Raw genomic sequence first — 71,202 nt, forward strand, 5'->3', positions numbered from 1 at the left:
GTCTCTCCCCAGTGTGAACTCGCTGGTGTATCAGAAGGTCAGATGAATCAATGAATTCCTGCCCACATTTATTGCAGGTGAATGGCCTCTCCCCAGTGTGAACTCGATGGTGTCTCAGCAGGTGGGCTAACCGAGTGAATCCCTTCCCACAGATAGAGCAGATGAATGGCCTCTCCCCAGTGTGAGTGTGTTGGTGTTTCAGAAGATCCTTTTTGCTTTTAAATTTTTTCTCACAGTCAGGACAATTAAAAGGTCTCTGCTCAGTGTGAACAAATTGGTGTGTCAGAAGGTGGGATGAAGAAGTGAATCTCTTCCCACACACGGAGCAGGTGAATGGCCTCTCCCCAGTGTGAATGTGTTCATGGTTCAGTAAATCCTTTTTACTTTTAAAGCTCTTCTCACAGTCAGAACATTTAAAAGGTCTCTTATCAGTGTGAACAAGTTGGTGTGTCAGGAGGTGGGATGACTGAGTGAATCCCTTCCCACACACATTGCAGGTGAATGGCCTCTCCCCAGTGTGAGTGCGTTGGTGTGTCAGTAGATCCTTTCTGCTTTTAAAGCTCTTCTCACAGTCAGAACATTTAAACGGTCTCTCATCAGAGTGAGCACGATGGTGAGTCCGGAGGTTTGACAAAGCATTAAATCTCTTTCCACATTCAAGGCAGGTGAATGGCCTCTTGCTAGTATGAACATGCTGGTGTGTGTAGAGACTGGATGACTGAGTGAATCCCTTCCCACACACGGAGCAAGTGAACGGTCTCTCCCCAGTGTGACTGCGTCGATGAGTTTCCACCTCAGATGGGGAATTGAAACCCTTCCCACAGTCCCCACATTTCCATGGTTTCCCCATAGTGCGGGTGTCCTTGTGTCTCTCCAGGTTGGACGACCAGTTGAAGCCCAGCCCCACACCCACACACAACACGTGTACAGTCCCTTCCCGCTGTGAACAGTATGATGTTTTTTCAGGCTGTGTAACTGGTTAAAGCTCTTTCCACAGTCAGTTCACTGGAAAACTCTCACTCGGGGTGTGTGTGTCTGTCTTCGTGCTTTTCCAGTCACACTGATGTTTGAAACATTTTCCCACAGATAGAACAGCCAAACATTTCTCCTTGCACATTCAAAGGCCAATGATATTCGGATCCTAATGAATCAAGTGACTCTGTCAGATCTTGATGTGATGTTTGGTTTGAATTTCCCATCTGCAAATCCAACCCTCCGAATACCCTGTAAATGAAGTTTAAATTGAAATACTCAAAATATGCAACAGACAAACAGGCCATTCTGTCCAACTGTTCTGCTAGTTTTATGCTTCTCCCCCCATTTCATGCAAATCATCTCAGCCTTTCAGCTTATCTTTCTAATCCCTTTTCTTCCATGTACTCATCTAGTCTCCTGTTGAAACTATCACAATTTTTCTCCCTCAATGGTTTCCTGTGAGTTCCATATTCTCACCACTCTCTGAGTGAAGACATTTCAAGTGGAAACATTCTCTCCATATCTACCCCGTCCAACCCATTGATCATTGTAAAGACCTCTATCAGTTCCTCCCTCTCCCTTTTTCTAAAGAAAAAATGCCCCAACCCAAACTTTCCCAACACCTGTAATTTTTTTTTTGGTTTACAAAATTCATCAGTTGGCTCAGGATAGAAATTGAGAAGAGACACACATTTCTCTCGGTTTGAGTTTGCTGTGTGTAAATCCTCCTCTTCTAAACCCCTGTAAAAGGAGTTTCCAAAATCCATCCCTGTCAGTCCAGGATAGAAATGCACAACATTCTCCCCTCCTGCTCCGGGTTTGTCACCGGGACATTTCCTCTCGGCTCCACTCTGTGCAAACGGAAAACCGGTAGCTTCTCATTTGGGGTTTGCAGTTTTCACAGCACGTTTCCGGAGCCTCTCCGTCCACCCGCCGGATCCATCGCTCTTTCCGCCCCGCCATCCATTGTGGATCCGGGAGAGAAGCGTCTGTCCCTGGTCATCTGACACTGCGCATGCTCCCAACACTGGGCAGCACTGCGCCTGCGCACTGCTCCCCCTGTGGTAGTGGACAAGGGACATTCTCCACCGCGGGGGATGCTGGGTAAAAATGCTGCCATAGAGAACCCCAATTATGAACAGGTTTTTCTTTGCTTTCACACTGGGGTCGGATGGCCAATAAATAAGATTAAATTCGTGCTGGTTGTCCTCAATTAACCCACATTTATCGATGTGATTATTAATTTTATCCCGAATCCTTGCTTCTAGAATTTTCCCCACCACGGAAGTTAAACTGACTGGCCTGTAGTTATTGGGCTTATCTTTACTTTTTTTCAACAAAGTTATAACGTTTGCAATCCTCCAGTCCTCTGGAACCACCTCTGAGTCTAAGTGAAATTGGAAAATTATGGCCAGTGCCTCTGCAATTTCCACTCTCACTTCCCTCATTATCCTTGGATGCAACTCATCCAGTCCTGGCGCTTTATTAACTTTAAGTATAGACTGGTCTATCTAATAACTCCTTCTTATCAATTTTAAATACTTTTAGTGTTTTAATTACCTCCTCTTTCACCGTGGCCATATGGCATCTTCTTCCTTGGTAAAGACAGATACAAAATATTTTTACAAAAGCAAAATACTGCAGATGCTAGAAATTTGATACAAAAACTCAGCAGATCTGACAGCCTCTTACTCTCTCCAATATTATACTCTCATTCATTCTCTCTCCAGGAAGAATATGTCCATTGTCCTTTGTTGTTTCATTGGCCTTTATTACTTTTTATCATCCATAATTGGCCTTTAATGTAAGCGGATTGGAGTAGAAGAATGAAGTTGTCTTGCTACAATTATACAAGGATTTTCTGAGACAACAACTGCAACCCTGTATACAGTTTTGGTTTCCATATTTAAAGAAGGATATACTTGCATTGGAGGTAGTACAGTGAAGGTTCACTACGTTGGTCCCTAGGGTGAAATGGTTGTCTGATGATTAGTGGCTGAGTAAATTGGGTCTATAATCTCAGGAGTTTAAAAGGTGAGAGGTGATCTCATTGAAACATTTCAGATTCTAAGGAGCTTGATAGGGTAGACATGGAGAAGTTGTCTTTCCGGCTGAAGAAACAAAAAGATGGGGCACAGTCTCAAGACAAGGAGCCGATCATTTAGGACTGAGATGAGGAAAAATTTATTCACTCATGTTGTTGTGAATATTTGGAATTCTCTCCTCCAGAGGATTGTGCATGGTCTATTGTTGGATTCATTTAAGGCTGAGATAGACAAATCTTTGGTCTCTCAGTGAATCGACAGATATGGGGAACAGGTGGGAAAGTGGAATTGAAGCTGAAGATCAGCTATGATCATTTCCGATGATGGAGCAGGCTCGAGGGACCCTATGGTCTATTCTGCTGCTTTTTCCTATGCACTTACGTCCAGATAATGCTTTTAACTTGTAAAACTGATTTGATTTCTGATTCCCAGCTGTTTGTGTTTTAATCTTGCCCCATTGAGTGATTTCACTGTGACTGAATATGGTTTTACTGATCAATGGACATTGAGCTCTCAGTGACTGCACTGCAGAAACCATTCGTTGTTACTTAGTCTACTGCATTCGTTGCTCCCAATGCGGTCTCCTCTACATTGGAGAGACCAAACGCAAACTGGGTGACTGATTTGCAGAACACCTGCGGTCTGTCTGCAAGAAAGACCCAAACCTCCCTGTCGCTTGCCATTTTAACACTCCACCCTGCTCTCTTGCCCACATGTCTGTCTTTGGCTTGCTGCATTGTTCCAGTGAAGCCCAACGCAAACTGGAGGGACAGCACCTCATCTTCCGACTAGGCACTTTACAGCCTTCCGGGCTGAATATTAAATTCAACAACTTTAGATCTTAAAATCCCTCCCCCCTTCCCCACCCCCATTTCCGTTTCTTCCCCCTCCCTTTTGTTTTTTTCAATAATTTATATAGATTTTTCTTTTCCCACCTATTTCCATTATTTTTAATCTATAACTATAATACCCTGTCAGTCTTTCCACCCCACCAGAGCTGTACTTTGTGTCCTGCCATCCATTCTTAATTAGCACATTTTCTTAGATAATATCACCACCTTCAACACCTCTTTGATCCTTTTGTCTGTGACATCTTTTGATTATCTGCTCCTATCACTGCTTGCTTGTCCCTACAACACGCCCCCCTTCAAACTTCTCTCCCCCCCGCCCCCCCCCCCCCCTCCAGACCTTAAACCAGCTTATATTTCACCCCTCTCCTAACTTCACTCAGTTCTGCTGAATGGTCATGAGTACTCGAAACGTCAACTCTTTTCTTCTCCGCCGATGCTGCCAGACCTGCTGAGTTTTTCCAGGTAATTCTGTTCTTGTTTTGGATTTCCAGCATCCGCAGTAGTTTTTTGTTTTTATCTCTGTGTTTATGAACCCGCTCCCGACAGTGACCTCTCACCTGACAGCTCACAATGCCCGGCTGATTGACAGCAGCTCCAGACCAATAGCAGGAGGGGGCGTGTCTGCGGCAGCGGCTGGTTTCAGAGCCAATCGGAGTGATGGAGGGGCGCGGCTAGGCTGCGACCGAAGCATGCGCAGTACTGGAATCGGAGCCGGAAGAAGGCGGTCGGGTTAAGATCACAAAGGGTGAGAAATGAAGCCGACGGCTGGAGATTGGAACCGGGGGGGGGGGGGGGGGGAGCCTGGAAACCGCGCGCGAGCTCAGAGGGCGGGTGGAGATTATGAACCGGGGAGAGCCTGGAAACCGCGCGCGAGCTCGGGGCTCGGGGAGACGGTGGCCTAGTGGTAATGTCACTGGGCTAGAAACCCAGAGACCCTGTTCTGAGGATATGGATTCAATTCAGTGAATAAATCTGGAATATAAACCTCGTCTCGGAAATTGTGACCATAAAACTATCATGGGTTGTTTTAAAACCTCATCTGGTTCACCTGCGCTCCTTCAGGGAAGGAAATCTGCCAACCTACATGTGACCCCAGACCCACAGTGAAGTGGTTCACTCTGAAACCGTCCAGCAAGCCACTCAGTTCCAGGTCTATTGGGATGGGCAATGCCCACATCCCATCATAGAATAAAAAAAACATGGTGGCTGTGGGCCTGGAAACCCTGGTAAGAGGCCTGGTTTATGCAGGCAACTGTCTATCACCATCTTGGGAGGGGAAGGTGGGGGTGGGGGTGTAAATGGGTGGCCATATTGGTGAGGGAATTGTCATTTGTGGGAGAGAATTCCAAACTTTTGTTTTTGTGTCAACAATTGTTACCCCATTTCAATCTGAAAGACCTGGCTACAATTTTTAGACTATGCCCCTAGTCCACAACTCCCCAGTTAACAGAAATAATTTCTCTCTATCTTGGATAAATTCCTGGAAACACAATCCGAGTTTCAGTCATCTCTCCTAATAAATTAATTTCAGGTATCACTGTGACTGGAAAAGCATCTGGATACACAAAGCCCTGGTCAGACGACATCTGGAGAACGGTGTTCAGTTCTGGGCAGGAAGGATACATTTTCCCTGGAGGGAGTGCAGCACAGATTTACCTGAACGATACCTGGACTCCAAGTGTTAAATTGTGAGGCGAGATGACACAAAGTTGCGTTGTATTCACTGGAATTTAGAAGATTAAGGGGTGATTTGATCAAAGTTGTCAAAATATTAATTGGAACTGAGTGGATAGATAGAGAGAAACAATTTCCACCAGTTGGGGAATCTGGGACTGTTCAATGTCATTAATACCTTTGGTTAACAAAGATTGTTCAATGTCAGATTTAACATTAACATTGATCTTGCATCAACCAGGGATGAGAACTGAACATCCAGGGGTATTCAGTATTTAGGAAGGACAGACAAAAAGGAAAAGGCGGTGGAGTTGCATTGCTGGTTAAAGAGGATATCAACGCAATAGTGGGCATAATGTAAACATGAGAGCTAGACCTTTCAGAAGTGAAGTTAGCAAACACCTCTACACACAAAGGGAGGTAGAAGTGAGGAACTCTGTTCCACAAACAACAGTTGATGCAAGATCAATGTTAATGTTAAATATGACATTGAACAATCTTTGTTAACCAAAGGTATTAATGGATGTGGAGCAAAGGCAAGTGTATAGAGTTAGATCACAGATCAGCCATGATCTCATTTCATGGTGGAACAGACACGAGGGACTAAATAGCCATCCCCTAGAATCATAGAAACTTACAGCACAGAAAGAGGCCATTCAACCCTTTGTGCTTCTGCTGTCTCTTTGAAAGAGCAGTCATATTTAGACCCACTCACATGCATTCTGTTTGTAATCAGTAAATTCCTCATTCTCAAATCCCTGTCAACTTCCTTTTAAAATTCCCTGTAGAATCAGGTTCCAGAGGTCAAGAGTTCCCGATCCTGACAACTCCCTGTTGGTGCAGAAACTGCTGAACTCGACGTTGAGTTCCGGAAGGTTGTAAAGTGTCGAATCTAAAGATGAGCTGCTGTTCCTCAAGCTCCCATTGAGCTTCATTGGAACAGCTCAGGTGGCCAAGGACAGAGAGGTCAGAGTGGGAGTGGAGCAAAGAATTAAAATGACAAGTGACCAGAAGCTCAGGGTCAAGCTCACAGACTGAACAGAGGTTGTTCCACAAAGTGATCACCCAATTTGTGTTTGATCTTCCCAACGTAGAGCAGACCACATGGTGAGCACTGAATAAAGAAACTAAATGGAAAAAATTACAAGTAAATCACTGTTTGTTGTAGGCCGAAGAAAGATGCTTCATTTGAAGAGTAAGGGTTACAAAGTAAAAGAAGGCGATTTCCAGAATATTAAATCACCAGTCCAGTTACAGAGATTATTAACATCAGCAGAAACAAACCCACACTATCAGAATGAACATGGTTCAGTCCTGGATATGATGAACAGCAGAATCCAACCCCTGGGGTCTCTGCTGAACTCGCTGGTGTGTCAGCCGGTTGGATGATGGATTAAACCCCTTCTCACACATGGAGCAGGTGTCCGGCCTCTCCCCAGTGTGAACTCTATGCTGTGCGTCTTGAAGCTGATGGTTTTCCCCATGCACCAGCTGCTCATGTCTTTCCAGGTGGTGGGGGTCATGGGTTTGGAATTTTCAAATTCTGGTTGAATTGCAGATCTATGAAATCCATCTCCTTTTCCCCTCCTCCACCTCTCACTCTCTCTTCTCCCATAGAGGCCAGAATCTTGTGTAGGTCCAGACTGGGAGGCAGGTTCCCTTCCCTTAAGGACATTAGTGAACCAGTTGGGTTTTTATGACAATCTGGTAGCTTCCATGGTCACATTTTCCTCGTGCTGGTCCCACAAATTACCAGATTCATTCACCTCAATGTCACAGCCTGTCCTTGTGTTTTTGTCGGTTCTGTTTCACAGTTCCTTGTTTATGTTTTAAATTCATTTTGTAGAGTATTAGAAGGATTTTCAGTTTGGAAAGTCAAACCACTATCACATCAAAATCAGCCAGAGTCACTTGATTCATCAGGACCTGAATATTATCATCCTTTGAACATGGAAGCAAAAAGCACCGTTCACACCAGGGAGAAACCGTGGAAATGTGGGGACTGTGGGAAGGTATTCAGATCCCCGTCTGATCTGGAAACTCATCGACGCAGTCACACCGGGGAGAGGCCATTCATCTGCTCCGTGTGTGGGAAGGGATTCATTCAGTTAGTCTGCCTTCAGAGACACCAGCGACTTCACACTGGGGAGAGGCCGTTCACCTGCTCCGTGTGTGGAAAAGGATTCACTCTCTCATCCCACCTGCTGAAACACCAGCAAGTCCACGCTGAAAAGAGAGAGTTTAAATGCCCTGACTGTGAAAAGAGCTTTAAAAACCCACATGGACTGAGGGAGCACCAGCGCATTCACACCGGGTATGCACCGTTCAGCTGCTCACAGTGTGGGAAGAGGTTCAGGACATCGCCCCACCTTCTGACACATCAACGGGTTCACACTGACGAGAGACCTTTTAAATGTCCAGACTGTGGAAAGTGCTTCAAAGGTTCTGGGGATCTGCAATATCATCAACGTATTCACACTGATGAGAGACCGTTCAGGTGCTCTCACTGTGCGACTGGGTTCAGACGATCATCTGAACTTACTGTACATGAACGAGTTCACACTGGGGAAAGGCTGTTCACCTGCTCCAAATGTGGGAAGGGATTCACCCAGTCATCCAACCTGCTGACACACCAGCTAGTTCACACTGGGGAGAGGCCCTTCACCTGCTCTGAATGTGGAAAGGGATTCACACGACCATCCCACTTGCTCACACACCAGCGAGTTCACACCGGGGAGAGGCCATTCACCTGTCCCGTGTGTGGGAAGGGATTTAATCGATCATCCAACCTGCTGAGACACCAGCGAGTTCACACTGGGGAGAGACCCTTCACCTGTCCCGTGTGTGGGAAGGGATTTACTCATTCATCCAACCTGCTGACTCACCAGCGAGTTCACACTGGGGAGAGGCCCTTCACCTGCTCCGTGTGTGGGAAGAGATTTAATCGATCTTCTAACCTGCTGACACACCAGCGAATTCACACGTGACTGCACTGTTCAAATTCTGCTGCTGTTAATCAGATTCAGGAGTGAACCTTATTAATTATGATATTGGGTAAGTGTTGTTGCTAATCACAGTATCCGGGCTGGAGTTGACAGAATTGTAAAGTGCCTTTCACAATCTCAGGACGTCTCTGTGCGCAGTAAACCTCCTCAACAGCAATGTGATCATGACCAGAAATGACCTGTTTTTAGTCAGATTGGTTGAGGGTGAAATATTGCCCTCACCATGGAGTGCGCCCCTGCTCTTCTTAAAAATAGCAGCCATGGGATCTTTCACATCCGCCTGAGAGAGCAGAAGGGACCCTCAGTTTAACATCCTCACATCTCCTTATGTGGCTCAGGGTCATCACTCCTGTGAAGCCCCTTGGAATGTTTCTCACTGCGTGAAAGTAGCTTTATAAATATGAGATGAATGCGACATCACAGACATAGATGTGTTGGGTAAAACTGAACCAGGCGCTGCCTGCAGCTGAGAGCCGAACACACGGGAACCGTCAACAACAATTGGAATGCTGCAGTTTTTATAATACCATATAAAGAATATAAGGAACAGCAAAGAATGACTAAAATATTAATAAAGAAGGAGAAATTAGACTGCAAGAGAAAGCTATCTAGAAATATAAAAACAGGTGGAGTTTCGACAAGTATTTAAAAAGGAAAAGAATCAGTAAAGTGAGCATTGGTCCTCTGGAGAGTGAGTCTGGGGAATTAATGATGGAAAATAAGGAAATGGCGGACAAACACAACAGATTTTTGCGCCTGTCTTCACTGCAAAGAATACAAATAACCTGCCAGAAATGATTGTGAATCAGGAGGTGAAAGGGAGAGAGGAACTTAAAACAATTACAGGGAACTTATAACAGGCACCAGGGAAAATTATTAGAACTAAAAACTGACAAGTCCCCTGGTCCTGATGGACTTCATCCTAAGGTCTTAAAAGAAGTGGCTGCTGAAATAGTAGATGCATTGGTTTTAATTTTCCAAAATTCCCTAGATTCTGGAAAGATCTCATCAGATTGGAAAATAGTGAATGTGACTCTTCTATTCAAGGAGGGAGACAGAAAGCAGGAAACTACAGGCCAGTTAGTTTAACATATGTCATTGGGAAAATCCTAGAATCTATTATTCAGGAGGTTCTAATGAACACTTAAAAAGTCTCAATGTAATCAGGCAGCGTCAACATGGTTTTGTGAAACAGAAATCATGCCTGACTGATTTATTAGTGTTCTTTGGGGAAGTAACAAGCAACAAGCTAAGGGGAACCTGTGGATGTGCTGTACTTCGATTTCCAGAAGGCATTTGACAAAGTGTCACATCAAAGGTTACTGCACAAAATCAGAACTCATGGTGTAAAGGGCATTACAGATAGTTTATGGGGTATAACTCATTTGACCTGATGTCCCCATTTGTGTATTATCTAATAAATCATTTGGTTCACACTAGACTCAATCATCGGACAAGACTGAATACTTCAGATGGTAAATTTAAAAGATTTGTTAACAATTAAACGGTAGAAAGGTAACAAGTTAAAAAATTAGAAAACTAAGTTTCAATTAACAGTAAAAGGAAAAAGCTTAACAACTAAGCAGACTTCTCACACCTTCCTCGGGTGATCAAGCTGAAGGTGTGAAGTGATGCTAACCCTCTGCTCGCCCGTCGACAGTCGATCTTTCAGAATCCTGTCTCAAACACTCAGTGCGTGGATAACATGCCAGCAAAATGGCTTCTCCACACCTTCATTTGATCCCCTTAACTCTTATTTTCTTATCTCAAATTAGCCTAACTGTCAAACAATAATTAACTGTCTGCTTATTTATAATTTGTTTCTCACATATGTGAGCATCTTTCCACACAGTAATAAAATGGGGCTACTCCCGATGTTTCAGTATCTGATTTTTAATAATTCTTCAATAATGCCTTATTCTTTACCCATCTTTATGTTACTCCCCAAGGACATAAAGACTTCGACTTAGCACAACTTATCTTTCTAGATTGGTCTGTGAAAGATCATTTTACAATGCACTGTCTTATAATGTACGTTTAGTACATTTAAAATTATGGGTAAGCATTACAGACTTTCTGTCCCAGGTTATATGTCCAGCCTTTACCAATACATCTATTGATTAATTGCTTATCCTTCAACTGTCTCACAATTGAGTCTCTCTACTTTGTTCAATCATTCCTGGCCGGTTTCCATTCATGCAGTAACTGGTTTATATTACTATCACAGAATCACAGTGCAGAAGAGGCCCTTCGGCCCATCATGTCTGCACCAACACATGAGAAACACCTGACCTACCTACCTAATCCCATTTACCAGCCTTGCCTTGAATGTTTTAACGTGCCAAGTGCTCATCCAGGTACTTTTTAAAGGATGTGAGGCAACCCGCCTCCACCACCCTCCCAGGCAGCGCATTCCAGACCGTCACCACCCTCTGGGTAAAAAGGTTTTTCCTCACATCCTCCCTAAACCTCCTGCCCCTCACCTTGAACTTATGCCCCCTTGTGACTGACCCTTCAACTAAGGGGAACAGCTGCTACCTATCCACCCTGTCCGTGCCCCTCATAATCTTGTACACCTCGATCAGGTCGCCCCTCAGTCTTCTCTGCTCCAATGAAAACAACCCAAGTCTATCCAACCTCTCTTCATAACGTGAATATTTCATCCCAGGCAACATCCTGGTGAATCTCCTCTGCACCCCCTCCAGTGCAATCTCATCCTTCCTATTATGTGGCGACCAGAACTGCACACAGTACTCCAGCTGTGGCCTCACCAAGGTTCTATACAACTCCAACATGACCTCCTTACTTTTGTAATCTATGCCTCAATTGATAAAGGCAAATGTCCCAAATGCCTTTTTCACCACCCCACTAACTTGCCCCTCCACCTTCAGAGATCTATGGACACATGCCAAGGTCCCTTTATTCCTCAGAACTTCCTAGTGCCGTGCCATTCATTGAATACTTCCTTGTCAAATTACTCCTTCCAAAGTGTATCACCTCACACTTTTCAGGGTTAAATTCCATCTGCCACTTATCTGCCCATTTGACCATCCCGTTTATATCTTCCTGTAGCCCAAGACACTCAACCTCACTGGTAACCACCCGGCCAATCTTTGTGTCATCCGCAAACTTACTAAACCTACCCCCCGCATAGTCATCTATGTCGTTTATATAAATGACAAATAATAGGGGACCGAGCACAGATCCCTGTGGTACGCCACTGGACACTGGCTTCCAGTCGCTAAACATCCTGTCATCACCCTCTGCCTCCTACAACTAAGCCAATTTTGAATCAACCTTTTCAAATTACCATGTATCCCATGTGCATTTGCCTTCTTTATAAGTCTCCCATATGGGACCTTGTCAAAGGCTTTGCTGAAATCCATATAAACTACATCAACTACACTACCCTCATCTACACACCTGGTCACCTCCTCAAAAAATTCATTCAAATTTATTAGGCATGACCTCCCTCTGACAAAGCCATGCTGACTATCCCTGATCAAACCTTGCCTTTCCAAGTGGAGATAGATACTCTGCTTCAGAAATTTCTCCAAGAGTTTCCCTACCACTGACGTGAGACTCACTGGCCTGTAGTTCCCTGGCTTACATCTACAACACTTCTTAAATAGTGGAACCACATTAGCTCTTCTCCAGTCCTCTGGCACCTCCCCCTTGGCCAGACAGGAATTAAAAATTTGGGTCAGAGCCCCTTCGATCTCCTCCCTTGCCTCCCTCAGTAGTCTGGGACACAACTCATCTGGACCTGAAGATTTGTTCACTTTTAAGCCTGCCAACACCTCCAATACCTTGTCACTCCCTATATCAATTTGCTTAAGAACCTTGCAGTCTCTTTCACCGAGTTCGATAACCTTCCTCCTCACTCTCTTGGGTGAAGCCGGATGTGAAGTATTCATTCAACACTCGAGCGATGTCCTCTGGCTCCACCCATAGATTGCCCCCTTTGTCCCTACTCTTCCCCTGGTTATCCTCTTCCCATTGATATACTTATAGAATATCTTGGGATTTTCTCTACTTTTACCAGCCAGAGGTTTCTCATATCCCCTCTTTGCTCTCCTAATTGCTTTCTTAAGCTCCACCCTGCACTGTCTGTACTCCACTAATGCCTCAGCTGGTTTGCTTCCCTTGTACCTGCTAAAAGCCTCTCTTTTCCTTCTCATCATAACCTGAACATCTCTGGTCATCCATGTCTCCTGGATTAGTTCAAAATGGCTTCTTGACCTGTTAGCTTACTAACATCTGTTAGTTCCATCTATGGCCCAATCACAGTTGTTACAATAGACAGTCAAGTCACAATAGTTACATTGATGGCCAACAAAACTGACAAAATTACTCCGGTTACAGTATCTCTCAGGATGTGGAATCGGTTGCACTGCCGTTCTTCTTTGGGCTGCATTAGAGGGCTTAAGTTGGTGTTTGGTGAGTTGAGGGAGTTCAGTGAAGAGGGAAGGAGGTGATCCTTTCATTTTCTATATTTTCTCTGCCTGCAGTAGCTGACTCTTACTTTGCTACAGTGGAAGCCTATAAAGCAGCAGGAGTTCAGGGAGAAAGAGAGAGTCCAAAAAGGCAGAGAGAGGGAGAGCCAGGAGTTTACAGAGAAAATCTAAAAGTGACATGACAGGAGTCCCATAAGTTGATTAGTTGGTAAGTATCGGCCTTTCCCGACTCACCACAGAGAAGAGAGACAATTGGTAAGTGACAGGTTGGTTATTATATTGTACCATACTGTAGTAAACAGTTTATATAAAGTTTAAGATATGGGACTGCAGCTTGGCCATGTGGAATGTGCATCCTGCAAGATGTGGTAACTTGTGCAGGCACAAAGTGCCTTCGATGACTATATCTGTAGGAAGTGTCACCAGCTGGAGAAACTTGAGCTGCAGGTTGCGGAACTTGAGCAGCGGCTGGAGTCTGTGGCGCATCCACAAGGCTGAGGATTATGTGGATAGCACGTTAAGAAAGGTGGTCACACTGCAGCTAAGAAGTACACAGCAGAGAGGGAATGGGTGATCTCCATAGTATCTGAAAGAAACAGGCAGGAAGTGCAGAAATCCCCTGAGGTTATCTTGCTCTCTAACTGCTTTTCCATTTTGGATACTGCTGATCAAGATGGTTCCTCAGAGGACTGTAACAAGAGCCAAGATTGTGGCTCAGCTGCACAAGAGAGAGCAGAAAGTGTGGAAAAGGTATAGTGGTAGGGGATTCCATAGTTAGGGGAGCAGACAGTTGTTTCTACAGCTATAGGCCTGACTCCAGGATGGTATGTTGCCTCCCTGGTGCCAGGGTCAAGGATGTCACAGAGTGGCTGCAGGACATTCTTTTGGCAGAGGGTGAACAGCCAGAGGTCATGATCCACATTGGGACCAATGACATAGGTAGGAAAAGGAATAAGGCCCTGAAAGCAGATTTTAGGGAGTTAGGGAGGGAATTAAAGAGCAGGACCTCAAGAGTTAGTAATCCCAGGATTACTCCCAGTGCCACGTGCTCGTGAACATAACAATAGAAAGATTGAGCTGTTCAACATTTGGCTGGAGAAATGAAGTAGGAGGGAGGGCTTTGGACTTCTGAGGCATTAGGATCGGTTCTGTGGCAGGTGGGATCTGTACAAGAAGGACGGGTTATACCTTAACAGGACTGGGACTAATGTCTTTGTTGGGAGGTTTGCTAGTGCTGTTGGGGAGGGTTTAAACTAGATTGGGAGAGGGGTAGGAACCTGAAGGAAAAATCAGATTGGAGAGCAGAAAAACTGACAGTGGGAAATAGTGAAGTATTAACTGATAAGGGGGATACATCAGAGAGTAGCACCGAGGTAAGTAGAATACTTAGGGAGTTTGATAGAATCAGAGTAGGCAATAGTAAGTCATTGGATGGGGTCAGATTGGTCAAGACATTGCCCTGAGGAATGAGTCAGCAAATGGCTGTCACTTATTCTGTTCAATTGAAACAGACACAATCTTTGTACATGTTCTTTCTGTCTGCAAAGAACAGGGCCTTGTGTCTTAATAGATGTAGCTTCCAGTAGACGCAATGCACCACATTGCACGCCTGACTGGCAATCTTAAATTGGTTGTGAGTGTAATTCTAAGCACATTGAGGGTTACTTAGCAAATGTCCAATTGTAGAATCACATCTAATGTTGGCCACTGTGTTTTGAGTTTTGCAAGCACGGGCTGGTTGTCTACAGTCTGTACCCTGCCGGTTGTGAACAGCGGCTGGGACATGCAGTTTGATAAGATCTGCCCGTCTTTGGGATGTACAGCCTACATACCCAGCATCACACTGGCACTGAAATTTATATACCACATTACTCATTTGTGTGATAGGTAAAATGTCTTTTTGGCTTGATGGCAGCATTCTTTTAGTGGTGACTACCATTCATGTTGCTGCTGCATAGTAGCAGCATGAAACTGCTAGCTTCATCTGTTGCATACATTTTTCAGATACCTTGCCCTTCCTGAGGTAGACTGGGCACTTTTCAGGGCCGAAAGTGGCAGCAGAAAGTTCTCAGTACCATTTGAACTTAAATTCCAATTTTGTTCATTTGAGACTTTAACGATTCAGGCAATAGGAAACAAGTGATTCAGGAAACTTTAATAAGTTCTAAGTTCATACTTATCACAGCAGGGCAGTGACTTTACAGGCGTACTACGGTTCTTGCTTCCCGGTTCAGCTCTGGATGCAGGTCGACACTTGGTCTTCTTTCTCTCTCTGGAGCCTTCTGGTTTTCTGCTTTCAGCCGACAAGCAGTTTTCAGTTTCAAATTCAGCGTGGCTTGGTGAAAGCTGCTGCTTATTAACTCTTTACAAGTCACAATCCACAGTATGATCAATGATATTGCATTCTCATTGGCCTAAACAAGGCGAGGCTATTTTCTAATTGGCTCAAGGGGTGTGTGATCAATCTGTGATTGGTTCCTAAGGGTGATGGTCATCGACTGATGTCACCTACCAGTATCCCTTGACTGGTTCCTTAAAATTCCAGTTACTTATAGGACCATCCTCCTCATTAAAGTTTGTTTCTGTTATTTTAATAACTTCTTGCCAAGATAAAATGAGGTTTTATGATATCTTCCTTGGCTATTTGTTCAGTATGCTGTCATGCCTCATGAATGATACCTTGAGATGGTTGTCTCAAACTTTGCTGAATTGGTGCAGGTTCCTTATTAAATCAGAACCTTTATCAGTAACTTTGTTTACGAGGCCATTTGCTAGGTGTTTCTTTTTTGTGCTGTTGGTAATTGTTACTTTACTTTTAAAACAAAGGATAGAATAGAAAAGTTGCTTAAGACTATGTAGGCCTATTACAGAAGATTACAAAATAGGTAATACTTAAAAGTTATAAGAGTGCGTATAAAATATAAGTGCATATCAATAATTAGTGTTTAAAATGTAGGTCGTAAAGTCTCCTTCTACATTCAGTTATTACATAGTGATAAAAATCTAAAAGGATAATACAGTTACAAAACACAATGTTATAAAAATTAACAACAAAGATTAAAACAAAGAATACATTGAGCCAAATGTAATTGCTTTCTTCGAAAACACTATAAATTAAAACTAGCTTAAGGTAGAACACAGCTGTTGTTATTCTTTCCCTCCTCTCTACAATAAATCCTTCCTAACTTTCCTTTCCTGATAACACCAGGTTTCGATAAGGTATTACGATGTGGGGGGATGTAAGCTTGCCCATTCAACCTTGAAAGTGGCAAGTTCTCACAATGTGGCTCTGTGAAATGGAAATGCATACAACAGGGGCCTCTTCAGCAGTTGTTCTGTAATTAACTCATTAGTATGTTACCTCCATTGTGTCTAAAGTCCTGTGGTGCCTTTATTTGTCAAGTGAAGCTAAGCAGAGTCACATGATATTAAATGCTGAAGTCCTCTATTGGTTACAGTTTAAAAGGATAATATACCATAAAGTTAATTGATCAATATAATTTGATCGTGTGATCTAAACTAAGACTAATCAATAAACATCAATTTCCCTATATGGCCTTAGGCCCGTTCATGAGTTTGCATGATGTACAGCACAAAACAATTTGATCAGGGTGGCCATTATTCCTCAGGATGCCTTTGATGTGCCCTATTTACAAAGTTGTCGATAGGGCCAGTCTTATAGTGTGTGCAGCTGTAAGAATCCCAATGCGTATGTTGACCAATGAAGGCTCTATCCTGTACTCAAATTCACCTTTGAAATGGAGCAGTCAAATGAACTCCCTTTCCTTGACATACTAGTTGAGAAATCTGCCAGGGGATTATCTACCACGGTCTACCACAGGCCTACCTTCAATGTGCTAAGAATTATGCTGACAACCAATTTAAGATTGTCAGTTGGGCTTGCAATGTGGCACATTTGCATGTACAGGAAGCTACATATATTAATACACAGGGCCCTGTTCTTTGCAGGCAGAAAGAACAAGTACATACATTGTGTCAGTTTCAGCTAAACAAAATAAGTGACAGTCAATCGCTGACTCATTCCTCAGGGCAATGTCTTGACCAATCAGGGTCAAACTACCTGGTTTAAATTTCAAACAATGCTTGGAAGCTAACTGTCAGTCACCATCAGTGGTGCATTCCCCATGGCAATGCCAGTTGCCAACCAATCAGCACTCTCTTCACATACAGTATAAATTGTTGTTACACCCTTATATTAGTATTCTTGCAAGTGTCCTGATGAGTGCAAGATGAAAAGCTTAGACGTGTCTCCTTTTCCAGTCTTAATGTTTAAAAATAAAGATCCAGCCATTACAATATAATTGTCTTTTACATTGAGTGACTAATGATAACTTAATCAAGGCTCATTTCTCAATAATCATATGTTTTATGATGGGCTTTAATACAAAATGAACATATAGTCAATAAAGTGAAGTTGCAGAATGTGAAAAGGCAACAATCCTTGTACAGGTTAAAATGGCTTCCTTGACCTTGTTCCTTATAACAGTGAATATATTATGAAAGTGATTGATTTTTAAAACTGAATTTCATTACGCAGACCTACCTACAGTTTCCTACATTATACCATTGACTATACATCAAAACTGCTTCATTGGCTGTAAAACGCTTTAGGGAGTCCTGTGGTCCTGAGAGGTGCTACAGAAATGCATTTTTTTCTGATTGTCCACAAACTTGGATATATTTCAATCTCCTCATCAAAACCATTGATAAAGATTGAGCCTTAATTTTGTGTAATAATCACGTCTTTGATCCCATCTCGAATACTACGTGAAACTTCAAACACACTATATCCTGAATTATTTGTTTTAAAACAGTGAGTTGTTGTGATTTAGAATTCACTCCCTGAAAACATTGCGAGAAACAGATTCAGCTCGATCTTTTAAAAGGGAACTGGACAGATTCTTGAAAGCAAAAGTAAACTGCAGGGTGACTGAATTAATTGGGTAGTTTTTCAAAGAGCCAGCATGAGCATGATGGGCCTAATGTGCTCCATCTGTGCTCTCTGAGCCTTGTGGCCATTTAAAGTGAGTGGCAAAGACCCTGAATCTGCTTCCAATGAGAGTGATAGAAGCAGAGATGATGGAGTGATTTTGAAAGGAAGTTGGGTGGGAACTTGTGGGAAATAAACCTACAGGGATGTGGGGATGGAATGGGACAATAGGACTGACCGGTTTACTCTGGAGAGCTGTCATGCAATTGATTGGCTGAATGGTCCCATTCCTTATCCTAATGATTCGACGACACAAAGAGAGGAATTTCAGCAGCTCCAGTCTCTCCAACTAGCTGAAGTCTGTCATCTCGCAAATGCTGTTTCCAGCCTCAAAGAATTTCACATCTTTCCTTCAATGTGGGCCCATATGTAGGGTCCCTTTCTAGAGGAACAGAATTGAGAAGCAGGGAGGTTATGATACTGGTATAAGATACTAGTTCACTAGATACTAGGGAGGTCAACTTGTTTAGAACCATGGTTAGACTACACTGGGAGTAGTTTCAATATTTGTGATTTCCATTTAGAAAAAGGAAATAGAGGCACTGGAGAAGGGGCAACAAAGACTCACAAGAATAATGCAGTTAAACCTCAGGAAAGGTTGGGGTGCTTTGCTGTAGAAAAAAGAAGGCTGAAGGGTGACCTGATGGAAGTCTTTAAGATTATGAAGGGGTTCAATAATCCAATAGGGATTTCATGAGAAACCTCTTTACCCAGCAAGTGGTGAGAAAGTGGAACTCACTACCACAGCCAGTGGTTGAGCTGAATAACATGAATACATTGAAGAGGAAGCTAGATACATACATGAGGGAGACGGGAGTAGAAGGATATGCTGATGGGGAAGATGAAGAGGTTGGGTAGAAGCCCATGTGGAGCATAAGTACTGACATAGACCAATTGTGCTGACTGACCTGGCCTGTGCTGTAAACTCCATGGAACAGAGACAAATCTATATATTTTAGATCTACCTGTAGTGGTAGGAAGGACACTATTTACTATCCTGGATAAAATAAATTTTCTTCATCAGCTTTTGTGGCTCATTTCAGTGGGAATGTGCACTCCCAGGCTCAAAGAACATCAGCTCACTGGAAGCAAAGTTGTGAGACCAGCCAGCCCAGCAGAAACCCTCTGACCCTCCCACTTCACCAATTGTCAGAATGAACATTGTTCAGTCCTGGATGTGGTTAACAGAATCACATAATTGTTATGGCACAAGAGGCCACTCGGCCCATCCAGTCTGCACTGGCTCTCCGGATGATCATTATGGCTTAGTGCCATTGACCTGCCTTTTTCCCGTATCCTTGCACATTGTTTCCATTCAAATAATCATCCAATGTCCTCTTGAATGCCTCAATTGAACCTGCCTCCATCACACTCCCAGGCTGTACATTCCAGATTCAAACCACTCGCTGCGTGAAAAGGTTTTTCTCTCACATCACATTTGCTTCTTTTGCAACTCACTTTAAATCTGTGCCCCCTCATTCTTGACCCTTCTTTGAGTTTCTCCCTATGTGCTCTGTCCAGCCCCCTCATAATTTTGGACACCTCTATCAACTCTCCTCTTAGCCTTCCCTCCTCCAAGGAGAACAGTTCCAACCTCTCCAACCTATCCTCATAACTGAAATTTCTGATCCCTGGAGCCATTCCCATAAACCTCTTCTGCACTGTCTCTAATCCATTCACATCCTTCCTATAGTATGGTGCCCAGAACTGTACACAATACTCCAGCTGAGGTCGAACTAGTATCTTATACCAGTAGCAATAACAGCAGAATCCAGCCCCTGTAATCACTTGTGAACTCGCTGGTGTCTCAACAGGTTGGCTAACTGAGTGAATCCTTTCCCACAGTCAGAACACGTGAACGGCCTCTCCCCAGTGTGAACTCGCTGGTGTGTCAACAAGTTGTATGAATTACTGAACTCCTTCCCACAAGCAGAGCAGGTGAATGGTCTCTCCTCAGTGTGAACTCGCTGGTGTCTCAGCAGGCTGGATAACTGAGTGAATCCTTTCCCACACACAGAGCAGGTGAATGGCCTCTCCCCAGTGTGGATTCGCTGGTGTGTCTGCAGGGCGGAAAAATGAGCGAATCCCTTCCCACACTCAGAGCAGCTGAATGGCCTCTCCCCGGTGTGAACTCGCTGGTGTGTCAGCAGGTTGGATGACCGAGTGAATCCCTTCCCACACACAGAGCAAGTGAATGTCCTCTCCCCTGTGTGAACTCGCTGGTGTGTCAGCAGGTTGGATGACCGAGCGAATTCCTTCCCACACAGAAAGCACGTGAATGGCCTCTCCCCGGTGTGAATGCGTCGATGAATTTCGAGTGCAGAAGGGGACTGGAATCCCTTCCCACAGTCCCCACATTTCCACCGTTTCTCCATGGTGTGGGTGTCCTTGTGACTCTCCAGGTTCGACGATCAGTTGAGGACTCATCCACAAACAGAACTCGTGTACAGTCACTCCATGCTGTGAATGGTCTGATGTTTTTGACAAGCTGTGTAAATGCTTAATATTGTTTCCACAGTCAGTGCACGAGAACACTCTCACGTGGGCGTGTGCATCTTGATGCTTTTCCAGTCACAATGAACTTTAAAACCTTATGAAGCAATCAGAACAGACAAACATTTCTCCATTAGATTCAAAGGCTGATGATATTCAGGTCCCGATGAATTGAGTGACTCCGTCAGATCTTGACATGATGTTTGGTTTGAGATTTCTGACTACGAATCCTCCCCTTCTAATATCCTGTAAAAGGAGTTTAGAAAAGTCATCACTGTCAGTAAAGGTGGGAAATTCAGAACAGGCAATTCTTGTTTCTACGGCACATTCTTTCATCTCTTGTTCCCTAAAACCTGTAAATCTCTATCCCACACACAATCGCTCCATTCTCATTCTGCTGTGCCAAAAATTCACCGTCGCAATTCTCCTGAACAGATCCATGCTCACTGCTTCCTTTCCTGGAGAGATTATAAGAAATGGATAAGAAGGCCATTCATCCCATCAAGCCTGCTCCACCATTCAATAAGATCCTACTTGATTTGATGTGGCCTGAACTGCACATTCCTGCCTGTCCCCATAATGCTGATTCCCTTGTCGGTCAAAAATGTGTCCAACTCTGCCTTGAATGTCTTCAATGACCCAGCCTGCAGTACTCCCTGTGGAAGAGAATTCCAAAGAGTAATGCCCCTCTGAGAGAAGAAATTCCTCCCCACCTTAAATGAGAGAACACTTATTTTTATACTGTGACCCCTAATTCTAGAATCCCATGCGAGGTGAAGCATTCTCCAAGCATCTACCCTGTCAAACAGCCTCAGGATCCTATTTGTTTCAATAAAATCACCTCTCATTCTTCTGAGCTCCATTGAGTTAAGGTTTAACCAGCTCAGCATTTTCTCATATTACTGTACCGTTAAATTCCAGCCATTACCTGGACAAACCACCCTTTTTACTGAGTCCTGGGGCAACCTTTCTAGAGTCTCCACCCTGCCTGGATTCACTTCCTACCTTCAATTCCCGCAATTGAACAATTTAAGCCCAGAATTAGAAAATAAATAGAAATGAGGAAACATTGATTTCCCCACAGATGTTACCCAGAGGAGGACGTTTTAGTCTGAAGCTCATTGTCCAACTTCCGCACTGTGATGTCCACCATGGAACCTTGCCTGAATCAGCCAATGGGAATCACTCTGCCCCGCGGTGACGTCTTCGGGTTGCAGTCTGCAGGCCAGGCGCGCTGACACGGGAGTCCCGCCCCCCACCCATTGTTCCCGCTCCCCCTGCACCTCCTCGAGCCAAGGTTTCTGGGTAACCAGCTGTCGGCCCCGGCCAGAGCGAGAAGCCGCTCGGTGAATTCCCCCTCCCCCCCACTGTCTACGGCAGTTGGCTGGGTCCAAAAATAGATCGAGAGTGACCGCTGGCGGCAGCCGCACTGCGCCTGCTCCGGACAGCTCGGGTCAGCAGCGCTTTCTGCGCCTGCGCGCTGGGGGGGGGGGGGGGGGGGTGTTTACAAAATGTCTTCCCTTCATTTATTTCTGAGTTTGATTTTAAACAGCATAGCGTTTGTTATTAACTTCGCACAGACACTAAAACTTCCTCCTCTGTCTAACATCTGTGAGTAAAACACTTTATTTCCCTCCCCTGGGAAGTACAGAGAGTTGTGGGACTCTGTAACTGGAATTAGTGCCAAATATGCTGAGGGGGGAAATGCTGGTGATTTTGTGGAGCCTGTTTTTTATTGTATAAACTGTTTAAAGTCAAATTTATCCTGTCTGTTCAAATCCTGCTTGTCTGTTAATGCATGTTTCATTTGTGTTGATTTTAGTTTGATTGTTACAGTAAAAATTTAAAAAGTGAAACCTTGTCCTTCGGTTTATTCCATTGGGTTTGTCTGGGAATGTGTTTATTTTAAGGTTATCGGTCTCCATGGGAATCATAACAACAAAGATATGTCTAGTGTTGTTATATGTTACATATTAGGTATAATAATTATGGTTCTGTAACACATTTTGTTATTTTTAATCTTCTAATATAGTATTGTAGCTACGTTATATATTTCCAGTCACAGAGTCATTGCGGCACAGAAGGATTCTATTTGACAACTCAAGTCCATGCCGACTCCCTGTATAGCAATCCAGTCAGCCCCATTCCCCCTTTATATCTTGGTTCCCCGGCAAGTTCATTTTTTCAAGTGCACATCCAATTTCATTTTGAATCATTGATTGTCTTCACTTCCACCAGGTCATGACCACTCACTGCATAAATGGAGCTTTTCCGCACATTGCCCCCTCCACATCTAACCAAGTGATACGGGACTGTACATTATATTCATTTTTAGTCTAGTAACATAAACATATTTATATTAGGCTGACAGCCTGCATGAAGATTTTCAGGTCTCTGTGTCCAGTACAGGAAGCAGTGAGCATGGATCTGTCGATCAGCGTGAATCAGAACCTTCAGGAGAATTGGGAGGGTGTGTTTTCGGTACAGCAGAGTGAGGGTGGAGGGAGAGTGTGGGACTGAGGTTTACAGCTTTTGAGGATTGAGGGAGGAAAGAATGTTCCATAGAAATTAGAATTGTCTATTCTGAATTTCTATCCTGTACTGACAGTGATCACTTTTGTAAACTCCTTTTACAGGATACTAGAAGAGGAGGATTTACAGACAGAAATATCAAACCAAACATCACGTCAAGATTTGATAAAGTTACCCAACGCGTTGGGACGTGAATGACATCAGCCTATGAATTTAGAAGGAGAAATGTCTGCCTGTTTCAAAAGGTTTTAAACATTAATAACTTGAAAAGCACTGAGATGCACACACCCTCGTGAATGTGTGCCACTGCACTGACTATGAAAGGAGCTTTAACCAGTTACAGAGCTGAAAAACATTCACAGCAGGAAGAAACCAGACACGTGTTGTGTGTGTCGATGAGGCTTCAACCGATTGTAGAACTTGGAGAGACACAAGGACCCCCACACCATTGAGAAACCATGGAAATATGGGGACTGTGGGAAGGGATTCCGTGCCCCCCTGTGAACTGGAAACTCATCAGCGCAGCCACAGCGGGGAGAGGCCGTACATCTACTGTGTGTGTGGAAAGGGATTCATTGATTCATCCACCCTGCAAAGACATCACCGAGTTCACACCGGGGAGAGACCATTCACCTGCTCTGAGTGTGGGAAGGGATTCAGTGATTCATCCAACCTGCTGATACACCAGTGAGTTCACACTTGGGAGAGACCGTTCACTTGCTCCATGTGTGGAAAGGGATTCACACGGTCATCTGCCCTGTGGAATCATGAGCGATTTCACACTGGTGAGGGGTTGTTCACCTGCTCTGAGTGTGGGAAGGGATTCACTCACTCATCCCTCCTGCTGACACACCAACACATTCACACCAGGGAGAAGCAAATCACCTACTCTCAGTGTGGGAAGGGATTCACTCAGTTATCCAGCCTGCTGAGACACCAGCACATTCATACCAGGCAGAGGCGATTCACCTGCTCCATGTGTGGGAAGGGATTCAGTCAGCCCAGACCGCTGGGGCACCAAGGTACACAGACCAATGAGAAACCTGTTCAATGCTCTGACTGTGGGAGCTGCTTTACACACTAAGCGCTGATGGACCATCAGGTAGGAACTCACACTGAGGAGAGACCGTTCAGCTGCTGTCACTGCGCAAAGAGCTTTAGAATGTCGTACGATTTACTGAAACACCAGCGAGTTCACATCAGGGAGAAGCCGTTCACCTGTTCTGACTGTGGGAAGGGATTCGGTGATTCATCCAACCTGCAGAGACATCAGCGAGTTCACAGTGGGGAGAAGCTGTTCACCTGCTCTGAGTGTGGGAAAGGATTCACTCAGTCATCCCACTTGCAGACACACCAGTGAGTTCACAGTGGAGAGAGGCCATTCACTTGCTCCGTGTGTGGGAAAGGATTCAGTGATTTATCCAACCTGCTGAGGCACCAGCGGGTTCACAATGGAGAGATTTGTTCACCTGCTCAGTTTGTGGGAAGGAATTCACTCGTTCATCCGAGCTGCTGAGATACCATGGCATTCACACCGATTAGAGCCTTTTAGATGCTCTGACTGTGGGTGTTAATTGTATCAATTGAGGTTAAGTATCTGCAGGTGGAGGGCATTGATTGGATGGTTACATAAGCCCATATAAGAGACACTTACTGACAGAGTGGAGCCAGGAGGCCTATAGCTGTAATGTTTCACTCTTTGAATTAATCTATACCAAGTAAAGATTGGCTGCAGTTTCTTCTTTTACCATAAGGGTATCAGTATTATAACATGGTAACAGAGAATGTTTGTCTCATGGTGAAGGTTTGAAACTCAAGGAAAATAAGATTTCACACAGAGACCTACAATCCTAGCAGCTTTTGTGAGAAATGGCTGAAAGCAAGTGGAAATTGTCAGGGTCTGATTACCCACGAATGCTCTCGGAGTCTGAGCCATATGACCAGTGGAAGAATGAAGTGGACATGTGGACACATGTTACGTCCCAACCAAGGAGGAAACAAGGAACGGCCTTGGCATTGTCACTTCTCTCAAAAGAAAGCCAAACACCTCATTTTAGCCAATAAAGCTACACAACAAGATTTCACTTGTTTTTTTTACCAAAACAAACTTTATTGTATATAAAAGAATTAAACAAAGCAAGTACTAATAACTTAATATGGTTTTTAACTACATATGTTGTGCCCTCAGGTTTACATCTTAGTTTCCCCATGATTCTCTCATAAGACACATCAAGTATGTCACTGTGCTCTGGAGAGTTCTCCTCAGTTCCAGCTATTCTCAGAGGTTAAACTTTCATTTATCATCTCTTGACTGTGGCTGCTCAGTCCCTTGTTATTTTTCCAATGCTTCCAAGCTAATCTGCTGTGTAGGTCACTGGTAAAAATCTTCTTTTGCCATTTTAAGAATGTCACTCAAAATGTTACGACCACAGCTGATGTTATTGCTGCGCAAGTCAGACTCGAGTGAAGTCTGTCTCGCTGATCATAAACTTTTTTTGTGAAAACAAGGAGGAAGAGCTACTGACTTCAAAAACACAGAGCTCCAGTCATACCTTTAGAATTTTTAAAATTAAAGGATTTATTAAAAAGGAAAACTTAAGCGCACAAGATAAAAGTTAGAACAGCCTTACAGAACAACCCTCAAAAATATGCTTGGTCAAAAGTACACGACTGCACTACCTTTTTGGCAACAATCCCTTATAGATTTTAACCATAAAAATCCAGTAAACATTATCCAAGTCAAGGAATTATTATCACTTTAATAAAGGTGTACCTCACGACTTCTCAGGTACTTCCACTCTGATATGGGATTCCAAAAGAAGGTTCAGAAACAAACTGTTTCCTAAAACAAAGACTCCTGGCTTAACACTGGATGGCTGCCTCCAATTCTAAACTTTTACAGTTTCTTAGCCGCACACACACAGAGAAGCTGAACCTCAGTGGGTTCACCCACAGCAACCCTCAACAGTTAAACACCCCTTTCCTTAAATATCTTTTTCCCCTTTCATCTCAGGTTCCATTGTCCTGAAACACCTCTTTGAAACTCAACTTCTCCAAATATAAAAATATTTCATGTTTTCTGTTTTGCCTCTACTTTTGGGTCAATAAAATTTAATATGCCTTCCCCTATTTACTCATAGAATCCCTGTTAGATGCAAATGTCCCCTGTAACTTCTGAACTCCCTTTTTGAAATTCAAAGCTGAAAAACCCATTTCCCACTGATATCACAACGCAAATTTCAGAACCAACCTATTTACTTGTAACTCAAACCCACCATAACCTCTGCACCACATGCACAAACCTAACACCTTTAACCTTTCATCTCTTACACCTCACAGACAACCTGTCTCTAGTAACCTCCCCCTTGCTTAATTAACCCTGGACACACACCCCCAGCTTTCTACACACAAAACATCATCACAAAAATATACATCTCTCATCACAAAATGCTTTTTATGTTCAAGCAAAAATTTTTGATACTCCTGTGAGGTCTGGTCTTTGAACAGTTTATAATCCTTTCGGTTCACCTAATCTCATTCAGATCGAGTTTAATTTAATTTCTTTCCAGTGATGTTGACAGCTTCTTCATTCTGGACTTTCAATTCTTTTTTCAAACATTTTGAGTCTTCCACGTCACTCACAAACTATTTCATTCCAATCATTTTGGAGTTTGAAGTGTTTTTTCTGTGAACCGTCCCTTTGCCTGAACTCCTGCTGCTGTTATATCTTGTTCTGTCTCAGCACAGGCAGCTACATATAATTCAGTGTTCGGTGTCATTAATCCTTTAGGGTATCTTTTAGATCTTAGTTCCTTCTGTGGTGGGCTTTTATCTTGAGATGTTTCAGGCACTTTTCCTAACTCTGCACTGTCCATGACTAGGGTGGACACATCAATATCTTTATTTGTATCAGTTTGTTGGTTAACCGGGTCACGAATAGGCAAGGGTTTTTTTTACTCACAGGAACATCTTCTGAACTGTGATCACGGTCCCAGAAAGTGGAAAAACAATATCACCTATTTTTTTTTTTAATTCACGGGATGTGGGCTTCGCTGGCTAGGCCAGCATTTATTGCCGATCCCTAGTTGCCCTTGAGAAGGTGGTGGTGAGCTGCCTTCCTGTACTGCTGCAGTCCATGTGGTGTAAGTACACCCACAGTGCTGTTAGGAAGGAAGTTCCAGGATTTTGACCCAGCGACAGTGAAGGAACGGCGATATATTTCCAAGTCAGGACGGTGTGTGACTTGGAGGGGAACTTCCAGGTGGTGGTGTTCCCATCTACCTGTTGCCCTTGTCCTTCTCAATGGTAGTGGTCGTGGGTTTGGAAGGTGCTGTCGGAGGAGCCTATATCATTCCCCAATATAAAATCTACATACATAATAACACCAACAATAACAGACCTTCTACGAAAGCATAGTTTAAACTGACTTTACACAATGGGATAGGCACACACTCCCCATCAACACCCCGAACCAATACATTTTTGTTCAGCGAACATCTTGAAGAAAAGTCTAAATCTTTTGTTAACAATAAGCTCTGAGATGAGCCAGTGTCTCTAAGGATAACAATCTTTCCAGGCTCTTTCTTGGACAAAAATGGAGTGACTTCCTCTTCAAATATAAATCCTTCATAATCCCTCAAGTCTCTATTTTCACCCATGGTAAATACATTAGAAGGTATTGATTTCTCACAAGCTTCCCCCTTTGGTGCAACTTTCTCTGGAGAAACACCAGCCACTTTTACCAATGCCACTGGTTTACTTTTTAATCTCCAATAATCTGATTTCAAATGTCCAACTCTATGACTGTGAAAACATATCAGTCTTTTTGACTCAGTTCCATCCTCTACACTATCTCTTTACCACTCTGGGGAGTATCTTTATTTTTAATTTCTACTATCCTTTCCACAATAGTTAGAGCTATCTTCATTCTCGTACAGTCTACCTTTCCACTGGATGTGAATAACAACAGAATCCAATGACTGTGATCACTTGTGAACTCGCTGGTGTCTGAGCATGCTGGATAACCGAGTGAACCCCTTCCCACACACGGAGCAGGTGAACGGTCTCTCCCCAGTGTGAATTGGCTGGTGTCTGAGCAGCCTGGATAACTGAGTGAATCCCATCCCACAATCAGAGCAGGTGAACGGCCTCTCCCCACTGTGCAGTTGTTGGTGCTGCCGCAGAGTGGATGAATCACTGAATCCCTGCCCACAGAAGGAGCAGGTGAATGGCCTCTCCCCAGTGTGAACTCGCTGGTGTGTCTGCAGGCTGGATAACCGAGTGAATCCCTTCCTACACTGGGAGCAGGTGAATGGCCTCTCCCCAGTGTGAACTCGCTGATGTCGCAACAGGTTGGATAGTTGACTGAATCCATTCCCACACACACAGCAGGTGAACGGCCTCTCCCCAGTGTGAACCCGCTGGTGTGCCAGCAGGTTGGATGAATCGCTGAATCCCTTCCCACACTCAGAGCAGGTGAACGGCCTCTCCCCAGTGTGTGTGCGTCGATGAATCTCCAGCAAAGATGGAGATCTGAATGCCTTCACACAGTCCTCACATTTCCACGGTTTCTCCATGATGCAAGTGTCCTTGTTTCTCTCTAGCTTGACTGTCAGCTGAAGCCTCATCCACACACAAAACATGTGTATGGTCTCTCCCCAGTGTAAATGGTGCAAACAGGCTGTGGAACTGGTTAAGGCTCTTTCCACAGTCAGTTTACTGGAACACTCTCACTTGGGTGTGTGTGTGTCTCTCAGTGCTTTTCCAGTCATACTAATTTTTTTAAATTATGGATGCAGACAGAACAGACAAACCTTTCTCTTATGGAATCAAAGACTGATGATATTCAGATTTTGGTGAATCAAGTTGCTGTATCAGATCTTAACGTGATGCTTCAGTTGAGTTTCCCATCCGTAATTCCACCCCTTCAAATATCCTGTAAAAGAAGTTTACAAAAGTCATCAGTCAGTACAGGATAGAAATTCAGAACCAATGGAACATTCTTTCTTCTCATTCCCCTAGGAGTTGTAAATCTCTGTCCCACACACCCTGCCTCCATTGTCACTCTGCTGGACCTAATAAACATCCTCCCAATTCTTCTGAAGGTGCCAATTCATGCTGATCAGCAGATCCATTCTCCCGAACACACACACACACAGCAACTCACTGCCGCAGAGGGTATTGGGAGAAAAGATGATCAATAATTTCAAAATGAAATTGGATGGATGTATGAAATTGATTTGAAGGAAATAAAATTGCAGAGGAACGGGGATATAGAGGGGAAATGGGACTGATTGGATTGCTTTGCAGAGAGTCGGCATGGACTTGAGTTGCTGAATGGACACCCTTTTGTACCGTAATGTCTCTGTGACTGGAAATATATAACGTAACTACATTTCTGTAATACAAGACTAGAAATTAACTGAATGTACCTAATTAGAGAATCATAAATAATATGTACCATATAACAGCACTAGACATATCTCTGTCTGATATTAAGTTACTGTCCCTTAAATGGACTCCTTCTAAGCTATAATGACTCGATAGCTGGACATATACGGTGCTACATTACAAAATTGGAAATAAATAATGTACTTTATCAGAGAACCAACAATATCTAGAATGTAACATATGACACTAGATGTACGCTATCTATACACAAGACATGTCCTACCTTACTATGTCCTCTTAAATGTTAGCCTTCTGGGAAAACCATCCCTTTAATTCTGTACATCAGGAAAGAGACCATTCTTTTAGCCAGACAAATAAATGTGTCAAGCTGAGAGAGCAAAGGATGTCAATGTCTTTGAGAGTAGAGATTGCGCCAACCTTTCTAGACTGCACCCTCCCTGGACTAACTCTTTTCCTTTTAGTTCCTGCAAGTCAACAATTTAAGACCAGAATTAGAAAATAAATAGACATACAATAAATACATTGATTTCCTCACAGATGTTGCACAGAAGTTTTAGCCTGAAGCTCATTGTTAAACTTCCGCATTGTTACGTCCACAATCGAACCCGACCTGAACCAGCCAATGGGAATCACTGCTTCGCGGTGACGTCCTCGGGTTCCAATCTTGCAGGCCAGGCGCGCGGACACGGGAGCCCTTTGTCCCCCCTCCCCCTCCTCGTCCTCGAGACAAGGTTTCCAGGTAACCGGCTGACGGCTCCGGACAGGCCGAGAAGCCGCTCGGCGAACTGCCCTTCCCACTCCCCACCTTGTCTACGGCGGCTGCCTGATCCAAAAAGAGATCGAGCGTGACCGCTGGCGGCAGCCGCACTGCGCCTGCTCCGGGCAGCTCGGGTCAGCAGTGCTTTCTGCGCCTGCGCGCTGGGTTGCCAGCTGCAGGAGTCGGGGGGGAGGGGAGGGGATTTTGTGAAGTGTCTTCGCTTTATTTTCTTCCGAGTCATGTAGTTTGATTTTAAACAGAACAACATTTCTTTTTAGCTTCGCAAACACTAAAACTTCCTCCTCTGACCAACATCTGTGAGTAAATCACTTTCTTCACCCTCCCTGGGAAGTACAGAGAGTTGTGGGACTCTGTAACTGGAATTAGTGCCAAATATGCTGAGGGGGGAAATGCTGGTGATTTTGTGGAACCTTTTTTTCATTGTATGAAAATTTTAAGGTCCAATACAAGAAGCAGTCGACATGGATCTATCGGCATGAATCACCACCTTCAGGAGAATTGGGAGGGTGTATAACAGGTACAGCAGAGTGAGAATGGAGAGTGTGTGAGGTGGAGATTTAGAGCTTTTGGGGAATAAGAGAGGAAAAAGTTTTCCACGGAATCTAAAATTGTCTATTCTGAATTTCTATCCTATGCTGACAATGATGACTTTTGTGAACTCATTTTGCAGGACAGATTGCAGACAGAAATCTCAAATGAAAGGTCACGTCAACATCTGACAGAATCACTCAATTCATCAGGACCTGAATATCATTGGCTTATGTATTTCATCAGTTTTGAATCTAGGAGGAAAACTGTTTTCTGGTCTGTCTGCTTCAGAAGGTTTCAAACATCAGTGTGGCTACATACCCGAGTGAGAGTGTTCCCGTGCACTGACTGTGGAAAGACCTTTAACCAGTTACACAGCCTGAAAACACATCACACCATTCACAGCAGGGAGAAACTGTACACGTGTTCTGTATGTGGATGAGGTTTCAACCGATCATCAACCCTCGAGAGACACAAGGACAACCGCACCTTGGACAAACCATGGAAAAGACTGTTGGAAGGGATTGCCTTCCCTGCCTGCACTGGAATTATATTGACACTGGGGAGAGGCCATTCACCTGCTCTATGTGTGGGAAAGGGTTCAGTAATTCGTCCCAACTGCTGACACGCCTGCGAGTTCACACAGGAGGGAGACCGTTCACCTGCCCTGAGTGCGGGAATGGATTCAGTAATTCATCCACCCTGCTGACACACCAACGAGTTCACACTGGGGTGAGGCTGTTCACCTGCTCCCTGTGTAGGAAGGGATTCATTCAGGCATAGCATCTGCTGACACACCAACAGGTTCACACTGGGGAGATGTTGTTCACCTGTGTGTGGGATGGGCTTCACTCAGTCATCTCACCTGCTGAGACACCAGCAAGTTCACACCGGGGAAAGGCCATTCACCTGCCTTGCGTGTGGGAGGAGATTTGGTGTTTCATCCTCTGTACTGGCATACCACCGAGTTCACACCATGGAGAGACTGTTCACCTGCTCCAAGTGTGGAAAGGTATTCACTCAGTCATCCAACCTTGCTGAGACACCAGCGAGTTCACAAGTGATGACAGGAGTTGGATTCTGCTGTTATTGCTGCTGTTAATCACACCCAGGACTGAACCATGTTCATTCTGACAGTTGGTGAAGTGGGAGGGTCGGAGGGTTTCTTTCTGCTGGACTAGCCGGTCTCACGACTTTGCTTCCAGTGGGCAGATGCTCTTTGAGCCTGAGTGGGCACATTTCCACTGAAATAATCCACAAAAGCTGATGAAGGACATTTATTTTATCCTGGATAGTAAATAGTGTTCTTCCTACCACTATAGGTAGATCTAAAATAAATACATTTGTTTCTGTTTCATTGAGTCTATAGCACAGGGCCAGGCCAGTCGGTTCAATTGCTCTATGTCAGTATTTATGCTCCACATGAGCCTCCACCCACCCCTCTTCATCTCCCCCCATCAGCATATCCTTCTATTCCTTTCTCCCTCATATATGTATCTAGCTTCCCCTTAAATGTATTCATGCTGTTCACCTCAACCACTCACTGTGGTGGTGAGTTCCACATTTTCACCACTCACTGGGTAAAGAGGTTTCTCATGAAATCCCTGTTGAATTATTGAACCCCTTCATAATCTTAAAGACTTCCATCAGGTCACCCTTCAGTCTTCTCTTTTCTGGAGAAAAACAGCCCTCTCCTTTCCTGAGGGTTAAATGCTCTCAGCTTTGGAATTATTCTTGTGAATCTTTGTCGCCCCTTATCCAGTGCTTCTATTTCCTTTTCATAAAATGTGAGGGGTATAGACAGAGTAAATGCGAGTAGGCTCTTTCCACTTAGATTAGGAGAAATAAACATGAGAGGACATGGCTTTAGGGTGAAAGGGGAAAGGTTTAGGGGGAACATTAGAGGGAACTTCTTCACTCAGAGAGTGGTGAGAGTGTGGAACGAGCTACCATCTGACGTGGTAAATGCGGGCTCACTCTTAAGTTTTAAGAATAAATTAGATAGATACATGGATGGGAGAGGTCTGGAGGGTTATGGACTAGATGCAGGTCAATGGGACTAACGGAATAATATTTCGGCACAGACTAGAAGAGCCGAATGGCCTGTTTTCTGTGCTGTAGTGTTCTATGGTTCTAAATGGAGATCACTAATGTTGACATTACTCTCAGTGTAGTCTAACCATGGTTCTAGACAAGCTCAACATAACCTCCCTGCTTTTCAATTGTATTACTGTAGACCGGAACCCCGTATACGGGCCCCACTCTTTAGGAAAGATGTGCAGCTCTTTGAGAAGCTGGAGAGAGGATTTATCTGAATGGTACTGGGGATGAAGGACTCCAGTCAGTTGGAGAGACTGGAGCAGCTGAAATTGTGCTCTTTAGATCACAGATTCAGTAGGACCGAGAAGGAGGTCTTTTTGGCCCATCGAATCCATGGTGCTGACTCTACGGCAAACTAGTCAGTCCCATTGCCCATTCTGTCACCGTAGCCCTGTGAGTTTATTTCCCACAAGTGCCCATCCAGTTTCCTTTTGAAATCACTTGTTGTTTCCATTTCCACCATCAATGCACATGGACCCGCAGGAGCCTCTGTCCCTGCTCACTCTTTAGAACTGTGCCATAAAATAGTGGAAGGTTCATCAACAGTGCTATCAGGCAGCGCTTACTCAGCAATAACCTGCTCACCATCTCACTGTTTGTATGAAGCATGCATGTCCCAAGATTTGATGGATAGCCCAGTTAGTGTGCTGAGGGAAACACGAGGCGCAGAGAGAGAGAGGGAGACCCCAGTCAGTAATAAAAAATGGTAACGAAATTGAGTCCAGACAAATATCAATGAATTAACACCACTTTATTAACAAATTAACAAAGTAAGCACTGTACTTGAATAAATGTTATTAACTGCCATAAATAAATCACTTAAGGGTCAGATTAATATAAAAGCAAAATACTGCAGATGTTGGAGATCTGAAATAAAAACAAAGTGCTGGAAAAATTCTGCAGGTTGGCAGCATCTGTGGAAAGGGGAACAGAGTTAACGTTTCGAGTCCAATTTGACTCTCCTTCGGAACATATTAACTACATTAATGATATTAACAGGTAGTCACTTGCTAGTACAGAACTTTAGTATTGCCGAGAAAAGAGACATGATGTCGAAGCTTTTCATCTTGCCCTCATCAGGATAGATCCACAAGAATACCAAATCTCAAAGGGAACAACGGGTATGAAAAAGGGGTGCTGATTGGTTGGCAAGTGGACTGTGATTGGTAGAGCTGTCGCCATGGAGAATGCACCAGGGAACAGTAACTGCCAAGCTTTTCTTAAAAATTCAAACCAGACAAGTTGACTCTGACTGGTCAATTCATTGCCTTGGGGAATGAACAAGGGAATGGCTGTCCCCGAAGCTTCTGTTTAGTTGAAAAAGGTGCAATGAATGGACATGTTCTTTCTGTTTGAAAAAAATGGGGCCCGGTGTTTGAATCTTGGTGAGCCACACTGTGAGTCTGACTGATAATCTTAAATTGGTTGTTAGTTTCATTCTTAGCACAATCAGGATCGTTTAGTAAGTGTTGTCCAATTGCAGAATCACATCAGTTAGTCACTATGTTCTGAGTTTTGCAAGCTCTGTCTGGTTAACTACAGTCAGTACTTTGCCTGTTGCGAACAGCCAAAAAGATGTGCTGCTTGATATGATCCGCCAGTCATTGAGACATACGGGCTACATACCTGGCAACACCCCAGCACTGAAATTCATATACCACGTTACTCATTTGTGTGGTAGACAGAATGTCCTTTTGGTTTCACATCAGCATTCTGTTAGTGAAGAATATTACTAATGTTGCCACTGCATAGTAACAGTGTTGCTTAAATTTTTGAGACACCTTATGCTTCCAGGATAATCTGAGGTAGATTGGGCATTTTCAGGACCCAAGGCCTTAGGCCCATTCATGAGTTTGCGCGATTATACAGCGACCCCCTGGTCTGGTCATGGTAGCCATTAACCCGCAGGATAGCTTTGATGCAGCCTATTTGGCATCAAGCTTGCAAGGTGAGCAAATGGCTCAGGGCCTTGTTTACGAGATTGCTGATTAGGCCAATCTTATAGTGCGTGGAAATGTAGGAATTGCAACACATATATTAACCAGTGAAGGCAGGCATGCAGTAGACGGTAGTAGAGAACCCATTAGCAGGTATCTCAACCACCACATTGAGGAATGGGAGCTCCTTTGACTGCTCCATTTCAAAGGGGAATTTGAGCACCGGCTGGAACCCATTAAGATAAATAAGGAAACCTTAGATGCAGCTGCAGAATCAAATATAACTAGTATATCATCTACAGCTTGGGAATACACAAGGGGTAGGAGGTTAGGGGTTAGTCCATCAAAGACGTGTTTCTCATGGAAACTGAGAAAGATGTTCGTGATAGCTGGGCCTGGGGGGGGATTTCATGTCAACACTATCCATTTGGGCAGGCATGGTGGTCATTAAATCAGATGTCAACTGTGCGAGTTATTGAGTTCATAAGTTCAATGAATGCAGATTCAGACAATGGTGGAGGGTTAGATTGCCATGACATAGTGACTTGGTGCAAATCTCTATGGCTTCCCTGAACGGTGTATTAGTGAATAGGCTCGCAATGTTGAACAAGCACATGGACATGGCATTGCGATCGATGTGCAAGTCCTGTATGGTCTTGGCAAAGGTGAAGGAATTCTTCACCATGTATGAGGAATGTGATATATATCATATATATATATATATACACACACACATGCATATACTGAACTAAAAATGTGTGTCGTATACACTACTCAATAAGATAGAGATATGGGGGGATTTTCAGCGTGTGGTCATGACCTGGAACTCGCTGCCTACGAGGGTGGTGGAAGCAGAGACAGTAAATGATTTCAAAGTGAAATTGGATGGGCATTTGAAGGAAATAAACTTGTAGGGGAACGGGGATAGAGAGAGGGAATGGAACTGACTGGATTGTTCTACAGAGTCGGCATGGACCCGAGTTACTGAGTGGATTGCTTGTGACGTAACGACTCTCCAACTGGAAATATATAACGTAGCCACTGTACTAAATTACAATTAGATTTTTACTGGATTTTTCTTTCAGTGACAAATGCATCAATTTAAAGGAGCATCGGCATTTACTTTGAAAATGCTTCTGACTTTAGGCCCCATGGAGGTCAATGTCAGGTCCCTGGTATCTGCCTGGGTGGGAGGGGGGACAGGTGGGCACCAAACTGGGCTTCAGTGCCACAAGGAGCAAAGCCGGTGTTCCTGCTCCACATGGTGATCCCACGGCTGGGAGGAAGCCTGGTGACAAGGGGAGGGTTTAGCGGCATCAACTGGGGGCAGCAGGAAGCCCGCCAAGGTCAACCAGCCTTGACTTATTCATCATGAATGTGGCTCCCTCACTTTGATGCCAGAGGGTCAATTGACAATTGGCGGAGCCAATGTGCAGCCAGTGTCAGGGTATGAACAGTAGACATTGAGAGGTTGTTGCCTCCTAGCTGAGGAATCTACAACACATGGGCACAGACTCAGGATAAGGGGCCGATCATTTCAGACTGAGATGAGGAGAAATGTTTTCACTCAGAAGGTTTGTGAATCTTTGGAATTCTCTTACACCTGGTTCACCAATACCCTGGAGGGCAGGAAATCTGCTGTCCTTCCCTGGTCTAGCCTACATGTGACTCGGGACCCACAGCAATGTGGTTGACTCTTAACCTTCCTCGGAAATGGCTGAGAAAGAAACTCAGCTGCACCATACCACAACAGATAAGTTGGACAAGGTGGGCTGCAGCGGTTGGAGAAGGAAGATCATCACAACCGTCTCATGGGCAATTGAGGATGGACAATAAATGCTGGCATCTCTTTCTGACACTGATTGGCTTCTGCTACCTCGCTCTCTGTGGAGATTCTCACTGACCGTTTCTGGTCACTATTCTCGCCAGGCAACAAACTAGAATGTTACAATCCCGGTAGGGACTGTTAATGTTTAAAGATAAGTCTAAACAGCCAGTGATTAACTGAAAGAACTACACCACAAAATTTCATGCTTTTACACAAAAACAAACTTTGTTGTATATATATCTCAATGAATAAATCAAGAAAGCACCACTCCCTCCCCAATGGTTCCCTTACCTTACGAAATCTTGAGGCTTCATTCACTTTCTTTGGGGCCAACCCAAGGTATGCCACAGCCCTCTGGAATTTACTTTGAATTCTCCCCAGTCTGGGATTTAGATATCCAGAGCTCTTCCTCTCTGTGAGGATGCCACTGCCTTCTTCAGCTCACTTTGGATAGACCAACTGCTTTTTCCCAGTCGGCTCCCACAGCCTCTTCATATCTCTTTCCAAGCTGATTGCTCTCTGACACAAGGCCAACTGCCTTTCACGGTGAGGACCACTGGAGATTTCTTCCTCTAGCTTCAAACTAGGCAAATCTTCCAGCAACTTTTTCCCCTTACATGAATTCCAAGTAAACTGTAAATTACACAAGACCAAGTCTGTAATTGTCCCCCGTGAGAAACATCCAGATAAATGTTTAAAAAATATTCTAACCCCCACAGCCCATCTCCATGGCAATGAGTTATGCTTTGGGAGAAAATGGAAGGCAAACTGAATTTCTTTTTCCTTCCAAACACCCTTTCATTCTGTGATCCAAATGAAAGATGAAACTGGATATTCGCAACAAGTCTCAAAGTGCATCAGTCCACTGGAAGCAAGGTCATGAGACCGGCCAGTCCAGCTGTGAGGATGAACATGGTTCAGTCCTGGATGTGATTCGCAGCAGCAATAACAACAGAATCAACCCTTGTAATCACTGGTGCAGTCGCTGGTGTCTCAATAGAAGGGAGGACCAAGTGAATGCCTTCCCACATACAGGGCAGATGAATGGCCTCTCCCCAGTGTGAACGCGCTGGTGTTCCTGCAGGCTGGATAACCGATTAAATCCCTTCCCCCACACACAGCAGGTGAACGGCCTCTCCCCTGTATGAACTCGCTGATGTGTCAGTAGGTTGGATGACTAGGTGAATCCCTACCCACACTTGGAGCAAATGAATGACCTCTCCCCAGTGTGAACTCGCTGGTGAGTTAGCAGGTTGGATGACTGAGTGAATCCTTTCCCACACTCAGAGCAGGTGAACGGCCTCTCCCTGGTGTGAACTCGCTTGTGTGTCAGCAGGTTGGTTGACTGAGTGAATCCCTTCCCACACTCGGAGCAGGTGAATGGCCTCTCCCCAGTGTGAACTCGCTGGTGTGACTGCAGAGTGGATGACTTGCTGAATCCTTCCCCACACACAAAGCAGGTGAATGGCCTCTCCCCAGTGTGACTGCGTCGATGAGTTTCCAGATCAGACGGGCAACGGAATCCCTTCCCACAGCCCCGACACTTCCATCTTTTCTCCATGGTGTGGGTGTCCTTCTGTCTTTCCAGGTTCAACAATCAGTTGAAGACTCATCTACAAACAGAACACATTTACGGTTTCTCCCCAGTTTGAATGCTGTGATGTTTTTTCAGGCTGTGTAACTGGTTAAAGCTCTTTCCACAGTCAGTTCACTGTAACACTCCCACTCAGGTGTGTGTGTGTGTGTGTTTTGGTGCTTTCCCGGTCACACTGATGTTTGAAATCTTCTCCACAAACAGAACAGATAAACATTTCTCCTTCTAGATTCAAATGCCAATGACATCCACATCCCAATGAATCGAGTGACTCTGTCAGATCATGGTGTGATGTTTGTTTTGAGATTTCAGTCTGCAAATCCTCACCTCCAGATATCCTGTGAAAGGAGTTTACAAAAATCATCACTGTCAGTACTGGTTAGAAATTCAAAACAAACAATTCTAGTTTCTATGAAACATTCTTTCCTCTCTCATTCCCCAAAAGCTGTAAATCTCCATCCCACACACTCTCCCTCCATTCTCACTCTGCTGTACCTAATATACACCGCCCCAATTCTTCTGAAGGTGACAATTCATGCTGATCAACGGGTCCATGCTCACTGATTCTAATACATATAATATATTTTTTGGACTAAAGATGCATGTAATATACAGTAATGTATTACTTGATTAGAGATACACGCAGGATGTGAGGAAGAACTTTATTTAGGCAGCCTATAGCCTATGGGGATGGTGGCAGCAGAGATGATCAATTATTTCAAAATTGGATGGGCACTTGAAGGAAATAAATTTGCAGGGTGAGGAGGATATAAAGGAGGAATGGATCTGACTGGATTCCTCTGCAGAGTTGGTATGGACTCTAGTTGCCAAATGGACTCCTTCTGTGTCATATCGACTGTCTGAAAATATATAACATAGCTACAGTACTATATTACAAGACTAGAAATAATAATAAATGTACTTAATTGGAAAACCATAAATAATATGTCTAATATGAACCACATAACATCACTTCACTTAAACCTGTCCTATATTAATTTACTGTCCCCTTAAATATCAGCCATTCCCTGGGAAAACGACCCCTTTAAATGTGAACATTAGCCAGACAAACAAATGTGCCAAGATGAGTGAGCAAACGATGTCAATGTCTTTAAGAGAGAGAGAGAGAGTAGGCCAACCTTTCCAGAGTCTGCACCCTCACTGGATTCGCTTCCTTTCCCTTCAGTTCCTGCAAGTCAACAATTTAAACCCAGAATGAGAAAAGTAATGGAAAGGGGGAGAAAAGAAAGTGTTTTACTCACAGATTTGGACATGAGGAAATTTTAGTCTGTGTTAAACTCAATCTTCATTGACACAAAGCCCGCGCTCTGATTGCCTGGAAGACAAGAGTCCTTCCGGTCCTCCAATTCTTCCCATTGGTCAATCCCCGCATGAAGACACTTTGACCCCATGACGTGTTCCAATGTTGGCCACCGTGAAACGCTTTTCTCCACACATGCGTACCCCCTCTCTTCATTGCCCATGCGCACTCCCGGGCCGTCCCGCCTGCGCGGTGGATAGACCGGTTTCCCTGAAGCGGCGACTTGTGGGAGTTACGGCTGCCATTACTGAGCCACAGCCCGGTCTCCAAACACATGGGACTGGCATGAAAAGTGGGAGTGAGGGGCGCAATGACCCCACCTTGTCACAAAGTACATGTAGAAGTCACTGGATTTGATTTTGACATCGCTTCAACAAAATTGTTAGTTAACTTTAGGCGTAGAGATTTAGATACCTGGGTGACATATTGGGGAGGCAAATTGTGACTCTGAAACTGAACCCGAGAATCAGCACCTTCAGGGAAGGAGAATTCTAGTTTGAGAGGGAAAAGGATTTTTTATGTCAACTGGAATATCAGTTTCTAATTTCTATTGTGTACGTACTGTAATGGCTTTAGTAAACGTCTTGTCAAGCATATTGGAGAAGGAGGACTTGCAGATGGGAAAATCAAATCAAACATCCCATGAACACTTGAAGGAAATAAATTTGCAGGGTGAGGAGGATATAAAGGAGGAATGGATCTGACTAGATTCCTCTGCAGAGTTGGTATGGACTCTAGATAGACTTAATTGATTCATCAGGACCAGATGATCATCAGCCATTGAATGTGGAAGGAGAAATATTTGTCTGTTTGAAAATATTTCTAACATCAGTATGACTGGCAAAGCATCGAGACAAACGCACCCAAGTGAGAGTGTTCCAGTGCAATGACTTTGGAAAGAGCTGCAGCTAGTTACACAGCCTGACAAAGCATTGCACCATTTACAACGGGGAGAGACCGTTTATATGAGGCTTCAACTGATTGTTGAACATAGTGAGACACAAGGACACTCACAACAGGGAAAAACCATGTAAATGTGGGGCCTGTGGAATGGGATTCTATTACCCTCTGCTCTCGCCCTCCTCCCTGCCCCCATTGCATTTGGAAAACCTGTGGATTTATGATTTACGCAATCTGGACACTACTGTATTCCTTTAATGAAACCTAACTTTTCTATTAAGCAGATTAAAGGAGTGTTATTAGCGTCAGGGGATAGGAATTTAGAAGATGAAAAGCAAATTGTGTTAAAATTGCACCAGCAGTTTGTCCATCCTTCTTTGCAAAGGTTAAAGATTTTGCTAAGGGATGGAGAGTACACTAAAATTACAGAGCAGATAAGCAATAGATGTGGCATACATAAGAAATGCAGAAGGACACTGTCACGGCTGATAGTGAGTCCACCTTTAGCGGGGCATTTCAATGAAGTTCTGACAATAGATTTAAAGGTATGGGATAAAGAAAAGAACATTTTTGTTTTATATTTCGTAGATTTGGCAACAAGGTTTAGCCAGCCGACAATCATATACAGTAAAGAAGAGAAAATAATTGTGGATCAGATAATGGAGAAGTGGATAGGGACTGGATTGGGACCACCAGCAAAATTCCTCACCAATAATGGGGGAAATTTGCTAGTGACGAGCTTGTGGATATGTACAAAAACATGAATATAATAGTTATGAATGCCGCAGCTGAAAGCCCCTTTAGTAACGGAGTGTGTGAAAGGAATCATGCAGTAATAAATGAGATGCTTCGTAAAATATTGGTGGATAGACCAAGCTGTAAATTATCATCAGCTCTAGCATGGGCTGTCCATGCCAAGAATTCACGGCTATAGTCCATATCAGTTGGTTTTTCGGTAGAAACCCAAAAATTCCTTCAGCCCTGAATGGTCAGCCCCCAGCTTGGGAGGGAACTACGATTAGCTCTACCTTATCTGAGCATCTAAATGCACTGCACACGAGTAGAAGAGTGTTCTTTAAAGCCGAAGTTTCGGAAATAATCCGGCGAGCTCTAAGACACAATGTATGACCATCGGAAACTATTTTCAATCGGGGAGACATGGTATACTGTAAGAGAGAAGGACTTAATGAGAGGAAAGGTCCAGGAAAGATTATCAGTAAAGATGGTAAAACAATCATTTACAACATGGGAACTACACTATTCGGGTGCACTCATCAAGGTTAGTTGGCACAGACTACAAATTTGCGGGTTCAGAAAGTGTAGGAAGGGACGAGGAACCATGTGCTTCTCATACCCATATGTTGCACGATTGTGAGGACCAGGTAGATAAAGTTGACAGGGTATCTGAAGATGGAGACAGTACTTTGGACAAAGAAGATGAAGCGATTTGTCCCAGAGGATGAATGTCGAAAGCTGGCACTAAAGTTACATGCTTGCCAGAAGGAGCCAGTCAATGGTGGGATGCAATGGTCGTAGGTAGAGCAGGGAAGGCCACTGGAAATATTAAAACTGGTTAAATGTATGAGATAAAGGCCTATGGATTGGAAACATGAAGTACAAAAGTAGAAGGCATGGAAATGCAGTATCAGTTCAGACAGTGGGCCTGGGAGTGAACATGCCTCTCGGAGGAGATCGCGAACTGTTGAATGAACATCTATAAATGGGAGGGAGATCAAACATAACATCCGGAGCATGATAGAAGGCAGGATAGAGAGTATAGCTTAACAAGGTCAAGGAATATAGCACAGACTGGTAACAAGGAGCAGAAGCCCATGTGATTGAGAAGCCTTATTAGTTTCAAACAAATTAGACTATAAATTAATAAAGGATGCCAAACAGCAAGAACTACAGAGTTGGAAAGAATTTGGGGTATACCAGATAGGGGACAACCAGCTCTGTCTCATAGGCGGATATGCATGGAAAAGGTGCTTCCTGATGGGACTTCTAAAACTAAAGCCAGACCAGTGGTATGAGGGTTTGAAGAAAAACTGCGTGACCAGGGTGCGCGAGTACATTCACCGACAGCAGGGAAAGTTATGTTGGAGATCCTTTTGGCTCTATTAGCTACAAATGCTTGGGAATGCAAGTCCATTGATATTAAAGCTGCTTTTTTGCAGGGAGACCAACTTCAAAGGGAAATTTTTCCCCGTCCACCAAAAGAGGTGCCAAACGCAGAAAGGATTCTCTGGAAGCTAAATAAATGTGTATACAGTTTAAATGACGCCTCCAGAGTTTGGTATTTCTCAGTGAGGTCAGTTTTGTTAGTGCTGGGCTGCCTTCGGTTGGAAGGCCCGGCAATGTTTTATTGGTACCATGGAGGGAACTTGCAGGCATCTTTATGATGCATCTAGATGATTTGTGTGGGGTAGTAGTAGTGAATTTGAAACAGTTGCCATTAATGGGCTCAGAACGGAGTTTAAAAATTGGAAGTCAGCCTTTTGTTGCATTTAAGTACATTGGATTGGAAATCAGGCAGGAAGGATCACATATCCTTTTACATCAGCAATCCTACTTAGAGAACATCAATCCCGTTGCAATTAGTCATGGTAGGGCCTCCCAGAAAGATACCGCGGCTTCTGAAATTGAAAAAAAGGAATGCAGAAGTCTAATTGGGCAACTCAGTTGGCTAGGCAAACAAACAAGGCTTGATGTCAGTTCTGACATTTTGGAATTAAGCACTAAAATGAACGATCCCAAGGTTGAAGGGATTATTCTGGAAAACAAATCATTGACAACATTAAAAATGGAACAGTGTGTTTGAAATTCCATCTCTGGGTGATGTTAGAAAAATGAAATGGATTGTGTTTAGTGATGTGTCTTATGCACATCTATATGATGGGTTTTCAAGTGTGGGAGGATTTATAATATTTCTTATGGTGAAAAAGGCAAATGTTTCCCTTTGACATTGGAATCTAAAAAGATGCAAGGAGTTATAAAAAGTACGTTAGCAGCGGAGACTCTTGCCCTTGTTGAGGTGATAGATATGGCATTCTATCTATCAAAGATACTGGAAGACGTTTTAAATGGAAAAGGGTATTCAGGGATGGTACCTATCGAATGTCTCATAGATAATAAGTCACTTTGGGAAAATGTTCACTCTATGAAGTGCGTTAATGGGAAGAGATTGTGAATTGACATTGCAAGCTTAAAAAAGATGCTCGAGAATAAGGTTGTCAAGATCGAATGGATTGATAGCAGCTACCAATTATCTGACTGCTTCACCAAAAGAGGAGCAAGCTCCAAGAAGTGATTAGAGATCTTCAAAGAGGGATGTCTTTCTCTTTAAGAAAAAAATACTCCTTTTCTGTGGACATATCTGTACATGTGTGGTCTTTTTTTAAGGAGGAGAATAAGGTGAATTTATTGAATGAAACAATATATATTGATAAAAGCAAAAATAAAAGCAAAATACTGCGGATGCTGGAAATCTGAAACAAAAACAAAAATAGCTGGAAAAACTCAGCAGGTCTGACAGCATCTGCGGAGAGGAACACAGTTAACGTTTCGAGTCCATGTGACTCTTCATCAGAACTATATACTGATGTTTGTTATTACTTTTTTTTTGTGTGATTATATAAACTTAAAGGTTATTTTATTTTTAAGAAGAGGGGAATCTGTTAGGGAAGGAAACAGTTAAAGAAGTCCAATTGCTAATTATTAAGTTGTTTAACTAAGTACCCATTCGGTTGTATAAAAGGGATAACAGTTGAGACTAGTTGGCTCTGTGGAGAGTTTTATAACAAGCAATAAAATTCTGTCTGAAGGAGTTAGTCTTGGCTTTGGTCTTCATTTCTAAACAACTATTGGAACTTAACATATAATTGTATAAGACTTATTTACACTTGTATTCCAATCCCTTTGTAATATAGGCTAACATACCAGTTGCCTTCCTAATTACTTGCTCTACCTGAATGTTAAGCTTCCGTAATTCATGTACAAGGGCAGCCAGGTCTCTCTGAATACAACCATTTCCCAGTCTTTCACCATTTGAAAATTATTTTGCTTTTGTTTTATTTTTTCTCCCCAGTGAAGTGGATAACTTCACACTTCACCACATTGTATTCCATCTGCCATGTTGTTACCCACTCACCCAACCTGTCTATATCCCTCTGTGGACTCTGTCCTCCACATTGTTTACTTTCCCACCTAACTTTGCATTGTCAGCAAATCTGGATATGTTACACTCAGTCCCACTGTCTAGGTAAATAATATAGATTGCAAATAGCTGATTCCCAATTACTGATCCTCGTGGTGCCTGCCAGTTATAGTCTGCCAACCTGAAAATGTCCCATTTATTCCGAACCTCTGTTTTATGTCTGTTAACTGACCCTCAATACATGCTAAGATATTGTCTCCATCACATGAGACCTAATTTTGTGTAATGACCTCTTCTGTGACACCTTATCAAAAGCTTTTTGAAAATATAAACTGCTTTCCCCTTATCCACCTGACGGTTATGCTCTGTTCCCTGTGTTATTCTCATTATCTTTTCCTGACCCACTCTGCTTACTTTTACCCAAACATTGCTCTGGAGCTTGACATTTCCCTTGCTGCTTTTGAATTTACTCTTTCCTGAATTATCCCACACCCACCACCACCAGATGGGCTGGTAAGATGGGCAGAGCAGTGGCAAATGAAATTTAATCCAGAGAAACTTGCTTTTTGGGAGGACTAACACGGCAAGGGAATACACAATAATTGGTAGGACCCGAGGAAGTACAGAGGATCAGAGGGACATTGGTGTACATGTCCATAGATCCCTGAAGGCAGCAGCACAGGTAGATAAGGTGAAGACGGCATATGGGATACTTGCCTTTATTAGCTGAGGCATGGAATATAAGAGCAGGGAGGTTATGTTAGAGCTTTTTAAAATGCAAGTGGGCTTCTCAGGATTAAATTCCATTTGCCACTGCTCTGCCCATCTTACCAGCCCATCTATATCGTCCTGTAATCTAAGGCTTTCCTCCTCACTATTTATGACGCCACCAATTTTCGTGTCACCTGTGAACGTACTGATCATACCTCCTATATTCCACGTCTAAATCATTAATGTACACTACAAACAGCAAGGGTCCCACAGCTGGACTACTGTGTGCAGTTCTGGTTGCCACACTAGAGGAAAGATGTGATTGCACTGGAGAGGGTGCAGAGGAGATTCACCAGGATGTTGCCTGGGGCTGGAGGATTTCAGCTATGAAGAGAGACTGGATAGGCTAGGGTTGTTTTCCTTATAGCAGAGAAGGCTGAGGGGGGACCTGACAGAGGTGTACAAAATTATGAGGGGCAGAGATAGGGTAGATAGGAAGAAACTTTCCCCCTTAGCGGAGGTGTCAATAACCAGGAGGCATAGATTTAAGATAAGGAGCGGGAACTTTAGAGAGGATTTGAGGAAAAAAAAATTTCACCCAGAGAGTGGTTGGAATCTGGAACACGCTGCCTGAGGGGGTGGTAGAGGCAGGAGCCCGGGCAACATTTAAGAAGTATTTAGATGAGCTCTTGAAATGCCAGAGCATACAGTGGCCCCACACAGGCCAAGTGCTGGAAAACTAGACTGGAATAGATAGGTGCGGCCAGTATGGACATGATGGGCCGAAGGGCCTGTTTCTGTGCTGTATAACTCTATGAATCTCTGTTAGTGTTTTTTTTGGTGTTTCTTCAGGTGTCTTTCCAAATGACTATAATAAAGCTGAAGAAAAATAAAACTAAAGAAGTGAGCTTTCACAGGTAAACAGAGCTTCAACCATCTTAGACCAAAAAGTGTTAAAGAGGATGGGGCTTCCCACAACTTGTGAGCTCCGAAGCATAACCTCAAGGGTGAAGCTTATCTTCAGGGAATCACATTTTTTGTGCCTTTTCCAATTGTACAAGTCAATTGTGATTCATTCTTAAAGGTTTACTTTCACTCAGTAATTATAACTTTTCACATTTCTCAGCCCAGGAACTGGCAGCATTTTAGATTAAATACTAATCGTGCACTTCTCTTGGAGCTGGTGTTTGGAGACGATCATGTCCTCTGTAGATCTGCCAGCACAGAAACTGCACTCTGCTTCTGGATACACACAGTCTGCAAATAGATGAAGTCTTTAAGCATGATGCTAGTGAAGGTCTTCCCAGTGACGTTAGGGAGTGAGATGCCCCTGTAGTTGTTGCAATCTTCTCTGTCATCTTTGTTTTTGTTTACTGTGATGATTTTTGCTTCACACATGTCCTGTAGAACGGATCCTACCTTCCAACAGAGGAGGAGATGATGAAGGTGTGACAGTAGATGGGACTTTCTGTGCTTGAGCAGTTCAGCTGGAATTCCATCCTTGCCGGTTGCCTTTCTGCTTGCTGAACAATCAATGGCCTTTTTCAGCTCAAGTGATGAGGTTTCCTCGTCCAACTCAGCCCTGACAGGAAGCTGCTGGGGAGAGTTAAACAGAGACTGGGAGATCTCTGTCTCACAGGGATTACAGCTCCCAGTGTTAAACCCAGTGACAACCTGCTCACTTCTGTCAGTCAGCAGTTCACCATCTGCCCATTTCATGGGAGGGGCAACTTTGATGATGGTCGGACCAAGCGCCCTCTTGATCCCATCATACATGGCACATAGTTCCCGTTGTGACAGGCAGTTTGGATTTCTTGACACAGGCTGATCTAGTGTTTACTTACACAGCTCCTCCCTGTCTTTTGCACAACTGTCTAGGAGACTTTCAAGTTATGCAGTGTTCTAGCTGTCGGGTTTATGTTGTGCATCAGGTTGGCTTTGCTTTTTGCTTCAATGACAGATTCATCTCTGCTGAGTGGGTCTCAAACCAGCCTTTGTTGTGGGTTCCACCTTTACCAAATGTTGCTGCTGCTGTGTCAGAAATGATTGAATCAGCGACTTCCAAACATCATCAATATCGATGTTGATTGATGAAGCTTTTATTGATGTGCCGGTAAAATATTTTACTGTTTTGTTTAACCTTCCTTGATAATTTAATTTCATGATGGAGGTGTCACTGTGAAGAATGTGGAAGTCACTAAGAATTGTCAGCAAGGATTAATCAGCACTTTCTAATTGTCGATGCTAATCAGAGGAACTGCAAAATACACAGAGGCGGCAGGAAAACTCTCCCCACAAAAGCCCCCAAAACCCCATGAATATTCAGTCACTGGGGTGACCATTGAAAAAAAGTTGCCCCCGAATGTGGGAGAGACAGAATCTGTGAGAAACAGCTTCTCCAGTCAGATTCTGTCTCTCCTGAACTTGCTGCTCTTCTATTCAGTCCTGGATGTGATTAACAGAAAAATCCAATCACTATAGTCACTTGTGAACTTGCTGGTGTCTCAGCAGTGTGGATGACCGACCAAATCTCTTCCCACACATGGAACAGGTGAATGGTCTCTCCCCAGTGTGAACTTGGTGGTGTCGCAGAAGGGTGCATGTCTGATTGAATCTCTTCCCACACACGGAGCATGGGAACGGCTTCTCCCCAGTGTGAGTGCGCTGGTGTACAGTGAGGTCAGATGATTGCTTGAACCCAGTCCCACAGTGAGAGCATCTGAACGGTCTCTCGTCAGTGTGAACACGTTGATGGGACATCAGTTCCCCAGAACTTTTATAGCACTTCCCACAGTCTGGGCATTTAAAAGGTCTCTCATCAGAGTGAACTCGCTGGTGTCTCAGCAGGTGGGCTGAAATGGTGAATCCCTTCCCACACTCGGAACAGGTGAAGGGCCTCTCTCCAGTGTGCATCCGCTGGTGTGTCAGCAGGTTGGATGACTGAGTAAATCCCTTCCCACACTTGGAGCAGCTGAACGGTCTCTCCCCAGTGTGAGTGCGCTGGTGCGTCAGCAGATGGGATGAGGTAGTGAATCCCTTTCTACACTTGGGGCAGGTAAACGGCCTCTCCCCGGTGTGAATGCGCCGATGAATTTCCAGCCTAACTGGATAATTGAATCCCTTCCCACAATCACCACATTTCCACAGTTTCTCCCCAGTGTGACTCTGCTTGTGTCTCGACAGGACAGAACAAGTGTATGGTTCCTCTCCAACGTGAACGGTTCTTTTTCCTTCCATGTTCAAAATCCGGTAATATTCAGGATACAATTAATTGGACAACTTTGCCAGATCCTGATGTGATGTTTGATTTCAGTTTCCTGACTGCAAATCCTCCCCTTCTAATATCCTGTGAAATTGATTGAAAACAGAAAAAAGGGAGTGAGAGAGAACCCACAAAAACACAAAGGCAGGTTGTGAAATCGAGTTGAATGAATCTGGTCATTTGTGGGGCTGGCACTGGGAGAAAGTGACCATGAAAACTGCTGGATTGTCGTAAAAATGCAACTAGATCACCAATGTCCTTCAGGGTAAAGAACCTGTCACCCGGTCTGGGCATGCACAAGACTCTGGCCTCTATGGGTGGAGAGAGAGAGAGAGCGAGGTGAGAGGGGCAAAGGGCGGAGAGAGAGATTTTATATATCTACAACTCGACCAGAACTTTGACAGAATCTCCCAAACTCTCAACCTCCAACACCTAGAAGGACCAGAGTAGCAGGTGGATACAAACGCCTTCACCTGCAAGTTCCTCTCCAACTCACACACCGTCCTGACGTCTGACATCTAGCACTGCATGAGGAGAAATTTCCTCCATTTAACATACAAACACACAATTTAGGAGCAGGAGTCGGCCACTTGGACCCCCGAGCCTCCTCCGCCATTCAATAAGATCATGGCTGGTCTGATTGTAACCTCCCGCCTACCCCCGATAACCTTTCACCCCCTTGTTTATCAAGAATCTATCTAACTCTGCCTCAAAAATATTCAAAGACTCTGCTTCCACTGCCCTTTGAGGAAGGGAATTCCACAACCTTCTGAAAGAAAAAAATCCTCTTCTCTGTCTTAAATGAGTGGCCCCTTATTTTTAAACGGTGACCCACACCCTCATGTCCACCTTTGATGCTCTAGTTCCGAGTGAAGCCTTGACTCTCTCTCACCCTGGACACTCCCCCCAGTACAACCCTCATGTCCGTTCGTTTAGCTCCAAGGGATGCAGACTTGAACGGCGGACAACTGGTTTAACCATCCACCCCCAGATCTTGCTGAAGCACCTAACGCACTATAGGTTTCTTTTCTCACCTGCTATAACTGTTCACTATTCTAGGATCATCCTCCAATGCAAATATAACCCCAGGCTTTTTCTCTCATGCAAATCATCTTTCTTAAACCTTTTTTCACTGTCTCCTCCACCCTCACTTCCAATAGTAAGAGAGAGGAGCTCACAGACTTTTGTCACTAAGATCAAAATCATCCATTCAGCTGCCTCCACTGCTTCCTTCCCTTCCACTCGCCCACCTGGCCAAAGTTCCTCTGAAGCTTCCCCCTGCCCAAGCCCCGAACATCTTTCTCTAGTTTCTCTCCTGTCTCCTATATACCCTCTCTGAACTTAACTTGTCCATGACACCCACCTCTTGCTTCCTCAATACTTTTGTCACTTGAACTGCTAAATATTCAACTTCATCTCTTGGTTCCCATGTTAACAAATACTGTTAACAGTTCTCTCTAGGTGCTGTTCCTTTCTCCTTTAAATCTGCCACATCACCGCTTTCCCCAATAAGCATCGCTCAATACATAAGCTTTCCTCAGTAAATATTGGGAAGACTGAAGACATTGTCTTCAGTCCCTGCTACAAACTCCACTGCCTAGTCACTGACTCCATCCCTCTCCCTGGGAACTGCCTGACACTGAATCTGATTGTTCACACCCATGGTGAAATATTTCACCCCACGATGAGTTTCTAACTACATATCCGCATCATCACCAAGGCTGCCTATTTCCACCTCAGTAACATCGCCTGACTGCATCCCAGTCTCAGCTCATTTGCTGCTGAAACCATCATCCAATCCTTTGTCACCTCTGGACTTAACAACCCTAACGCACTCCCAGCCATCCTTCCAGATTCAATCTCCACCATCCAAAACTCTGCTGCTCTTGTGCTTTCTTGGACCAAGTCTTGTTCATCCATCACCCCTGTGATTGCTGATCTACAAAGGCTCCCAATTCAGAGGCAGCAACATTTTAAGATCAGCAGCCATGGTTTTCCTCCATGGTTGCGATAATCCCTATCTCTGTAATATCCTCCAGCCACACACCCCTCCAAAATATCTGCACTCATCCAATTCCACCCTCTTAAGCATTCCCGATTTTAATTGCTCCATCATTGATGGCCTAAGCTTTGGAAATTGCTCCCAAACCTCTCTAACTTGCTTTTCTCTTTTAAGACACACCTTAAACCAACCTCTTTCACCAAATTTATGTCCTGATATCTCATCGTGTGGCTCATTGTTAAATGTAGCTTTGTAAAATTTTGTGAAATGCCCTTGAATGCTTTATGTTAAAGGTGCCAGATAAACACAAATTCTTTCTGTTGATTTGGACATACATCACCTTTCCTACATCATCATTGGGTGAAAATCCTGTAACTCCTTACCTAACAGCATTGTGGGAGCATCTTCACCACATGGACTGCAGCGATTCAAGAAGGTCAAACATCATCTTCTCCACAAGCAACTGTTGACTGGCAATATATACTGGTATTGGTGGAGAGAGAAACAGAGTTAATTATTCAGGTCTGTAGAATGAATGAACAGGCAACAAAAATGGTGCAGAACTTGATGATCAATATAAGCTCAAAAGCGAAAGAGCTGGGAAGCCAGCAGCACATGGTCAGGGGATGGGCAGCAGTGGAAACCTCATTTAGACATGGTCGGCAGAAGAAACAGTAAAATGCTAAACAGAACTAAAATACATTCATTATTAGAGACAGAGGAAGTTAGACAATGGCAGAGAGGTGATCAGGGAAGAGAGAGTTGAAACAGAGCAATGGATGGACATGGATTCAGATCCACAGCAGAGGAATCAGACCAGCCCCAGAGCCATGGAATCTCTCACGAAAAGCAATAGTCAAAAATACTCACATCTGAAACAATTTCACTTTTCAATATTAAAATCTCCTGCTGGAGCCTGCAGCTGGAAAGATATCAGAAGCACTGGAGTCAGAGAAAAATCTCCCAGTTGAGGAAATACCCGGGGAGCGGGGTGATGTCACTGAGCAATTGTTGGTGCGTGATGACATCACAGACACGAACACAGAACATCTGGGTCTGTGCAAACCAGTGATCACCACACATTATGAAGGATGTGAGGGTCCTTGAGAGGATGAAGAGGAGGTTTATCAGAATAGTTCCAGGGATGAGGGATTTTAGTTGCAATGTTAGGTTGGAGAAACTGGGCTTGTTCTCCTTGGAGCAAAGGAGATTGAGGGGAGATTTGATAGAGGTGCACAAGTTAATAATAGGTTTAGATAAGGTAGATAAAGAAAAGCTGTTCCCATTATTTGATTGTAAAAAAAAAATTATGGACACGGATTTAAGATTTTGGGAAGGGATAAAGAGGGAATGTGAGGAATAACTTTTTTTTATACAGTGAGTGGTAATGACCTGGAACTCAATGCTTAAGCTCGAAGGCTGATAATATCCAGGTCCTGATGAATCGGGTCTGCTCGGAATGTGATGTTTGGTTTGACTTTCCCGTCTGTAAATCCTCCCCTTCTCACCCCCTGTAAAAGGTGTTTCCAAAACCCATCCCTGTCAGTCCAGGATAGAAATGCACACCATTCTCTCCTCCTGCTCCAGGATCAGTAAAGTGAGTTAAAGGTGATTTCTCATTAACAAACCCATTGCTGCATTTCCTTCATTAACCCACATTGGTCCACTCGGGCCTGGCACCGGGAGAAAGCCCGCAGCTGCCGTTCCGTTCGGTGCAAAGGCGGGCCCGGTACTTTCTTACTGGGGGTGCTGAGGCCTCCACTGGGTGTTTGTGAAGCCTCCCCTCCCACCCACTGCCCCTAACGCTGCCTCCGCTTATCCGCCTCCTTCCCGCCTGAAGATGAGACAAACAAGCGTCTGTCCACGGACATCACCTGCACTGCGCATGCTCCAGATCACAATGCCCGGGGAGTGATTGACGGCAGCGCCGGACCAATAGAAATATGGGACAGGACTGGAGGACCAAGAGGCGAATCGGATGGTCCTCCAACCAATCGGAGTGAATGAGGGGCGGAGCTGAGCCTGGATCTCCCTCATTGGCTGAAACTCTGCATCATTTTAGAAGCTGATTTGTCTCAAACTCCAGGAGAAAACTGGACCTTTCTGTTTGTGGCTTTAAACAGATGAAACCCTGTGGGTGTGGAGCAAACATTTCAACATTTGTTAGTGAAATGAAATCATTCAGGACAGACAGCAGGGCCTCTCCCCGGCATGACTGCGTTGGTGTATCAGCAGATCCCTTGTGCTTTTGAAGCCAGAATCACAGAGAGAACATTGAAAAGGTCTCTGATCAGTGTGAACAAGTTGGTGTGATGTGAGGTTGGTTAAACAAGTGAATCCCTTCCCACACACGGGGCAGGTGAACGGTCTCTCCCCAGTGTGAACACGGAGATGTTCAATGAGATTGGATGACCGTCCAAATCTCTTCCCGCAGTGAGAGCAACTGAATGGTCTCTCCCCAGTGTGAACTCGCTTGTGTTCAGTCAGGGTAGATGATTTAGTAAAGTCCTTCCCACACACAGAGCAGGTGAATGGTCTCTCCCCAGTGTGAACTCGCTTGTGTTCAGTCTGGGTAGATGATTTAATAAAGTCCTTTCCACATATGGAGCAGGTGAATGGTCTCTCCCCAGTGTGAACTCGCTGGTGTGTTAACAAGGTAGATAACTGAGTGAATCCCTTCCCACAATCAGAACAGATGAACGGTCTCTCCCCAGTGTGACTGCATCGATGAGTTTCTGTCTTGGATGGATAATTGAATCCCTTCCCACAGTCCCCACATTTCCATGGTTTCTCCATGGTGCGGGTGTCCTTGTGCTTCTCCAGGTTGAATGATCAGTTGAAGCCTCGTCCACACACAGAAAAAGGGGTACACTTTCTCTCTGCTGAGAATGATGTGGTGTTTTTCAGGCTCTGTAACTGGTTAAAGCTCTTTCCACAGTCAGTTCACTGGATCACTCTCACTCGGGTGTACGTGTGTGTCTTGCTGCTTTTCCAGTCACATTGAAGTTTGAAATCCTTTCCTACAGACAAAAATTTCTCGTTCTACATTCAAAGGCCGATGATATTCAGGTCCTGATGAATCAAGTGAACATCAGACCTTGACGTGATGTTTGATTTGAGTTTCATGTCTGTAAATTTTCATCGCCTTATGCCCTGGAAAAGGAGTTTACAAAGTCATCCCTGTCAGTCCAGGATAGAATTTCAGAGCAGACAATTCCAGTTTCTGTGGAATATTTTTTCTTCTCTAGTAGAATAAAATTAATGCGTAAATCATTTTCTCTCCTGGTCACTGGGACTGTGACTCACTTCTGCCCCACAAACAGCACCACTTACAGCAGGGAGAAACCATGCATGTGTTCTGCATGTTGTCAAGGTTTCAACTGATCCTCTCTTTTGTTAAAACACAAGTGCAATCACACTGGGGAGAAGCTGTGTCAATGTGGCGATCTTGAAAGGAATTAAACTATCTGTCATGTGGTATTTATAAACGGTTTAGACTTGAATGTAGGAGGGTTGATCAGTAAGTTTGCGGATGACACAAAAATTGGTGGGGTGGTAAATAGTGAGGAGGAAAGCCTGAGATTACAGGAGGATATAGACGGGCTGGTCAGATGGGCTGATCAGCGGCAAATGGAATTTAATCCTGATAAGAGTGAGGTGATGCACTTGGGCAGGTCAAACAAGGCACGGGAATACAAAATGAATGGAAGGACCCTGAGAAGTACCGAGGATCAGAGGGACCTTGGTGTGCATGTTCACCGGTCCCTTAAGGTAGCGGCGCAGGTTGATAAGGTGGCTAAGAAGGCATATGGGATACTTGCCTTTATTAGCTGAGGCATAGAATATAAGAGCAGGGAGGTTATGCTGGAACTGTATAAACTTTGATTAGGCCATAGCTAGAGTATTGTGTGCAGTTCTGGAATCTGCATTATAGGAAGGATGTGATTGCACTAGAGAGAATGCAGAGAAGATTTACCAGGATGTTGCCTGGGCTGCAGAGTTTTTGCTATGACAGGAGATTGGATAGACTGGGGTTATTTTCCCTGGAGCAGAGGAGATTGAGGGGGGACATGATTGAGGTGTATAAAATTATGAAGGGCATAGATAGGGTAGACAGAAAGGAACTTTTCCCCTTGGTGGAGGGATCAATAACCAGGGGGCATAGATTTAAGGTAAGGGGCAGGAGGTTTAGAGGGGATGTGATGAAGAATTTTTTCACCCAGAGGGTGGTGGGGATCTAGAACTCACTGCCCGAAAGGGTGGTAGAGGCAGAAACCCTCATAACATTTCAGAAGGATTTGGATGTGCACTTGCGATGCCATGGCATACAAGGCTAGTGCTGGAAAATGGGATTAGAATAGTTAGGTACTTGTTTGACCGGCGCAGACTCGATGTGCTGAAGGGCCTTTTACTGTGCTGTGGATCTCTATGACTCTTTGACTGAGATTTGGAAACTCAATGCCACAGTCACACAGAGGAGAGGCTGTTCACCTGCACTGAATGTGGGAAAGGATTTTTATCACACCTTCGGGCACACCAGGGAGTGCACACTTATGAGAGACTGTATAAATGTTCTGACTGCGAGAAGAATTTGAAAAGCACAAGGGATCTGCTGAAACACCAGTGAGTTCACACAGGGGAGGGGCTGTTCACCTTCTCTGAATGTGAAAAGAGCTTCAGTCGTTCATCCAACCTGCAGGCAGACCAGTGAGTTGTCAAGTGACTGCAGGATTCTGCTGTTATTGCTGCTGTTAATCACATCGAGGACTGAACCATGTTGATTTTGACATTGGGGCCGATTTCTGCTGATGTTAACAATCTTTATGGCTAGGGTGAAATTTAATATTCTGGTAGTCGGTTTGCTTTACTTTGTATCCTTTCCTCTCCAAATAAAGTATATTCCTTCAGGTTATATTTGAGATTTTGTGGGATGAAACAAAGAGTGATTTACTTGTACTTCTTGCAGCTGAGTTACTGTATTAACTGCTCATGATCTGGTCTGCTCTACACTGGGAAGATGAAAAACAGATTGTGTGATCACTTTGTGGAACAACCTCTGTTCAGTCTGTGAGCTTGACCCTGAGCTTCCAGTCACTTGTCATTTTAATTCTCCGCCCCACTCCCACTCTGCCCTCTCTGTCCTTGGCCTCTTGAACTGTTCCAATGAAGCTCAGTGGGAGCTCCAGGAACAGCAGCTCATTTTTTAATTCGGCACTTTACGACCTTTAGACTCAACATCGAGTTCAGGAGTTTCTGCACCAACATTTCTCTCCCTGAAAAGGTGCTGGAACCTGATTCTATGTTTGACTCCACCCACTTGTCCTAGATTCCCCAACCAGTGGAAATAGTTCTCTCTACCTACCCTGTCAATTCCAATTAACATCCTGAAAACATTAGTCAAATCACCTCTTCATCTTCTAAATTTCAGAGATTACAACCCTCACAGCGAGGTGATGGATTTTGACAGGAAGGATAGAGAGAGAAAGACAATAGTGGCCTCATGGCACAGCTCGAAACAGTGTACAGAGTCAGAGGGATCTGGCCCTTTATGTACAGAGATTTTTTGAGGGTGACAGGATAGATTAAGAGAGCAGTTAGCAAGGTATATGCAATCTTGGGCTTCATAAATAGAGCTATTGAGTACCAAAAGCAAGGAAGCTATGCTGAATCTTTGTTAGGCTCTGGTTAGGCCACAACCCGAGTATTTGTGTCCAGTTCTGAACACCACACTTCAGGAAAGATGTAAAGGTCCTTGAGAAGGTGCAGAGGAGATTTAAACGAATGGTTCTAGCAAAGAGGTGAGGGTAGATTTAAAGAGGTATACTATATTATGAGCTTTAGATAAGGTGGACAAAGAAAATCTGTTCCCATCAGTTGATTGTAAAAGGGGGTACAGATTTAAGTTTTTGGGGAAGAGATAGAGGGGGATGTGAAGGAGAATAGGCACTTTAGGGAAATAAACTTGCAAGGATACAGGGATGTGGAGCAGGGGAATTGGTCTCACTGGATTGCTCTGGAGAGCTGGCATGGGCTAAATGGTACAAATGGCCTCTTCTGTGCCATTGTGACTCTATGGTTATTTCCTGTAATCCTATTTTGTAATTAAACCCTTGGAGTTCAGGTATCACTCAGGTAAATCTGTGCTACACTCTCTCCAAGACCATTCTATCCTTCCTTAGTTTGTTGCACAAAACTGAATGTATTATCTAGGTGTGGTCTAACCCAGGGTTTGTGCGTCTTGGTGCTTTTCCACAGACAGAACAGACAAAGCTTTTTCATTACTCATTCAGATGCTGATGATATTCAGGTTCTGATGAATCGAGTGACTCTGTCAGATCTTGATGTGGCGTTTGGTTTGAGTTTCCCGTCTGTCAATCCTCCACTTCTAATATCCCTGTAAAACAAATTTACAAAGACCTTTATTGTCAGTCCAAGATAGAAATTTCCAGGATAGAAATTTAGAAGAGACAAACATTACTCTTCGTTTGAGTTTGCTGTGTGGAAATTCACCCCTTCTCACCCTCTGTAAAAGGAGTTTCCAAAATCCATCCGTCAGTCCAGGATAGAAATGCACAACATTCTCTCCTCTTGCTGACAGGGACAGGGATGACCGCGCATGCGCCCTGCTGCATCTCGCCCCTGGGAAAGATGGCGGCCGTTAACTCAGGCCTGTGACCCAGAGCAGGCCAACAACTGTCGCCCCGTCCCGTGCAAACGCAGGATCGGGAGCTTCGAAGTGGGGGTTTGAGGTATTCTCCGGGTGTTTATGAGGCCTCCCCGCCCACTCCCCTGGCTCTAATCCTCTCCACCCACTCAACGACCCCATTACTCAACCTTACTCGACTGTTTCTTCCTTCTCCGTCTCACTCCAGGCACAACCCGCACTGCGCATGCCCCAATCAGGGACCGCATTGCGCATGCTCAACTTCCAGCTCGGTAATACGCCTGCGCAGCAAGCCCCCTGTCGTCTGGATAGGACACATTCTTCCCCGCGGAGAATGCTGGGTAACGATCCAGCCATTGAGAGTTGATATTGTTGAATCGAAACACTCGGCAGATCTGTTGTTTTTGTGGAAAGGGAAACATCACTTACATTTCAGGTCTATGACTTTTCATTAGAACTGCACTGCATCATTAGACGGACGTTGAGTCTGTTTCTCAATCCCCAGATACAGCCAGATATGCTGAGTATTTCCAGCATTGTCCGTTTTTATCTCTGGTTAAGGAAGCTGCTCTTGAACTTCACATTAGATTTATTACTAAGTTATATTCATTTTCGTCCTTGTAGAAGTGGAAACACCTTTCAGTTGTCTGGCCTGTAGAAACAGTTATGTGATCTTAAATTCCTCGATCAAGTCACCCCTCACTCACTTTTCCACATAAAACGTCTCCAGTCTGTTCAATATTTCTTGATAGGTATAACCTGTCAGTTGTAGCATTAGTCCAATAAACCTTTCTTGCATCACCCCCATCGCTCGCTTCTTGCATCGCTTCTAAATATGGAGACCTGAGCTAATCTGAGCACCGAACTCACCACTGTCCACAAATCACAGTATGTTTCAGTATTTTATTGATTTTCCCCATTAGCTGAATATAAGATGGGATGGAATGAGCAGACCCAATGAGCTAGTCTGTAACACTACGGAGCATCTGCAAACTTGCCTTACATTGGAACAGTGGACTGTTTATCCATCAATTATGACATGAAGAACAGCGTGTCTGAGAATGGCAGGATTTCAGTGCGGTGACACAAGGCCAGATTAAGTTGTTAATCTTATTGCCGAGCAGCAATAGGGAGCACTTGCAATTCATGTGCACTTTGTGCGTTTTCCAGATGAAAATAAATTGAATCTATCACTCTTGCTGAGTATATTCAAATAGAAATCCATTTCTTTTTGCATACTAAACGATTCAATGGATGTGCAAGATCATTTAATGGTGGAGCAGGTTCAGATGGTCGTATGGTCTCCCTCTGCTCCTATTTCTCATGTTCTTATGAACATCACAGTGAACCATTTCCATGCAAGCACAGCCGATGCAGAACCCGCCCTTTCACCTCCTCCTTTCCCACATTCCAGGGCCCCAAACACACTTTCTTGGTGACGCAGTGATTGCTACTCTTTGTTATTCATTATCATGTTTTCACTGCTCATGATGCAGTTTCCTTTGCACTGAGGATACTAAATCCGGCTTGGGCGACTTGTGGAGCATCACCATTGAGTGTTCAAGCGTGATCCTAGCTCTTGATCATTCTCTGGCCTCTCTGTCCTTGGCCTCCTGCACTGTTCCAATGAAGCTCCATGGAAGCACGAGGAACAGCAGCTCATCTTTGATCAGACACTTTACAACCTTATGGACTCTATAGTCATTTCAACAATTTCAGATCATAACCACACTCCAATTTTTTCGGACAGTAGGTGTTGGTAATGGTTCTGCTGTTATCGTTTGAACCCCCTCTGGACGTGTTTTCTGTTTCTTCATTTGTCCTATTAGTTTATTTATTTGTCTCATTATCACCAAATCTTACCTTGAATCATCACCCCCTTTGTCAATTAATCGCTCAGCCTTCCTATCACAAGACCGTTTGTTCTTCCCTCCTCTCGCTCTCTCTTTCTCCTGACTCTGTCCTTACTGCTAAACTATTGAATCTCTGAATTCTTCCAGTTTGGATAAAAAGCCAGCAAGCTGAAACATTCACTCTGCAGGTCCGTGAACTATCAAATGAAGTAGAAAAAGAAAGGTATTATAAATTTCAACAAAGTACACAGACAGGGAAAGGAGGAGAGGGAACGAACATATAAACATACGAACATAGAAACATACAAATTAGGAGCAGGAGAAGGCTATTCGGCCCCTCAAGCCTGTTCTGCCATTCAATAAGATCATGGCTAATCTGATTGTAACCACAACTCCACATTCCACATTCCTGTCTCCCCCCCGATAACTTTTCATCCCCTTGCTTATCAAGAATCTATCTACCTCCGTTTCAAAGGAAAAAACATATTCAAAGACTCTGCTTCCATCACTTTTTCAGGAAAAGAAGTTCCAAAGACTCAAGGCTCTCTGAGAGAAAAAAAAGACTTCTCGTCTCTGTCTTAAATGAGCGACACTTATTTTTAAACAGTGAGTCCTAATTCAAGATTCTTCCACAAGAGGAAACATCTTTTTCACATCCACCTTCTCAAGACCCTTATGTGTTTCAAGTAAGTTGCTTCTTACTCTTCTAAACTCCAGATACAAGCTTAGCCTGTCCACCCTTCCCTCAGAAGACAATCTGCCCATCCAAAGTATTAGTCTAGTAAACATTTTCTGAACTGATTCCAACGCATTTACATCCTTTCTTAAACAAGGGGAACAGCGCTGGACACAGTACTCTAGAAATGGTCTCACCACTGCCCTGTGTAACTGAAGCATAGTCTCCCAACTTTTGTATTCAGTTCCCCTTACAATGAACGATAACATTCTATTAGCTTTCCTAATTACTTGCTATACCTTTTGTGATTCATGCATTCGGACACCACGACCCCTCTGCATCTCAGTGCTCTGCAATCTCTCACCATCTAGGTAATAAGCTGCTTTTTTATTCCTCCTGCCAACATTTGGCAAGTTCACATTTGCCCACATTATGCTCCATTTGCCAGATGTTTGCTCACTCACGTTACCTGCCTATATCCCTTTTTAGCCTCCTTATGTCCTCTTCACACCTCACTTTCCTACTTTTCTTTGTGTCATCAGCAAATTCAACAACCATACCTTTCGTCCCTTCATTCAAGTCATTTGTATAAATTGTAAAAAATTGAGGCCCCGGCTCTGATCCTGAGGCACACCACTCGTTACATCTTGCCAACCGGAAAATGACCCATTCATGCCAACCATCTATCCATGTCAATATGTTATCCCCCTCCACCATGAGCTTTTATTCTCAGCAATAACCTTTGATGTGGCACCTCATCAAATGCCTTCTGGAAATCTCAGTACAGTACATCCACTGGTTCCCCTTTATCCACAGCACATGTGACTTTTACAAAGAACTCCAATAATTTGGTTAAACATGATTTATCTTTCAGAAAACCATGGTGACCTTGACAGACGTTAAGGGAAACATTAGAAGCTATTATTAAAAACGTTAATAGCAGGAGAGAAGTTTTGTGATTGGGTGGAAGACAGAAGAGAATAAGTAACACCAGGGATGAGGATGCCAGACAAAAGCAATGTGAATGGATTGGAATGGTAATTGGACGAGTGAAGAAACTAAAGGTGTGGAGAATCATTCTGTTTCTGTTACCTATTTCCGCTCTGATTGGAAATGTGTTGTTTCACTGTTGATCCATTTCTCTTCTGCTCCACGTTGGAAACTGATTCCTTCTCTTCCATTGACTTATGGAAAAATTTAATTGAGCAAATACACAACTGGCACAGGGGAAAGAAAATCATCAATTGAAGCATTGAAACAATGAAACAGAAATATTTATGATCCAGAAGGAGACCATTCGATCCATCATGTCCATGCCAGTACAAAAGGAGCAATCCGGTCTAATCCCATGTTTTAGCTCTTGCTCCATAGCCTTGTAGGTTACAGCACCACAAATGCTTTTCCATGTGTTAGTTCCTTTACTTCAATGGTGGTTTCCGTCTCTATGATCAGCTCAGGCAGTGAGTTCCAGACCCCCACCACCTCCTGTGTGAAATTAATTACTCTACAGCTTTTCTCTAATTCTTCCACCAGATACATTAAGTTGAATTGTTTAGTCTTCCATGGGTCAGCTGGTACCACTCTTGCTTCTAACTTAGAAAATTGTGAGCTCAAACACCATTGCCAGACATGAGCACAACCGCATAGGCTGACATTCCAGTGCAATACGGAGGGAATCCCGCACTTTCGAGTGTAATATGCCTTTTTGACGAGATGTTAAACTGAGGCTTCGTCTGCCCTTGGATGTACAAGATCCCAAATCACAATTTTGACCAAGAACAGGTGGTTAAGAAGGCATATGAAATTCTTGCATTTAATAGCCGAGGCATAGAATATAAGAGCAGGGAGCTTATGCTGGAACTGTATAAAATGCTGGTTAGGCCACAGCTATATTACTGCGTGCAGTTCTGGAATCCACATTATTGCAAGGATTTGATTGCACTAAAGAGAGTGCAGAGCAGATTTACCAGGATGTTGCCTGGGCTGGAGAGTTTTAGTTATGAGGAGAGATTGGATAGACTGGGATTATTTTCCCTGGAGCAGAGAAGATTGAGGGGGGACATGATTGAGGTGTAAAAGATTATGAGGGGCGTAGATAGGGTAGGCAGGAAGGAAGTATTCCCCTTGTTGGAGGGATCAATAACCAGGGGGCATAGATTTAAGGTAAGGGGCAGGAGGTTTACAGGGGATGTGAGGAAGAATTTTTTCACTCAGAGGGTGGTGGGAACCTGGAACTCACTGCCTGAAAGAGTGGAAGAGGCAGAAACCCTCATAACATTTAAGAAGTATTTGGATGTGCACTTGCGATGCCATGGCATACAAGGATCTGGATCTCGTGCTGGAAAATGGGATCAGAATAGTTAGGTACTTGTTTGACCGGTACAGACTCGATGGGCCGAAGGGCCTTTTTCTCTGCTGTTGACCTCTATGACTCTATGACTCTCTAACAGTGTCCCTTGTCTTGTCCAATATTTATCCCTTAATCAACACCACAAGAACAGATTATCTGGTCATCAATGCGCTGCTGTATGTGGGAGCTTGCTTCATTTCATACATTACAGTGAATACACTTCAAAAGTACATAATTGTCTATAAAACCCTTTGGGATTCCGGTGGTGGTGAAAGGCACTTTACAAATATGAGTATTTGTTTCTTTCTCAATCCATGCCCCTGGTTATTGATTGCTTTGCTCACGGAAATAGGTCCTTTCTTTCTTCTCCATCTCGATTTTATAATTTTATATTCCTCAGTTAAATCTCCTTCGCTTCCTCTGTTCAAAGAAAACAGACCCATCCTATCCAATCTTTCCTCCTCGCTCATTTTGATGTGAATAAGGTTCAGCAGGAGTTTCCCAATGCTTTCCCCTAACCATATAAATCTGATCTTTCTCAGCTGTATTGTATTTGAACTGCACCCACTTCTCTCAGTTCCCCAGTAAGTGTCTATTCTAACCCTTTGACTCTGAGCAGTTTTGCTGGTGCAGCGGTTTGACTGGAAATTGCCCCTTCAAATATCATCATTCATTGTACACTCGGCCATATGTCTGCCGTGCTTCCAGTGAAGCTGGGGACAGTTTTAACTCATAAACCAGGAATTGTGATATGAATAATGGAGTGCTTACTTTGACTTACTTTGAGCCCCGTGATACCTTGGAGGAATAGCTCAAACCGAGGACGTTTCAAGGTCTCAAACTCCATCTACTGAGCTAGCGGGACATATGATGAAGACATGTCCATATCCCTTATCACAGCGAGAATACTGTCTGAATGCAATGGTAGAGAAAGGAATTGACCACCAGAAGCCCAAGATTCCAATGCTTTCCCATCAATCATCAATAACATTATTCACAGCTTCTGCTTCCCAGCTGCACCTCCTTCCAAACATTATGATACATTTTCCTCAGGATTTGTTCCTGGATTTAATATTTACCTGCTTTGTGACCTCATTTTGAAATCAGATTCGCTTCAATCTCCAACACAAGTTGAGTTGCAAATCTGATGGACAAACAATGGAAAACAAGTCAGTCGATAACACAAATCCCATGGTTCTCATTTTCAGATTCACCACAGTCAGCTTTTAAATCAAAGGAAAGAATTTTGTAGTGAAAAGATTTCGAAAGTTGTCGTTGTTTTTATTTGTGACTCACTCACTCGGGTATTCTGTAAATGCTGCTCGGAGTTTCATAGACCGAGATATAATCTACCTGTGTTTCCCTGAACCTGTGCTCGGTGTATTGGGAGCCCGGATTGGAGTATCTTGCGTCCCAGGGATGGGCAGTAACCCGCTGATCGAAGCTGCAGTCGCCGCTTTCTGCTGGCAGCGGGTTATTGGAGAGTGTGGGGCGGGAATATTGCTGCTTTTCTGCTTTTCCCTGTCCCACTCACTGTGCTGCTGGAGGAGGAGGAGTGAATGGGTTTGTTTGAATCCAATGACTTCATAGATTTCCAATGGGTTAGATATAGGTACATGGTTGGTCTAATCGTTTTCTCATTAAACTTGACGTGAATATACATGAGAAAAAAATTGCTTGCGTGAGAATTCACTAAATAACAGAAACACTTGCCTCGATTGTGAAATATTTTCTTGCAGGTAATGTGGACCCTGACAATCCAGAGCTGTGAGAGAATAAACGCCGATGAAGTGAAAACTCCACCGGTGGATGGACTCGAACCACCAACCAAATAGCCAAATACTGAACAAGTACACCACACAAGCTGATGCAAAGCAACCTGGCAAGATACCCACTTAAAACTTCAGATCGTCGCTACCGCATTAGCAATTGTTCTAAAAAGTTTTCTTCTTCCAAACAAAAGGGAGGGACATTCATTGTGGATACATGGAAACAGTTGATTGAGGGATAAACATTGACCAGGAAGCGGGGAGAACTCTCCTGATCTTCTTTCAAATAGGCTCATGGCACCTTTTATATTCTGGTGCCTAAATCCCGTTCATGTCTCTTCTTTCCCGACTGAATAGGAAAGGAGGGGTTTCACCAGACCTACACTGAGTCTCGATTTCCTCGGCTCCCTGGTAGTTTTTCCTCTCCCTCTATTCTGAAGACCGATGCAAAGTGATTCTGCAGCATGTCTGCCATTTCCTCAGTTTCAGTTACAGTATCGCTTTCATCTGCCTTCAGGAGCACACATTGCTGTTAGCCACTCTTTGAGATGGGGAGTAAGTATTTTAACCTGCATCAATAATCCTTTTTTGTTGACTGCACAAACTACTAATCGGCCTGCCGAGTGACGGTTGGAAATGTTTAATAACTTCCAGTTGTTCATGTGTGGTGGAATGGCGGCTGTTTTTATTTTGTTGGATGTTATTCACCTCGACAAGAGGTGTCACGTGGCTGTATGATGCTGACTTTCATAACACAAGTAAATTAGCGAACTCACACTTAACAAAGGGCTTTTGGCAAAGCTTCTTTTTTGCCTAGTTTCGAATGAGGGACTTTCTGTGTGTTAGATGCACATGATAATCACTACACTACAGAAACGACACACTGCTGAGATCACAATGGACCTGTCCACAATGTTAACCTGTGCCGCCATGCAGCAGCACTTTGGGTCTTTGTTTTGAAGAAATGGATTCAGCTGTTATAAATAGGAATGCTGGGGACAGACTGATCTAACAATGTCATCATAAAATTACACAATACATTAGGAGACAATTCGGCCCACCATGTCTATGATGGCATTTTACAAAGAGCTTTACATAACTCTGATTTTTCTCGCTTTCAAGTCATTGTCCAACTCCCTTTTGAAAACTCTGAGTGAAGAGAAACAATATTGAAAGAGGTGCAGGAGTTTCTGCAATGCCCATGCGCACTGTGTGATCATTAACAAAGTTTCCCTGACCCAATGACATCAAGAGTTGAACTTTAGATTCCGATATAGTTTTTGAACCAAAAAATGTATTTATGCAGCTGATTTCATACTGAACTTCCAAAAGAAATTTATTCAGATCAGGCATGTCCTCATTTTTCTCAGTCACTCCATATAATCTAATTCCCCTTGCTGTACAACCTGTTACAGAGGCTGTCATAGAAAAGATGGAAAGGTTTGCTGCAGCTATACAAAGCCCTTGTTAGATCACACCTGGAGGGCTGTGGATAGTTCTGGGAACGGCACCTTATAAAGGATCAATATTTGCCTTGAAAGTTTCAGAGGAGCCGCATTGATCCTGTTGGTGGGTTTGGAAATTGAAAGTTGTCCATCCGCAGCTTGTGGCACAATTTCCCCTCACTGTTCACTTCATGTTCATGTCGAACACACCGGATGCTGTTATTGACTGAACAAGTCTTCTGTGTTTTAACTAAACACGCTGATACTAAAAAAGAAATAAGGAGGGAAAAGATTAAATATGAGGGTAAGCTAGCCAGTAATATAAAAGAAGAGTGCAAGTGTTTTTTTTAGATATATAAAGGGTAAGAGAGAGGCAAAAGTGGACATTGGGCCGCTGGAAAATGACGATGGAAAAGTAGTAGTGGGGAACAAATAAATGGCGGAGGAACTGAATAGGTACTTTGCATCAGTCTTCACAGTGGAAGACACGAGTGTCATCCCCAACGTTCAAGAGAGTCGGGGGGCGGAGGTGAGTATGGTGGCCATTACCAAGAAGAAGGTGCTAGGAAAACTGAAAGGTCTGAAGGTGGATAAATCACCTGGACCAGATGGATTACACCCCAGAGTTCTGAAGGAGATAGCTGAAGAGATAGTGGAGGCGTTAGTGGCGATCTTTCAGGAATCACTGGAGTCAGGGAGGGTCCCAGAGGACTGGAAAATCGCTAAGGTAACCCCCCTGTTTTAGAAGGGAGTGAGGCAAAAGACAGAAAATTACAGCCTGAATTATTAGCCTGACCTCGGTCGTTGGTAAGATTTTAGAGTCCATTATTAAGGATGAGATTTCAGAATACTTGGAAGTGCATGGTAAAATAGGGCAAAGTCAGCATGGTTTCATCAAGGGGAGGTCATGCCTGACAAATCTGTTAGAATTCTTTGAGGAGGTAACGAGTAGGTTAGACAAAGGAGAGCCAATTGATGTTATCTACTTGGACTTCCAGAAGGCCTTTGACAAGGTGCCGCACAGGAGGCTGCTCAGTAAGATAAGAGCCCATGGTGTTAGAGGCAAGGTACTAGCATTGATAGAAGATTGGCTGTCTGGCAGGAGGCAGAGAGTGGGAATAAGGGGGTCCTTCTCAGGATGGCGGCCGGTGACTAGTGGAGTTCCGCAGGGGTCAGTGTTGGGACCACAACTTTTCACTTTATACATTAATGATCTAGATTAAGGAACTGAGGGCATCCTGGCTAAGTTTGCAGATGATACAAAGATAGGTGGAGGGACAGGTAGTATTGAGGAGGCGGGGAGGCTGAAGAAGGATTTGGATAGGTTAGGAGAATGGGCAAAGAAGTGGCAGATGGAATACAACGTGGGGAAGTGTGAGGTCATGCACTTCGGTAGGAAGAATAGAGGCATAGACTATTTTCTAAATGGGGAGAGAATTCAGAAGTTTGGAGTGAAAAGGGACTTGGGAGTCCTAGTCCAGGATTCTCTTAAGGTTAACTTGCAGGTTGAGTCGGTGGTTAGGAAGGCAAATGCAATGTTGGCATTTATTTCGAGAGGACTAGAATATAAAAGCAGGGATGTTCTGCTGAGGCTTTATAAGGCTCTGGTCAGACGACATTTAGAATATTGTGAGCAATTTTGGGCCCCGTATCTCAGGAAGGATGTGCTGGCCCTGGAGAGGGTCCAGAGGAGGTTCACGAGAATGATCCAAGGAATGAAAGGCTTAACATATGAGGAACGTTTGAGGCTTCCAGGTCTATACTCGATGGAGATTAGAAGGATGAGGGGGGATCTGACTGAAACTTACAGAATACTGAAAGGCCTGGATAGAGTGGACGTGGGGAAGATGTTTCCATTAGTAGGCGAGACTAGGACCCGAGGGCACAGCCTCAGAGTAAAGGGAAGACCTTTTAGAACAGAGATGAGGAGAAACTGCTTTAGCCAGGGAGTGGTGAATCTATGGAATTCATTGCCACAGAAGGCTGTGGAGGCCATAGGTCATTGAGTGTATTTAAGACCGAGATGATAGGTTCTTGATTGGTAAGGGGATCAAAGGTTACGGGGAGAAGGCGGGAGAATGGGGTTGAGAAACTTATCAGCCATGATTGAATGGCGGAGCAGACTCGATGGGCCGAATGGCCTAATTTCTGCTTCTATGTCTTATGGTTTCTTATGGTATATTCGGCGCTCCCTCTCCTGCCGCCCGGAGTTGGCCCTCATCAGGGAATGTTGTTTGAATTGACCCTGGAGTCCCTTTCCCCCGGGATCTACAAAACACGTCACTTCTCTTCTTTCATTCTCACTCTTTCATTCCCAGTTTGAGTCGGTTCTCCTTTCGGGCTCTTCAACAAATCCATTTGGACAGACAAGTGGCAGCTGAAATTTGATGGAAGGAAATGTGAAGTGATTCATTTTGGTTGAAGAGAAGAGAAAACAGGAAATAATGGTTACAATTTTAAAGGGGCTTCTCTGTTGCACAGCAAGTGGTTCGGATCTGGAATATATCAATGTGGTTCAGCCCCACGAGCTGATGAACGCATTTTTACCATCCCAAACTCCATTCACATTAGTTGTGTGGCTTCATGTTAAAAAGGTCCAGAGAGAAAAAGTAGGTTGGAAAGATGCATGCGGAGATTGTTTCTTTCTGTGTTTTTTTATTTCAGTGCAGATTGGTCAGTAACTGAGTGCCCCCCATATGCAACAAAGTGGAGGATGATTGAAATTTTCAATCCAGGCAATGGGAATTTTCGTTTTCACTGTGGTAGCGTGGCCGAGCGGTCTAAGGCGCTGGATTTAGATTGTAGCCCCCATGGAGGTGTGGTCTTAAATCCCACCGCTGCATGAATTTCAGACGGCTCATCTTTTCAGTCAAATCCCTTAGTGTGTGCTCAGGACGTCTACAGTGCTCCATCCTGTCGGAAAGATCGAGGAAATTGCAGGGCAGCCAGGGATTGGTGGGGCTGCATGTCTTCGTTCTCTGCTGTAACCATTCTATGATTTTACGAGCAGAGCATTATACTTTAAATGGCCTCTGCGTACAGAGCTGAGTGGTTAAGGTAATGGGTTTGAGAATCTTTTAGAGTTTCCAGATACAGGTTCAAATCCCGCCAGATTACATTTCTCACTGTTCCTGTTTTAAGAATGAGTTAGAGAATTAATCATCAAGTAAATGGACTAAAAAAATCTTTCAAATTCTCCCGTGTACTTTTCATTTCCGTTCATCCGCATTCATCAAATTTGCAGTTGGAAATGGAACAAAAACGGAGCCAATTTGATGACGTCCTTGCTTTCTGGACGTTTGTCTCTCCTGACGCCTCTGTCACTATTGGTTTCTATGTCTGTGTGTGTTCCTTTCCATGTGTCAATGTGGTTCAGTTCCTTGTGGTAGTGAACGCATTTTTGCCATCGCAAACTTCACTCACTTTCGTTATGTATCTTCATGGTAAACGATACAGGGAATAACAGTAGGTTTAAAAGTTGCAAGAGGAGATGGACATTTCTGGAATTCGGTCAGTAGTTGGTTCCGTAGCTCAGTGATTAGAGCAGAACCCTTAAAATTCGTACCGCGTTCGATCCTGGCTGTAGCCTACAATTAAACTTTAGCTTAGCCTAATGATAAGGAGTGGGGGAGGATGCAGATAGGCTGAAAGAGATATATATAAAGCTCAGGGCAATTCAGATAGCAGATGGCGCATCATTTCAGAATAGGTGAAGCTGCTCAGTCGGTCCAAAAGAATAAGAAAACGCCGAACTATTTCAGTACAGTCAATAGTTATGGGATGAACTGAATGCAAAGTACAGGACATTGGTAAGAACACATCTGGAGTCCTGTTTACAGCACTGGCCTCTTTATTTAAGGAAATATGTAAATGCGTTAGCATAGTTCAGAGAAGGGTTACTGGACTGTTATGACACGGCAGTTGGTAACGGCTGAGTTAATCTTCATCAAGGCAACAATAACCCATACACTCCAAACAGACACCAGACACAGCACATTATATCTTACGAAATCAAAATGAGGTTCTTTTCAATTTGTTCCTTCGCAGACACAGTGGTAAGCTTACAGGAGGCATAGATCTTCCATGCCTCTGAATTCCACACACAAAACTTTTCTGGATGTACCTAGTCTTCCCTTTGAACGCAAAACCTCATTGCATCACCAGGGCCTTGAACTCCACCTCTTCTAACAAAAAACCTCTTTCATAGCACCAATCTTATTAGTAATATGAACATATTGTTTGGTGTTTCCTAGCCAGGTGCAAGATTTCGCCCCCAATCTTTGAATGGTTTATTCAACAGAATGCAAATGTGCTCTCTACCTTACTGTTTACACCTCATAACTACTATACATTAACACACCCATACTAGCTGGCTTTAATCCAATTGAGGCACACGCAGACACACCCACAGACACAGACCCCACTACAAGTCCAATTTAAAAATAATTTCCAATAACATTAAATACATTAATATCTCTTCATGACATAGACCATTACCAAGAAGGCGTTCATTGTTTTAAGAGGAAAGGTTGGATAAGTTAGGCTTGTATCCACTGGAGTTTGAAAGAGTAAGAGGTGACTTGATCGAAATCTTTAAGATCCCGAAGGGTCTTAACAAGGTTGATGTGGAGAGGATGTTTCCTCTTGTGGGAGAATCTGGAACTGGGGGGTCACAGTTTCAAAATAAGGCGTCGCTCATTTAAGGCAGAAATTAGGAGAATTTATTTTCTCTCATAGGGTCATGAGTCTTCATAACTCTTCCTCAAAAGGCAGTGGAAGCAGAGTCTTTGAATATTTTAAAGGCAGAGCTAGATAGATTTTTGATCAACAAGGGGGTGAAAGGCTATCAAGGGTAGGTGGGAGGTTACAATCAGATCAGCTGTGATCTTATTGAATGGTGAAGCAGGCTTGAAGGGCCGAGTGAACTCTCCTGCTCCTAGTTTGTATGTTCACACGTTATTTGAGTCCAGACTGCTTACCGGCTCAGCGCCCAAATGCCACAAAGTCGAGAAGATTGAAATTTTCACTGAACAGCATGTAAACAGCCAGTGGATTCAATCGGTGCGATGGTGTGTTCCAGTTCTAGATGTGCAATCATAGAATCAATTTCTATTTGTTGCTTTGAACCCAATATTTCTAATGGGTTGGATGTTATGCATATGTGTGATCTAACTTATCTCATTTTCTTTGAAATGAATATTCATAAAACTACTTGTCTGGGAACTTACTGGATAACAGCAGGGCTGGCAAAGTTTGTACAACATTTCCTTGAAGCCAAAGGACACGACACAGAACTGCCTCGGGAAGAGAAGTAGAAGTAAAACGCCAATGTTTGAGTTGACAGTAGAATTCGCTAAACAAGATGTTACAGAAACACCCTGGTGACCTAATGGTTAGGATTCGGTGCGCTCATCGCCCAAATTTGATTCCTGGTCTCGCTGTTGTGCAAAATATCACAACCAAAAACCAATTTCTGATTCAAAAACTCTATCGTGCCCAACACCTCATCCCCTTCCCACAGCACCTTCCCATGCAATCGCAGGAGGTGTAACATTTTACCTTCTCCCTTCTCACCGTCCAAGGCCCCAAACACTCCTTCCAGGTGAAGCAAAGATTTATTTGCACTTCTTACAATTCAGCCTATTGTATTCTCTGCTCACAATGTGGTCTCCTCCACACTGGGGAGACTAAACACTCTCTGACTGTCCGCTTTGCAGAACACCTTCACACAGTCCGCAAGAATGACCCAGACCTGTCTTTCACTTGCCATTTCAATTCACACCTTGCCCTCACGCTCACATTTCTGTCTTCAGCCTTCTACGATGTTCCGGTGAAGCCCAACGCAAACTGGAGGAACAGCACCTCATCTTCTCA

The 71,202-nt window shown here is 43.9% G+C and overlaps 5 protein-coding genes across 7 annotated transcripts in view; 1 reads left to right on the forward strand and 4 right to left on the reverse strand.

Moving 5' to 3' along the window:
* LOC144697802 (uncharacterized) overlaps nt 1–2,556 on the reverse strand; it is a 46,983-nt gene extending 44,427 nt beyond the window's left edge. Inside the window, exons 1-2 of the mRNA XM_078569794.1 lie at nt 2,536–2,556; nt 1–730 (exon numbers count right to left, since the gene is read on the reverse strand). The exon at nt 1–730 is cut by the window's left edge and continues 57 nt beyond it. Coding sequence (XP_078425920.1) covers nt 1–730; nt 2,536–2,556 — 751 coding nt within the window. The remainder of the gene's footprint in view (nt 731–2,535) is intronic.
* A 2,000-nt stretch (nt 2,557–4,556) lies between these two features.
* LOC144698174 (uncharacterized) lies at nt 4,557–10,778 on the forward strand. Of its 2 annotated transcripts, none has more exons than XM_078570119.1 (2): nt 4,557–4,616; nt 5,403–10,778. In XM_078570119.1, the coding sequence occupies exon 2, from the start codon at nt 7,495–7,497 to the stop codon at nt 8,530–8,532; it is 1,038 nt and encodes a 345-aa protein (XP_078426245.1). In that variant the 5' UTR covers nt 4,557–4,616; nt 5,403–7,494; the 3' UTR covers nt 8,533–10,778. The 2 variants fall into 2 exon arrangements, with proteins under 2 accessions (XP_078426245.1, XP_078426246.1); XM_078570120.1 differs by having other exon boundaries at nt 4,582–4,616; nt 7,392–10,778.
* A 10,079-nt stretch (nt 10,779–20,857) lies between these two features.
* On the reverse strand, nt 20,858–30,081 carry LOC144698386 (uncharacterized). The gene is made up of 3 exons (XM_078570337.1): nt 29,717–30,081; nt 28,105–28,978; nt 20,858–20,969 (listed from the first exon to the last, which is right to left on the reverse strand). The coding sequence occupies exons 2-3, from the start codon at nt 28,683–28,685 to the stop codon at nt 20,858–20,860; spliced, it is 693 nt and encodes a 230-aa protein (XP_078426463.1). The 5' UTR covers nt 28,686–28,978; nt 29,717–30,081.
* Nucleotides 30,082–33,518: 3,437 nt separating this feature from the next.
* Nucleotides 33,519–39,535, reverse strand: LOC144696868 (uncharacterized). 2 transcript variants are annotated; one of them, XM_078568582.1, is made up of 3 exons: nt 39,359–39,535; nt 36,917–38,557; nt 33,519–33,774 (listed from the first exon to the last, which is right to left on the reverse strand). In XM_078568582.1, exon 2 carries the CDS (start codon nt 38,184–38,186, stop codon nt 37,815–37,817), a length of 372 nt encoding a protein of 123 aa, XP_078424708.1. In that variant the 5' UTR covers nt 38,187–38,557; nt 39,359–39,535; the 3' UTR covers nt 33,519–33,774; nt 36,917–37,814. The 2 variants fall into 2 exon arrangements, with proteins under 2 accessions (XP_078424708.1, XP_078424707.1); XM_078568581.1 differs by lacking the exon at nt 33,519–33,774 and adding an exon at nt 36,621–36,734 and having other exon boundaries at nt 37,745–38,557; nt 39,359–39,473.
* Nucleotides 39,536–45,683: 6,148 nt separating this feature from the next.
* Nucleotides 45,684–53,745, reverse strand: LOC144698387 (uncharacterized). The gene is made up of 3 exons (XM_078570338.1): nt 52,764–53,745; nt 52,376–52,405; nt 45,684–48,537 (listed from the first exon to the last, which is right to left on the reverse strand). Exons 1-3 carry the CDS (start codon nt 53,365–53,367, stop codon nt 47,789–47,791), a joined length of 1,383 nt encoding a protein of 460 aa, XP_078426464.1. The 5' UTR covers nt 53,368–53,745; the 3' UTR covers nt 45,684–47,788.
* Nucleotides 53,746–71,202: the final 17,457 nt, after the last annotated feature.

Source organism: Cetorhinus maximus, chromosome 23 (assembly GCF_964194155.1).
Source record: "Cetorhinus maximus chromosome 23, sCetMax3.hap1.1, whole genome shotgun sequence".
NCBI classification, from domain to species: Eukaryota; Metazoa; Chordata; class Chondrichthyes; order Lamniformes; family Cetorhinidae; genus Cetorhinus; species Cetorhinus maximus.

Bases quoted from the DNA above. Each gene is read 5' to 3' on its own strand.
- LOC144698386 (XM_078570337.1), bottom strand. From the start codon at position 28,685: ATGTTTTGTGTGTGGATGAGGCTTCAGCTGACAGTCAAGCTAGAGAGA. The intron at 20,970-28,104 runs GTTCACCTGCTC...TAATCTCTCCAG, and splicing joins ATTCACACTGGGGAGAGACC to GAAAGGAAGCAGTGAGCATG.
- LOC144698387 (XM_078570338.1), bottom strand. From the start codon at position 53,367: ATGGAGAAACCATGGAAATGTGGGGACTGTGGGAAGGGATTCAATTAT. The intron at 52,406-52,763 runs GTCTGTCCTGAA...TCTCATCTTCAG, and splicing joins TGCCGGGGAGAGGCCCTGCT to GCGGGAAGGAGGCGGATAAG. The intron at 48,538-52,375 runs GTTAGGGGCAGT...TGAACATGGAAG, and splicing joins GGCGGATAAGCGGAGGCAGC to GAAAAAGAACCGTTCACGTT.
- LOC144698174 (XM_078570119.1), top strand. From the start codon at position 7,495: ATGGAAGCAAAAAGCACCGTTCACACCAGGGAGAAACCGTGGAAATGT.
- LOC144696868 (XM_078568582.1), bottom strand. From the start codon at position 38,186: ATGGAGAAAAGATGGAAGTGTCGGGGCTGTGGGAAGGGATTCCGTTGC.